At 42.4% G+C, this 72,089-nt stretch overlaps 2 protein-coding genes and 1 pseudogene across 4 annotated transcripts; 2 read left to right on the top strand and 1 right to left on the bottom strand.

Annotated features, from left to right (window-relative positions):
- Positions 1-14,290: 14,290 nt before the first annotated feature.
- On the bottom strand, positions 14,291-15,914 carry LOC133895203 (glycerophosphodiester phosphodiesterase GDPD2-like; annotated as a pseudogene).
- A 13,587-nt stretch (positions 15,915-29,501) lies between these two features.
- LOC133895425 (multiple organellar RNA editing factor 8, chloroplastic/mitochondrial-like) lies at positions 29,502-32,383 on the top strand. The gene is made up of 4 exons (XM_062335731.1): positions 29,502-29,977; positions 30,660-30,757; positions 30,849-30,914; positions 31,508-32,383. The coding sequence occupies exons 1-4, from the start codon at positions 29,607-29,609 to the stop codon at positions 32,224-32,226; spliced, it is 1,254 nt and encodes a 417-aa protein (XP_062191715.1). The 5' UTR covers positions 29,502-29,606; the 3' UTR covers positions 32,227-32,383.
- A 2,345-nt stretch (positions 32,384-34,728) lies between these two features.
- LOC133895612 (probable protein S-acyltransferase 7) lies at positions 34,729-38,757 on the top strand. 3 transcript variants are annotated; one of them, XM_062336047.1, is made up of 5 exons: positions 34,729-35,154; positions 36,722-36,904; positions 37,129-37,425; positions 37,529-37,762; positions 37,848-38,757. In XM_062336047.1, the coding sequence occupies exons 1-5, from the start codon at positions 35,059-35,061 to the stop codon at positions 38,364-38,366; spliced, it is 1,329 nt and encodes a 442-aa protein (XP_062192031.1). In that variant the 5' UTR covers positions 34,729-35,058; the 3' UTR covers positions 38,367-38,757. The 3 variants fall into 3 exon arrangements, with proteins under 3 accessions (XP_062192031.1, XP_062192032.1, XP_062192033.1); XM_062336048.1 differs by lacking the exon at positions 34,729-35,154 and adding an exon at positions 35,166-35,349; XM_062336049.1 differs by lacking the exon at positions 34,729-35,154 and adding an exon at positions 35,394-35,910.
- The last annotated feature ends 33,332 nt before the right edge of the window (positions 38,758-72,089 follow it).

Genomic DNA, 72,089 nt, shown 5'->3' with positions numbered 1-72,089 from the left:
ATGGCCTATCTATCTATCCCTTCTGGCCTAGCTCACCGGAAAACTGGGGAATTGGGTTGTCCTGCCTCAATCTAAGGAGTACTCCAACACAATTGTCTATGATGGATGGATGGATGTTCATTTCTTATCGAGGGATTAGAAACTGGAACATGTGTCTGTCGCCTGGTCATTTATCTGGCTCGGGTGCCCATATTCTTTTTTCCCTATGAATGTCATAGCTCCTGGCCAGTTTAAAATATATATTTTTGGGAAAATCAAGGAAAACTGAACCACAAAAAACATCGTATGCTCATTTCTCTGTATTTGAAAAAAGTTGCTTGGAGCGCATATGTTTGGGGTGTCATCAACCTAACTGTGGTCATTTCAAATCAACAGCAGGTCAGTGGTTTGATCAGTTCGGCAATGGATTTATTGCTACTGTTTGTAGGATAGTTGTGTGTGTGTGTGTATATATATGGTTACTTTACTCTTCTGTTGTTCATACTTGTGTTTTCCGTACAAAACCAACAAAAATGCATTCATATGATCCTAAAATGAAGAAGTCTGAATCAGAAAACTTGAAATAGTTAGTGTGTCACATTTTTTGAGGAACATGGATTTCAGTTTGCACTAACTATTCCTAATAAAAATTGTGACATTTTGAGACGTTTTACCAAACGATTGCACTAGGCAAGCTTAAACTTGAGCATTAATTTACAGGCATTTGATTGGTGATATCTAGCCTGCAAACTAGGATAGCAGACTGACAAAATCGTTTGAGGTTGCACCAAGGGTTTTATTCAAAGCAGAACAATATGACATAATGTAACCAAAATGGTTGCGTGGCATTCCGAAGAGTTATGTTGTTTCTTGCATAAGTTAACTTGTTTATTGTATCTTAATATGTATTTACTAGATAATAGGTTTTTGGGAGGAACTTAGAGAATTCATGTTAGATCAGGAAGAATAGAGCGATGAACTATTTTTAGCTATAGTCTCTACTATTCACTCTTGCCTTCATAATGAGAAAAGGTGAGTGCACACGTCATCACTTTCTGATGCGAAAAAAGATAAAAAAGATACTAGAAGTTCATAAGAGTTGGTGCAGAGCTGAGTTTAGGATGGAAACTGAAATATTTAGAGCTACAATAATTTTTCTTAACATGTGGTTTTCAGAACCGTTACAAAATTGCCTTCGTAGTCTAAATTACTAGAAACATTCTTGTTCAATTGACCAGTATGAGAAGTCTGTTCTGCCAACAGTTGGAAATCCAAGAATTGTTAAAAAGTTTCGTTTATTTTGTACTAATAAAAATGGGATAATAATTTAAAAGTGATCCTTCACTATATATAGGATAATAGTTACACTATGTGTTTATGTTATTCATAGTGTTGTACAATAGCATTTCCTTCAAGAACTTTGACATATGGGTTGTGATCATAATCTTGGTTATTCATATTTGATGCATTATCATGGAAAGTTGATTATAACCATTTTTTGCATTCTGGTCCCATTTCACATGCAAGCTTTCAGGTAGAAATAGGCAGTTGTTGTTGTATAGGTGTCGTTTGTTCTTTCACAAATCGCATTGCTGCCTCTTTATTCATTGGGAAATTATTGCTCCGTGCAGGGGTCAGTGAGAGCATATCTCAGTCCGCAGCACATCGGCCGTTTACGATAGCATTTCCATGTTGAACATGTAATCGCACCCATCATCATGTAATCGCACCCAATAATGGGTCTGTTTGGAGCAGCTTGATAATGACAACTCACTATGGAATTTTTTTTTTTTAAAGAGATACAATTTAGTGATAGATCATTCTATGATGGTTATCACTCACTACATCAAAACATCGTATCAGTGTCGGTTCAAAATCGCCATCAGTGACGGATTTTGAACCGATACTGATTACTCGGCACTGATAGTCATTGACTGTCAGTGTCAGGTTTGGAACCGGTACCAACTAGTATTGATAGTCGGTCTCGATTCAATATTTTTTGGACCGAAAAAAATTTAATTTTTTTTTACTAGAAGCACCTGACCAGAGGATGCTCATCCGACCGCGCCTAATATTCGTAAAGTCACGTGATATTCGTTCGCATGCGGCAACCAAGACTCGAACTCAAGACATCATAGCCTATGCGCATGATGACCCCTCTAACCATTTCAGCTATCGTCCGTTCATGAGTATAGTAGCAAAATAAATTCTTTTGATATCTTCTGATCGAACATTTGAATAGCTCTTTGGATATTTAAATGATTTTAAATAAAAAAGTGATCAACTACAAAGTTGTAGATCTTGTCGAGAGCTACAATTTTCATATAAAGTTTTACCCCATCCGAATTCGTGTGAAAAAGTTATAAATTTTTAATAAAAATTGTAGCTCTCGATAAAATCTACAACTTTGTAGTTGAAATTTTTTTAAGATAAACTGTGATAGTAGCCATCATCAGTGACTTGTTCGTAGCTAGAAACAGTACTGATACTGATTATCAGTGCCGGTCGTGGCTAGAACCGGTGCTGATATATTAGTGCCAGTTAGTGTCTAGAACCAGTACTGATAGAGTCACTATCAGTGCCGGTTCGTGGCTGGAACCGGTATTGATGTATCAGGGTTCTAGCTACGAACCGGCACTGATAATGATTATCAGTTTCGGTTCTTATCTCCTCAGCTATTGTTCGCGTGTGTGATTTTAAGAACCAACACTGATACATCTTTAGTGCTAATTATTGTTGAATCGGTACTGATGTGGCGCTACATATATAGTATTATGTAGTAGTGGCTGTCACATTTTTTTTCACGAAATGATATGACATTGAGTAAAAAAGATGGGTGTCTTGTATAAGGACAATTGATGACAAACTGTTATTTTTTTATGGTGCAACTTAGTATCTATGAATTGAACTGCTTAACATTCGTGACCTGTGTGCAAGTAGTGAGTAATGTCATGCTTCAACTACGGTATTGAAGAGCCAAACTTGTGTCAATTTAACTGAAATGTCATCTCACTGATCTCAGGAGTAGCTAGGTTTATGCTTTACTTTCGCAAATAATACTGGAGATCAGCACTTCACCTGGATCTAGTCACTAGCTGCAGCTATTCGTTAGCAGGCATGCATTGCATTGCATGAGATCGTGCAGTGCTCAGTACCTAGTTGTTTCTAAATTTTCTTTATTTTTCTGATTTTTTAGACTATTTTTGTCCACAGGATTTTTATCTCTTTGGTTTCCAAACAGTTGAAGGAAAAAAAAAAAAACCCAAGTGAGAATATACACCGAGGGAAAAAAAATTGTCCTCAAACACCTCCGGATTTTCTTCCCTTACATCCAAACATAGCCTTAGAGGTGAAGGAGGAGGGAGCAGAAAAAAGAAGAGGTGCAGGAAAAAGAAGAGAGAGTCCGACCTACAGGTCCGTGTCTATCACTGTTTATATGACCTTGACATTTTCTTTACGTTACATGTACCGTGCGAATATAGATTGAGAGTAACACGATTTGACAGATCATAGAGGTTTTCAGAGCGAAGCCCTCTAAAATGATCATACAAACCATGCAGTCGAAATGATTGAGATCCGTAGCTTTCTAGTGCTGGAGCAGCAACCAGTACGCAATTATATGAACATAAACCATCTGCTGCTTAAAGTGATTACATCGAGTGATCAAGCCAGCATTAGGCTGATCAAGGACAAACAGAAGAAAAACCAGACGTCTTGTCATCATCAAACACTACTAACTTTGTATGCGTGGTTGGAGTTATTTTTTTCTCAAATTCAGAGGGCTTGAAATTATATATGTCTCCTTTTCTTTTTCCTTTGCGTTACTTTTCCACAAAACACGCGCCCTTGCTGGTCCATTCCAATGGTACCGTGAAAAAGGACCCCCCCCCCCTGTTACTCGAGCTAAATCATAGAAATCTCAGTAGTACCATGAGTGTACAAAAGTAAAGTACAACTATAAAGCACTCCAACTTTGATAAAACTGGGCGAAAATAATTGTAAATATTCGGAAAGATAATAAAGTATTTCTAGGTTGACCTTGAGATGATCAACTGAACCTGTTATAGTACCCCTATCAAATTTACAACATTAGTTTTTTTTTTTTTTTTGAATTGGAGGTGTGCTTCTATATGCAAGGTCATTGAAACTGGCATAATTTTTCTATTTACATCAAGGGCCTGAAGATTAGTCAAGGTTATAGATACCTCTATGACATTCTAGTGTTACTTACCTGAGAATGAGGAAATTCTTTGTTCAAATGGAACTGGATCTCATGCCCTGGACTGCTTGGAATGGAGGAATTTCACAGCAAACATCACAGATTCTCTTCGTGGATAGAATAATCGAAACAGGGAATGCTATGGAACCCTGGGTTGCTCGTCTTGGGCGGCTCGGGAGCGACGAACGCCGCCTACCCACCATCCTCAACCGGTTTGGCGCAATCGCCGCCGCCACGGTCGACCAGTGGTGGGGGCGGCGATCTCCAGCGGGGCCAAGTGGCCTCTGTCGGGCCTTCCTCTCCCTTCTTTCACCCCTACTTTCGTCTTTGTTTCGAACACGGCGCATTTGGATTAGCTTGGAAGTGGCTGGATCCGGTCGACAACAGCCAGATCTGTATGGAGACTGCTGGATCTCGTCTATAGATCCGAGTGGTGGTGGTCGAGTTTGGTCAGCGGTGGTTGGATTCGCAGCACCGCGGCGCTCGGTTTGGCGCAGGGGTGGCATGGTCCGTGGCGATAGCCGGATCCGCACGGAGGTGGTTCGGATCAGTTACTGGGATGGTGCGGCGATGGTCGGGTGGGGCTGCACAAGCGAGGCAGCGATGGATGTATCCATGACAAGGCGGCACAGGACGTCACGATTAAGGCGGCACAAGCGCCACTATCGGCGGCGACGCCAAGCGGTGTCCATGCGTGGGGGTCAGCCAGATCCGCACGGTGGCTGTTGGATTTCTCTTCTGGCATGGTGGATCATCACGGGTCGGTGGAGAGGGCCACTGCGACGCGCGCGGGGGTCGTTGCCATGTTATCAGCTTTTCGTTCAGGACTAGTATGAGAAACCATCCAAATAGTATTCTAATTAATCATTAAGTCGATCATTTACATAATCACGACTGCAACGATTAACCAGAATATTATTCCGGTAGTCCCGTTATGTGTTTTATGTCTAAGATCGAAACATATACCTTTACAACATGCTTCACCATAATAAGACATAATAAAGAGCGAGTAATAAATTTAGATTATAAGTCTTTAAGTGATTACAATTTTCACAGTAATTTGCATAATAAACATGAGGAGGATAAAAGTTAGTTTCATCTCATAGTGGGTTAGAGTCACTACATAGCGGAAAAAACATAAGACGATAAAAGATGGGTAGTGCTATGTGCGCATAAGCACCACCCCAAAACATCAGCAGGCGTGAAGTAACTAAAAACTAATTCTTCCTTACATGAAAAACAAACAAGCAGCGTGAGTACGAAGTTACTCGCAAGACTTAATCTATATTAGGTACTTAATAATAACCCGACTCTAAGGAGAATGCATTTAAGGATGTGTAGCAAAGAATCAGCCATAAAGGTTAAATAAATTTTATAATGCAAAAGCGATTTTGACTCAAGTGTGGGCTTCTATGATCTAGCCAAAACCCTTCTATCTTGAGATTATCAATGTATCATATATGACATTAGAACCATCTCAACTTGACATCAACATCACCATCTATTTCCCAACATACCATCACCATTTCCAAATATCAAAACTCTATGATTGATGCAAATATCACCATCGGACAATGAAGGCATCTTCGATGTCGTGTCCTCCTTCGAGGCGTTGCCTTGGAGTTTACTGCCATGTGTTTGATGTCCATTGGCGTTGCTCAGATTGGCGCAACAATGACACCTTTTGACGAGGTTGGAGCTTCTGTCTGGTGGTGGTGCTGATCCGATGACTTTGGTCTGCGGTCCTCATAGCGGAGAGTTGTGTGGGACGTTTGTTGCAGCCGGAGGCAAGCTTCTTCCCTTGGTGTGTTTAGGACCTAGTGACCACTTGGCGATGGTCCAAAGGGGTTTCGATGATGCTTTTGTCTCTTTGAAGTTGTGCTCCATGATGGTTTCATGGTGAGTGGGTGTGCTATGGTGAGGTCGAAGCTGCTGCATCTGCGTCATGGGTGTGCGGCCGAGCTTGGCAATGATGTCTTATAGCATGTTCGTTTGGTGGGACCATGCACGTGGGTTGTAGCGTTTTTGAGGCAAATGCTGAAGTCCGCCGTGGTGAAGTTAGAGCTGCTTGGTCACTATTGCGGTGAGCTTAACAACGATGATATGTGATAGGCTCTGTCATTTGTAGGGTGTTGATGGTGTGTCTCCACACAGTGTGTGTTGTTGGTTTAGCTAACCGGTCGTAGTGGAAACGTTGTTAAAGCAGTGGTTGTTTTTTGTTTTAACCTTGTTGCCCCGACGGGCCTTCGCTCTTCCGTAGTGTTATAGATCTTTTCCTTTCTTGTTGCTTCGGTTGATAATTTTGGGCACCTTATAATGTCTTGCTCATCTAATATAACTGTCCACTTTGTGGCTTTAAAAAATACAATATTAACTTACTTACAAACAAAGTGATTCTTTCCAACGAACGGTTGAGACATGTAAGGCTACCACGAGGGTAATTCAGAAAATTCTGCGTCAAAAAATGAATTTCTCCGAAATGGTTGCAATCGAGAAAGGCAATTCAGACATTCTATTCACATCGATTTCAGTTACTCTAACCCTTACGCTTCCCAGTGCTGAATTTTCAACTCCATGCCGATTCCAAACACATTCCATCACGCAAATGACGAAACAAATCAAATAATTACAGCAACATCAACCAAGCACCGGGAATCCATGGAAAAGTAGCAAAATAATTTATCATATATATGATACGCTCGCTCTATCGATTGTTTCAGTTTCACACCCCACAAAGAGCACTCGCCTTTTCTATGGGAAGTTGTCGTGCTACAAAGCTTTCTTCTTCTGCTACTCTGATCATCTCATGCATCCCATTTATTTGAACCTCATGCTGTCCTGCGTGTAAGCTGATAGCTCCACACGATAGTGATATTTAGATTTTTTTTTAATTCAATCAAAATGTCATGTCGACATGAAACAGGTTGAATTCCAGGGCAAGCAACAATATTAATTACAGTTGAGTTACCTATCACCACTTCTGCCTGGAACAATACATTTATGCATCTATCGATTTTTTTTAAAAAATCTTCTTTATACATTGAAGTGACGTATCTTAACAAATGATACAGAGTTCGGCTGCATGTTCTAGAAAAAACTTGCATAAGCGATGTAAGATTTATTTGGGCTTGGATTTGAAATGGACGGGTAAGATCCAAACTTCTCATGCTAATTGGTCTCAGTTTCTAGATCAAACAGCCTTAGTTTCTAGAACAAAGAGGCAATACAAGCCAAGCAAGAAAAGAACCATGGCAAGTAGTCACGTACATTTTTTCTCGAATATATAGGAGAGCTACGTATCTTTATATTAAGTAGAAGAAGAGAGCTTATGAATACACAATATCCCTCAAAGGGGCACCGTTTAAACTGCTATGCTTTAAGAGATTACACAAGAGAAGAAACAACCAGAAGGACTTAAAGCTAAACAAACTAGATAATCAATACGAAACTACGAAGTCGTTCCATGAGGATGGATAATTATCTTGCCCCGGCTTTGCACTAGCATTCGATATCCTCCCAGATGAGGGCCACCAAGCAATCAACAGTTATGTGGTGGTTGTTGAAGATGATATCATTCCGTGCCAGTCATATCCTTTAGCATGTGAGGAGGACTAGGGAATTCGATCCCTCCCGGTGCTCTTTGGTCACACGCCGCCGTAGGTCTAGCCACCAATCAAGAACAAAACTTGCCGTTGTAAGAGCTTGAATCCCCATAGTCTGCCACCAAATCTCCCTCGCTAAGGTACAATGAAAGAGCAAATGATCGGTTGTTTCCAGTAGCTGAGTGCAATGCGTGCATGAGTCATCTGTTTGTAGTCCATGTCGTTTCCTTCAGGCCGTCGTCCATAACCTCCCATGTAGCCCTAGCCAACCGAATAATTTCACCTTCAACAGAGCCTAAGATCTCCACACCAACTTAGCACCCTCAAACCGGATGCAGCCTTGGAACATGACTTAATATGCTGATTTAGCCGAGTACTGTCCAGAAGGCGTCCATTTCCAGACAACGTGATCTTCGTTGCTGTTCAAGTTGGCGGAATCAAGCTGAGTCCATAGCCTTAAATATTGGGTTATGGTTGGTATGCACATGGAGCCGGTAATGTCTCTGATCCATCTCCGGTTATGCAATGCGTCCCTCACCGTTCTGCTCTTTGAAGCATTAGGAGCGACATATCTGAAAAGTTATGGCACTTTGATGGAGCAGCCACTGATCCAAGAATCTGTCCAAAAAAAAAAAGGTAGACTTGTCATTTCCCACCTCAAATTTAGTAGAAGCATCAAATAGAGCAACAACCTCTGGTTCGTAATGCAAGGGAAGAATGGCCCACAGTTTAGACTAATCACACTGTTGCCACCATATCCATCGAAGGTGCAGAGCCAACCCCGCCAAGCGAAGGTCTTGGATACCCAGTCCACCGTATTCGATTGGCCAGCACATACGAGACCAGGAGATGGAGCTGCGCCCCCAGTCATTGCCTTGTTACTGGCCCACAGAAAAGCCTTTTTGATCTTATCGATATCCTTAATTACCTAGTGGGCACTGTAATGGAGATTAGCGTATGCAAGGGGGTGAAAGACAGATTAGCGTATGCACGTACATGATTCCAGGAGTACAGATTACAAACTCTGTTCATTCTCCATAACTAAAATTGCGGCTACCTTTTGCTCATCGTATGTTCATACATGGAGGCAAGCAAACGACAGCAAAACTTTTCTTTTCCTACATGCAGGCCAACGCGTAGTTTGATTGGATTAGTCAAAGGGATTGCTTCCGATTGGGAGTAGAATATACGGTGGTGACAAGTAGAGCTGGAGAAAGTTATCTTTTCAACAGGCTAGGCTTTTTCATGCCCTTCTCTTTGACAGTTGCCACATTCTTGGTCCTGATCTAGAATCTAAGACCTGTTAAATCTTCTCCTTATCTCACTGCACTTTTGACCCTTTCGTTAAAAATTAGAGAAGCATGCAGCCACAACAATCTGCTTTCTTTCTTTTTTTCTTTCTTTTTTTCTTTCTTTTTTTAGGTGAAGAGGCCAACTTTTAATATATGCAAGCTGAGTTTATGCTATGTCCTAAAGATTCTAGGAGACCTACTTATAGTCTGGTTTTGTAGCATATTAATAGTTAATGTCACAGTTCAGGCAGAAGTCTGAGACAGTTATAAAGCACAGATTGGAACCCTCTGCTAGTTGTGATTCTCATGGCCTTACAAAATAGACCAAGATGACCAAGTTTTCTTCTCTGCTAACATGGTTTAAGTAGAAAATTGGAGATCTTCTCTAACTAATCAATCACCCATGTGGAATTATTAGGCTCTCCAAATCTTCAAGATTGTGGCCGAGTCAATTGTGCAACACCAGAAGCTAGCATAAAGTAAGCTATGTTCTAACTTGCAATAGCCATGAACCCATCTTAGGAGCCAGTACTTAGGTTGTATGATCCAGATTGGTGATTAGAGGGAGGTGAATAAACGCTTTAATAAATTTTTTTAAAATTAATGATTTTCTTCTATTTGATCACTCAACGCACCTCAAAACCTTAGTGGAAACAAAAACACTAGAGAGACTATTTAAGAAGGGAAGTTCTGAGATAGAATGACTCTACAGATAATATATGACACATAGATTCCATTCAAGACCATTTTATATATCTTTGTACATAAAAGCTTGCAACTTTAAAGCAATAAGAGCTAACTAAAGAAGAAAAGAGAATTTAAGACCAAATTGATTGAATAAAGACCAAATTGATTGAATAAAGATAAGAGAATTTAATACCCACTTGTACATATAGGTGTGCGAATTTTATACTTCATGAGGAGCAGAAATTGCAGCCCAAAAACCAAAACAAAAATCGCATCTAAAAGTAAAAACTCACCCAAAAGCCAATAAAAGAAAACTAGAAGGAGATAAACTCGAACACCGGAAGAAACTTGCACTTTATTTCACCAAGAGGTCAGTCCTATTTTAGACATATTACAAAGTATTTTTCTTTCACAAAAACTCTAACCTATTACAAAGGCTAAGTCTATCCTATCATCTCCTCTAAAACCCTAGCTCTCAAGCATATGTAGCTGGCTCTTCTAATCCCTACAACCCTACCCCTCTATTTTATAAGCCTAGCGAGGTAGCTTAGCCCTAAAGCTTCATTGTTTCCAAAATACCCCTCGCTTACAATGATCTCCTACCTATCACGGGAGTATTTTGTTCCATGTTTTGCTCCGTCCATCGAACGGCCATAACACCTTCATAACTTAGCTTTGTTTTGACGCTAGCTTCGTGATGATACCATATGCACTCCATTCTTCCACGGTTTTGAGACCAAACCATAAAATCATCTCGTACGCTTCTCAAAGCATGACTCACAGCTGCTTGCTTTGACTTCAAGCAAGCATCCCGATGTCGACACATATATTCTATCTTGCGATCTTGACCGTCGACAAGTCTCTTCCGCTCCTGATCCCTCGGGCCGTATTGTCACTTGCACGGGCATCCCGTTCGCTTGACTTTGTCAACACACTGTCTTCATCCTTCCATCCATACTTTGCTTGATCTTTATGTGCACATCTAGGATCACCCTTGACTTCGTCCGGCCTCCTCGATCATGCGGCACCAAGCACCCCGCTTGGCCCCGATCTTACCGCCGTCGGCAGCTAAGTCACATCCATCACCTACATATCATGAGATAAGCAAACATGTATCTCCAACAACATATAAACACCACCTGTAGTTAGCCCACATTGAAACCCGTGCAGAAATAGCAAGTCACAACAAAAATGTGAACACCAGATGGTCCAGCACTCACATCAGTACAAGCATCGGACCATCCAGTGTGTACTCTCCTTCTGGCTCTAGACTCCCTTTGAAAAATACTCCAGTGATGCTCCGGTGTTCAGTCATGCCCATCATCGGACTGTCTGGTGTGTACAACACCAGCCAAGCCATTTTACAACATCTTTGTTAAATGGTTAGGTGTTCAAAGCCTCTCAACATCGAACCTTCCGGTGAGTAGACCGTCCCGAACGCCCATTTTTAACTTCTCTATTAAATGCTCCGGTGCTCAAATCTTTTGAACATCGGACCTTCTAGTGCTCACACCATTTTTGACTCTGAGTTGAAAAAATGCTCCAGTGTCATCCTCTCTTAACACCGAACCTTCCGGTATGTGAAAAAAATCACACACTGGATCATCCGATGAGACAAATCTTCTTACACTCGGAGACAATAACTTTCAATTCCATTTTTGGTTCAGTCATAAATATACATATACTTATACAAACAAAAAATCATCAAACCAAATTAACACTTTGTCAATTACTCATCACATATAAAACAAGACACATCTCAACTTGGTTTCTCATAGGTACATTTAAAAATATATATAGATGAAAAGAATTCTTTCTTCGACAAAAATGAAAAGAGATACTTGCCAAGTTGTCATGCAGGGTCAACATAGAGATTAGCTAATTAGGGAGAAAGTTTGGGCTAGGCAGCCTTTTCCTTCACGCAGGAGATGAGCTTCTGAACCTGTCCCTGCCAAATATGTCAACATTTAATTTCAGCACGTAGTTGAAAACATGGGTCAAATGGTTTTAAATGTTTTTTCAGCTTCTATACCTAAAAAGATACTTTGTAACATGCTTAAGATATGGTAGTCTTCTCACCCACCTTATCTGAAATGCTAATGTGTAGAATATGTAAACAATAATCTTCTCATTGTCAACTAGAGAATATATATGGTTCCATACCATCTCGTCATCTTTGAACATCTCGTAAGAACACAAAAGTTAACATCTTCAGGGATAGCATTACACGACGCAATCTGAAATTTGGTTTCAGAAACTAAATATGTAAAAATGTAGTTGCCAATTGAACATTATGATGTGTGCATGTAATCATATTTCAGCTCAGAAATGGGGACAGGGTTAGGCAGAAGTTGGACTGGCCAAGCAGCATGTCACCTTCAGCACTTCAGGCGAGTACCAGGCAATATTGTTGACAGAACCCATAAATTGACCTTGGTTGACAGCACAAGGCAGGTGCCAGAGAAAACCGCAATCGACCGCATTTCCTTTCGCCGATTTGCTGTCACCGATATCGGCTCAACAACACGCCACCTATGGCCAGATTGATTTTCATTTGGCATGTTTTTGGATGCCTTGAAGGTCGGACTAGTGAGAACATCCGGATTGAGATCTTGTAGGTTTAGTGAATTAGGATGGGGTCGTTTCATAATCAAACTTATTGCGATGTGATGTCACTTTTTCCTTAAACAAAACGCAAAACTTCAAATCATGCAGAGAATAAGCAAGCAAGCAAGCACCCGTGAGCAGATTCAGCAGTTAGGTAAAGATCAATCTTATGGAAAATGTTCAGCATTTCCCCCATGGGAAGCCACCTCCAATTACCAAAGCCTTACTCGCAATGTGACGTAGCGGCTCGGCAATTCAGCAATCACAAGTTCACAGCAATTTTACCCACAAACACCATAGCAATGTAAACCCCCATTAGTGAAAGCTAAAGCCTAGAAATACCCTTTTCTTCAAAGCATGATGAATCACATTTGCACCACACCATGACTGATCCCTTTTCAGGTTGCTTTCTCAGCCCCCACACAGTGTAGCCCACTGTCAATGCCTTTGGAGTGGGGGTGGATGCCTCTTGACAAATCTTTGTGTGGTGATTGACCTTGCCCATGAAGCAACTCTGTCACCCTTAGCCACCTATGAATATGGTCCATCCATATATCTATCTATCTAGCTACAAGGGGCACCCAATTGAATTTCTCATAGCTAGTAAATTATTGAGAACTAAAAGGAGCCAAAGACCACATCAAGACAAGGACCCAGCTGCTATTCAGCCATTCAGGCATTTTTGGTTCAGACAAATATGGCTGATGCCTTTGTCTCAGGGTCCTGGGATGGATTGGCCAACGATCTGATCCTCTCCTCCTCCTCCTTCCTCCACTGTCATCTGCCAATAGGCACGCCGTTAGGACACCGACATACCGGTCGCGCAGGATTGCTTTGCAGAGATCGAGCAAATCAGGAAGGACAGACAGCGATGGACTGTTTCTTCTTTCAGCTGTAGTGAGTTAGGCTCGGCTCCTCAAGATCTTCCCTTTCTTTGTTGGTCAGAAGGAGATGAGAGCTGGGAGTGCAGCATTTGCTTTTCTTTTTCTGCCGACCAAGCAGGCATGTGAAGTGAGTCACCTGCAAATACATAAAACTTTCTTGTCCAGGGGAAGGGCCACATCCAGCAATTGGCGGTGCGCCAATGATTTGGTTCAGATCGGCAGGACAGGAGTTCACGGACTCACGAGCAACGAGTCCATGTGCTCAAATCTCGACTACTTTGCAGAGCTAATGCCTGTGACTGCGAGACATGTCGAGCTCCAGTTCCTTAGGACTTAAGAGAAAGCTATTGCGATTCAGATCTGTAACTACTTTTTTGTTTGTGATAATGATAGCATTATGCAGATTGGTGCAGGTGCAGATGCAGATGCAAACGAGATGCAACGAGTCAGAGGACGGGCTGTTGCTAACTTCGCCATTCCCAGCTACTAACATGAAAGCAACCCAAACCTGCGTTACCCAAACACCCGTGTCTAAATTTTTTACCGAGTCGGACACTCGCGTATCGTCGGATTTCAAGTGGTATTTGGCGTGTTCCAAATTTTTTTATCGAATCGGATGCCCTGACACGAGTCGGACTCCGACACCTACACCTGTGTTCATGTAACACAGACCCAAACCGCTGCAAGAGACAGAACAAGATGGGTCCAGATTACAATCTTCATGGTCGGTTTTCAACAACACATCGCCGTACGTGTAATTGACATAGTAACTTTTTTGTGAACGTATTTTGCAACAAGACCACGATTCATGGCCGGCGGTACAGGAATAGGATTTTTCACTACACGGAATCGTCTACGTACATGACACACAACAATGCTATAGTACGTGCGGTGCGTACACCACCTAAACTGTCAAACTGATGTTAAGCTGGTCTATCTATCTGAACAATCAACCGAAGATGAAAGCCTGACATGAGCTTGGAGGGTCAAAATGAGATGCCACCTGGGTATTATGTACCGTCAGTGTGGCTGCTCGATCAATTCAGGTATTAGCCGGAGCAAGAACCCCAGCTGCTGCTGCGAGAAGGCCTGACGCCTTGCTCCGTCCACGCTGACATCGCTCCCCAACATGCTCTGGCTGAGGTCCGGTTTACTGAGATCCACCGCGGCATTTGAGATCTCCTCCACCAGATCAACAATGACGCCATTTACGCCCATCAGATACTGGACGCAAACGGCCTCCCACACATTACTGCACATTCAACAAAGAGGCATAGGAAGGGTGTAAAATGATTGAGGAACGAACATACAGACATCCAGTGGTAGACCGAAGCATGAAGCATGATGCGGATATGTCACTTACTTGAGCTGCCCATATGTGAGAAGTGCAAGATTGGATTCTTGTGCTCTGAGGACTGCAGAGGGGTTCTTGAAAACCCCTCACTTCTGACACAATCCCGTGCAAGCCATAATCTAGGCATACCCGGATGGCCTCGTCAAGTGAGTTCCTTCTTGAATATTGTGTTTGGCTGTCCCCCCTTCTGGTAAAAAAAACTACCTAATGCAATAGGAAAAAAGATGGAGATGATAACTCTGGAGGTTGACATGTTTGCAGTATAATGCATGACAACATTTCCTTCTAATCAGTAATTCTATTGTACATCAAAATTGGATATAAAACTACACAATCAAACATCAGGAAACCATCGGTTTAGACTTTAGACTGCAGGTACCTAGTACCATCCACTTTGCAGGTTACTGATTGATACAACAAAATATTGAGCACTATGTTATATGAACTGAGTTGAGAACAATAATTAAGAAAACGATTTTGGAATCTTCCAATGTCTCTTTGTAACTTCTCGACTGCAGTAATTGATCTCATAGGTTTATTGTCTTTTCAAGTAATGAAGTAAATGCTGAGTTTAACATATTCCTACATAAAGTAACTAGTTGCCTATGGTGCACTACTCGAAAGACTCTGATGCAAGTGAATCATAACCAAATTGTTCTTCAACAAGTTGATGCGTTAAGATTGATTTTGGAAGTATGTTTAAGAGTGTATGCAAAGATTCTTCCTTGCAGCAGTGTCAAAGATAACCGGTGCAATACTAGCTAGACAACACATTGAGAAAACTTGAGAAACAATTCAGACATAAAACACAAGACGTTTCAAAGCATACTTACAGGATAGAAGCTTTGGAGTTCTCGCATCATCCGTGCCGCATCAGGATGGAAAGTTGAGAAAAAGACTGGTCTGTTGCTCGCATACTGGAAAACAACCTGCGAAAACCGTTAGACAACATTATGGACATCAGTCGTCACCTGAGTGCTGAGATGTGTGTCAATACTCAATAGATTGGATGTGTAAGAACCCTTTCTCGGGATCTTCTATGCCTCCTGTATCAATCTTTAGATCAAGAGACTGATACGCATAGTACAATAATTAAGACATCACAGTCATACATCGTACATAAAGTATTACGGTTTACAAAATATAAAAGATCTTCAAACCAGACTGTATGGCCTAACGGCCATCAAAAGCACAACGGAACGACTATCCAAAGCCACAAGCAGCTAGGGTGCAAATGTGACTACTAAATCTACTTCTCATCCGCACCTTCGTCTCCAGTGAAACCAGCATCTGCTTACTCATCTAAATGATAGTAAGAATGAGTACGGAAGGTACTCAGTAAATAATATACTACTTCTAGGTATTTGATAGATGCATAAAGAGTATCTCAAAGATAAGGCTTTACGGTTTAGTTTTAAGTGTAAAATAGTTTTATGCAGTTATTTAGTTGTATTCTCTATTGTTTGACTTTGAAAAGAATCAAACAAGATAATACAAAAATATTTTTTTGGGGGGGGGGGGAGGGGTCCTGGGAGGGGCTACACCTCGCTCCGCAGTCCTTATCATTACGTCTGTGTACCTCTAGTACTACGTAGATCCTGGTGGATTAAACCAACAACATCATCACACAGACATCTAGTCCACACACTCACTCCTCAAGACACACGCACCATTGAGTCTAATCAAAGCGTGGCCATTGCTTTTGCATGTTCATGATCATGGACACAGTTATTTGAATATATTTACACTCTACTGAGGTTATACACTGTACCCACGCGATATGCTCAACTTTCATCTGTTGCAAGCAGAGAAGCGAATCATACCAAGACACTTCAATCACCTTTCCTTACTAGACTCTACTACGAGATACCCCAAGTACTCCAGGACTACGTAAGGGATGCCAAGGTACCACCGGGACCTTCGTAAAGAGTCTAGTTTAGTAACATCGCACGAATACCCGGTAGCGCTTGGGTTCTCGTTGCTCACCCGGCACTCCTAGTAGGATGCCTAGCTCGGTCAAGAGAAAGATAAGTCAAGTCATGCTCATACAGGACGCGTGGTTGCACTGGGGTGGCTTAGCATAACAACGCAATGATTCGGTACTTATATAGCTGAGGCAAGCATCTTCCGTTGGCAATGAATACCACAAAGGAAACTCAAGCCTCTAAGAGCATTCTCGACTGGAGGACTACTCCACTTGCCCCCACTAAACATTTTTCACTCTTTTTACACACTACCCGCCATATCCCGCACTATATCAAGGATTCTACATTCACCAAATATTCATGACATATGAGTTGAAGGGATTAATAGTGAAGCGACATCTCCGAAGAGGTGTATTCCATCCTAAGCATGCTACATATCACGGCATCGTCCGATGTTAATATAGATAATAACAGGTAAATCCTAAGGTGATATGTATTCTAGATAAGACAGTAAAGCATGCCAATTGTTTGATAGAATTTAACTACTGCAAGAAGTTGAAATAATGCAATACATAGCGCATGCGATAATAAGTTATGTTTTAAGTTGATCAATTAGATTATTGCAAAACATAAGCTCAGAATGATCAAGGAGATAGGACTTGCTTTCTCCGAAGTCTTCTTCTAAACCTTGGTCGACGTCAGGATCCTTAGGGTTCTTCACGAAATCCTCCAGTTCTGCAAACGTGATTACGGCCAATAACAGCCTATACCAGAGAAGAATCAAATAACACCAAATGGAAAACCAAATGAGCCCTAAAGGATATCACTCTATGATAGAAAGATAGATCTCAAATTTAGATGAATTTAGGCGAAAGAACCATCGGAATCAGAGTCAGAACGAAGAAGTTACGACTCCCGAAAGATTTAATATAAAATTAAATGTAGAATTTATGAAATAATACTATTCACGGGTGGGGCTCTAGGTGGGACCCACTGAACAGTAACCATGTGGGACCCACTGCATAATACTCAGGTTAGGTTGGATTAGGCCTGGATATGGGTTTGGGCCTGGGCCGAGCTGCACAGTGGTAGATCCATTGGAGTCAGGTCGACCGATGTCGCGGGCTACGGTAGCTGGGCCAGCCCACTAGGGCACAACCCACAGTTGCTGGGCTGGCCTAGCAGGCCGGCGACGCGCGAACCAAGCCACGGCCTGCTCGGTCATGCTGCACAGTCGAGGCTAGGGATCAGCCACACGCACATGTGCGCGTGAGCTCGTCGGTAGGGTAGAGCGGCGAAGGGGGAGTGGCAGTGAGCAAATGTGGTAGATGCTACACCTTCAAATGACTGAGTGGATAGGTATTTATAGCATTAAACCCGCCGACTAGCCATTTTTCCAACGGCTTAGAAAAGCTGTTAACACCGGATAATCCAGTGAGAATGGTAGTACTAACACCGGATCATCCGGTGAGTACAACCTCAGAAACTAGCCGTTGGAACTCCACTCAAAACCTCTGTGGACATTGGATATTCCGATGTGCCTTCAAATCTATCACCGGACCTTTTGGTGAGTTATCTTGAGCCAGATCGCGCTACTTCTTCTCTGTAAGAAATGTTCTGGTACATTGATCTTTAGAGCATCAGACCTTTTCGGTGGGTTGTTCTTCATTCTTCAATACTTGCAGTCACCTTTGCAAAAAATTCTCCGATGCTATACTCTGGTGTGCACAAACCAAGCACCGGACCATCCGGTGGGTTGATCTTTAGTCTTCTGCACTTGCATTCTTCTCTGAAAAAAATGCTCTGGTGTTACCCTGTGTAGATCACCGGACTATCCGGTGAAATCCTTAGCCTTCTCCCCTTTATCAGAAATACTCTAGTGAGTTTAACACACAGAGCACCGAACTATCCGGTGAGGCTATTAGCCTCTGTGCATAATGCTCCGGTGAGTGCAAACTCCTCTGACCTTCCGGTGGGGCAAATCTTTCTGGGACTTATCTAATTCAATCAAACTTTATCCTGATTGACTTCTTGATATATTACATCCATGAGACCTACTAATATAAATTCTTGGCAAACATGTTAGTTCCAATAACTATGTTATTATTAATCACCAAAATCATAATCATGGCCTTATAGAGTTATTTTCGCTACAATCTCTCTTTTTTTTAGTGATTGATGACAATATGTGTGCATGGAGGTAGCTTAAATACCACTTATAGGAATGTAGAAATATGCACATCTAGACAATAAGTAAAGATAGGAAGTTTAAGTCATATCATACTTGGAGGTAGCTTAAATGTAGAAATTAATTGACAATGATACCAATTGAAGTTTTTAAGCATTGCATACCTCTAGGGACGTGTTGATTTCTCCATAAGATTATAAAAGATACATCTAGTAATACATGTTAGTCTAAAAATACAACCCATAGGATATACTCCCTATAAATATGTGCATACAAGTTTTAAATACTTGTGATACATATGCACTTATTTTTTTATAACAATAAGAAGGGTACCATATAGATTGGTTCATGACATATAAAAGATACTAATTATGAAACTAATGTCATAAAAAAAACTTATAACTAATAAACTATGTAGGCTGCTCATAAGAAAGAAAGAAACACAAACAACCTACCATATGAAAACATACACTAAACATTGCAATAAATTAAAATAAGCATATGTAATCCTAGACAAGGCAAATAAGCTATAACAATTAAAAGATTTTGCAACTATCTCTATTACCTTTTTTACTTTTGGATAGGGGTTTGGGTATATGATGATCATGATCTTCATCAAAGTGTCCAATCTTATACACTTGGCTTTTTTACTTGAGCATTCATTTCATCTTGTAAACCAAGTCTCCAAATCCCCAAGCCGACTTGTAGACTTTAAGTCTTCTTTAGAATCCAAACTGGTTGAGGTTCCTTTATATTGGTGATGACTTTCTTAGGCACCCAGATGGGTTAGTTCCAATCCCAATCATTTCTCCCAACCATTTGTGTAACAACCTTGTCATTGTTCTTCTTCTTGAGCTTATAGTGGTTGCTCTTGGTCTTGATTTTGTAGTTAAGCTTGGTGTAGATGTTGGAGGTCTTATTGGAGAGGTGCATAATGATAGCATGATTCTTCACCATGATAGCATGATTATCTTGAGAAGGTTGAATATGGTTCTTGCGCTTTAATCTTGCCAAGTCGTTCTTGAGCTTTTCGATTTCTTGTTTGAGCTCATCTTTTTCTTGCGCAATGAAGTCATTAGATTGTTCTACAAAAACATTCTCAACATATATCTCATTACAAAGAGGTGAGCTAGATAAATCAATTAAATCATCATAAGAAGTGCAAGTATCTATGTTAAGATTAAATTTAAATAGAGAGGTAGATTGCTCCAAATGAGTTTTAGATTGAAATTCAATGCACTCAAATTTTACCTTAAACTCTTCATCTTCTTGTTTAGCAAATTGAATTTTCTCAATAATTGCTTATAATTAGAAACAAATGTAGCATGTATATCATTGAGGGTCTTGAATTTCTTAAATTCCTTATATTGTTTCTTAAGGGTCCTTTGTTGCTCATCGATCAAATGAAGGAGTTCATCATAGGATAGAGAATACTCATCAAATTTATCATCACTTACATCGTTTTTCATAACTTTGGCTATAAGGCACTTATGTGATGATGGCTTACGTAATGACGACCTTGAGAAAGAGCTTCTTTTGGAGGAGTGGGTTACAAAGCTCTTATCACTTAAGGTTAAATCTTCATCTTAGCTCACTCATCTTCCCATGCTTACAAATGTTTTAGCTCTTTCCCTTGTCTCCCTCTTGCTCTTGGTTTTCTTCTTTTTCTTGATGTAATCAATTATTTTGACCAAGTTTTTTATGGAGATTCGATGATCAATCTTGATATTGATCTTCTTGATATTTTTCTCTACTCGAGAGATGAGCTTGGTGACTTCAGAATTCATTTCTTCACCACTTGATGTGATTTGCACATCATCTTTATTGCTCTCTTCATCTTTATCTTCACCACTATCATCTTCGCTTGAGCTTGACTCTTACTCTGGCCTTCTCATCTTTGCCTTTCATGTGTGGGCATGGTGCTTGCTTGCTTGTGAGAGCAAGATTCGTGGTGTCAGATGAGGAAGAGACTTCCACCCCCATGTTCATGATCATCTAATTGGCGATGATCTTGCCGAGCACTTGATTTGAAATCATCTTCTTGATATCGTTATTGTCGTAGATGATGGGGATTATCAACTTATACTTTGGAAGAAGAGCCTAAAATATTCTTCTCACTACTTGAACATCGTCAATTGGCGTCAAACCTAGCCCATTTATCTTATTGATAAGAATATTCAAACGTGAGTACATATCATTAGCATTTTAATGGATAAATTGTTTGATGCTATTTAGCTTAGTAACAAATACATGATATTTCTCATTGCACACATCCTTTATGCCTTCATGTATTTTAATGATACTATTCGAAATATTATGTGCATTGGTCAGAAAATAAACACGATTAAATACATCAACATTTAAAGATGATAAAAGGATATTCTTCGCTAATACATCTAATTATCTTTCCTTCTTGGTAATGCGAGATCTCATACCTTCCTCGGTGACTCTCCAAACATCTAGACCTTTAGCTTGCAAATAAAAATAAATTAGAATTTTTCAGCGAGGGAAATTTGCATCATCGAAAAATGGAGCACTATGGGTAAGTCACTTGCTACCGTGATCACTTTGGAGCTTGAGCCATCAAGGCAAGGGTCTCCGCATCGCCGTACACGTGTCTTACTGCCGCTCCACACCAAGTCAGATGATCAATAAGCTTGAGCCACCTAGGCCCAAAATGTCGGTGAGTCACCAAGACTACAATGTGCCAACGTACCACTCGGTAGAAATTAGGATAACTCCTTGATCCCTTCTTCAAGCACTTAGATACAACTCACTCTATATCTATAAGCACTAAGCACTCTCTAATCTTAGCAACAACACTTAGCTACAACTCACTCTAGGTCTATAAGCACTATACACTCTCTAATCTTATGCTTAATCGTCTTGGACGATCACTTTAAGCACTTTGATGGCTTGGATGTTTTCTCAAGTGTATATGAGCTTTCTCTAGACTCCAGCAGCATGCTACACCTTCAAATAACTGAGTGGAGGGGTGTTTATAGCCTCAAACCTGCCAACGTCTCGGAAAAGCTGTTAATACCAGATGACCAAGTGAGAATAGTAGTACTAACACCGAATTATCCGGTGAGTACAACCTCAGAAACTAGCCATTGGAACTCTATTGAAAGCCTTTGTGCACACCGGATATTTCGATATGCCTTCAAATCCATCACCGGACTTCCCAATGAGTTATCTTAAGCCAGACCGCGCCACTTCTTCTCTACTGAAATGCTCCAGTTCATTGATCTTTAGAGCGCGGGACATTCCGATGGGTTGTTCTTCATTCTTCAACACTTGCAGTCACCTCTGTAATAAATGCTCCGGTGTGCACAGACCAAGCACCGAACCATCTGATGGGTTGATCTTCAGTGTTCTACACTTGCATTCTTCTCTGCAAGAAATGCTCCGATGTTACTCTATGCAGATCATCGGACTATCCAGTGAGGTTCTTAGTCTTCTCTCCCTTTGTAAGAAATACTCCGGTGAGTTCGACATATAGAGCACCGGACTATCCGATGAGGCTATCAGCCTCTGTGCATAATGCTCCAGTGAGTGCAAACTTCTCTGCACCGGACCTTCCGGTGGGGCAAATCTTCCTGGGACTTCTCCAATTCACTCAAACCTTGTCCTTGCTACGGTGACTTCTTGATGTATTGCATCTATGAGATATACTAACATATATTCTTGATAAATATTTTAGTCTCAATAACTATGTCTTTATTAATCACCAAAATTATAATCATTGACTAATATGACCATTTTCACTACAGTAGTGACCCGCACCAGATCGGTCGACGCTCCTGCTAGCATGGTGGTGCGGCCATACCGCGCTCCTCGGCCTGCCGAAGCGGCTACCAAAGCTCCTGGTGGTTGGCATTGTGGTGTTCATGGAGGCGTAAGGATTGAGGCTGGTGGTCCAGACGAAGAGGATGACGGTGATCATGCTGCTCTTGGTTAGGAATCGATGGTGAGGATTTTTTTTTCTTACCCGTCTGCTTCATTCTAGTGATTGCTCATGCCTAGCCTATGCCCATTTGTAGATATGTTTGCTCATGCGTAGCTCTTCTGACATTGGCTCTGAATGTTATGTGATAATCTTGGAATATTACTTCAATATTAGCTCTGAATGTTATGTAAAATGAAATGTGAATTGATGGTACACATTGGTACAAAGCTTGTTTTGATGGAGATGTTTACTTATTTGCTTGTGAACTGAAATGGCTTGATCTGAGCATTATAAATTTTTTCTGAAGTCTGAACTTTTACGAGTCAGTTAACATATTTTAGTTACGCCTAGTATATTGACATGATGCACATATTTCTGATTGGTAGATGCTAGTACAGAGCATATATTTTTGTCTGATTGTTCATACTTGTCCATTTCATCTCACTGTATCAATGTATGCATAATAGAGAGAGGAACTCTGTGACAAGGTTGATTGGAATAGCACCAATAATGCAGTGTTTTGTGAGCTATGTGTTAAGGAAGTGAGAGCTGAGAATAGGTCTAATGGATTTATGACTGCTAGAGGCTATAAGAACATATCTGACAGCTTCTACATAAGGACCAAGTTGTGTCACTCTAAAATTCAGTTGAAGAACAGATGGGATGCACTTAGGGGGACGAAGTACCATTTACCCGAGTTTTGACATGGCCCAAGACCAAGTGGAAACAGGGAGGTTTTCAATTATTTACATTCATCCCTTCTCAACATCATTAAACGTTCATTTGATATTTTGAAGATGAAGTGGAGGATTTTGTTAGACTTACCAAGTTATCCTATGATAAAGCAATCCAAAATAATAATTGCATGTATGACCCTCCATAACTTCATTTGAGAAAGTGCAATAAGGGATGTAGACTTTGATATGTGTGATCGTGATGAAAACTAAATGCCAATACCGGCGGCATCTTCATCTCGACAAAGTGGTGCTAATGGTCATTTAGGTGTTGAAGATCGAGACATGAGTATCTTTCGTGATTATATTGCTAATGCTTTGTTTGCTATGAGAGAATAGAGTGATTGTGAGAGCTATTTGTATGGACAATATTTAAATCCATACTTAAGTTTTGTATAGACCTTTTAATACTTAAATTCATGCCACATGAACCTTTTGATCTGATTCAAGATATCTTAGAACATAGCACATTTAGTTTAATTTGTATGGACAAATATTTAAATTTTTATTTATGCTACATGAACATTTTATTTTGTACATGGCTAGCATGTCACAACACTACCAGTAAGACTCGTAGTATCAGTAGGTGGCAACATCAACATAAAAGGCTTAGCGGTAGGGGCAAAAAAAGGACACCAAATAGGGGCACGAGTAGTAAAAAAACACGCCAAAGGAACTAAGCGGCAGCATTAATAAATGAAAGGCATTAGAGACATTTGACATCATAAAGCAACAATCCAGACACCCAATAATCCAGAATTTCAAACATCCACCCAACTTTTACAGCTCAGCTTTTAACAATCGAGATTATGAAAGTTGGATTCTACAATCCAGAGGATCCAAACATGACCTTATTTGGGAAATATTTCGATTGAATGGAATGAATATTTTGTCTGGCAGCCTAACTCAAGCGAACTTTTTTTTATATATTTTGAAAATAAAAAATTATAAAAGTAGGCTATTGTCGCCCATCCAATAAGCATTAGGTTATCAAAAATCATGTAAGTTATGAAAAAAATTTGATGGTGTAGATGATAATATGATCTAACTCTTCAAAAAATTCAAACAAAAATATGATTTATACAATTAGAAAAAAAGATAAATTTCATTGTACACATCATTGTAAAAGTAATTGTTTGAGATAAATTTTTTTAGAGCTACGTTATAGTATCCTCTATATCATATATTTTTTTAGAATTTTTTATGGCTATTTCGATAGTGCTTGGAATTTTTAGAGCACTGAAATACTTTTTTACTGTTTTTAACTTTCGCACTTTGGAAGGACGATGTGCTTGTCACCCTTCCAACAAACGAAAATAGCATATTTTTGTAAATTTTTCAAATGTAGTCTATTTTTACAATTTTTTATTTTCTAAATATAAAAATAAAGAAAATTGAACTCGGGCTGGGTTGCTTGCTCCGTGGAGGCCCAGATTCTATTGGGCCTATTGGGTCAGTTCATGAGTTGCTTGGGTCAAGTATTCAAATGGATAAGTCCGGCCCGACAAGGATCCAAACCCGCCTCGTCAAAATCCTAGCCGGCGGCGGCCGCATCTCCGATTCCCTTCTCCAAGCCAAAACAGAGCTAGGGTTTTGGGTCGAGGGAGCGCCATGGAGAACACCGCCGAGATGCAGCGATTCCTCCAGGTGAGAGAGCTTCTTGCCTCTTGCTCGTATCCGGTGCCGGAGGGCGTGCACTGTTGTTATTCAGGAAGGTGCAAGCCCCGCTCTATCTGGGCTTGCGTACACCGATTCATTAGATTCTGATGCGGTGGTGTTCTTTTTCTTTTGTTGGTTCGTGTGGACGGGATAGAAAATTTATTCGGATAGTACTAGTTCAAAAAAAAAAAAAAGAGTTAAGTTCAGGGTCTATTCAGCTGTGCTAGGTATGTAGATTTGAGGTTTTGTCTTGAACATTGGTGAAGTAGGTGCATTATGAAACTGTATGTATCCTGCAACTGGTGGGAAATTGCCTGATTGGTTATTGTGTTAGGTATAAGGTGCTCATCACCCCTAATTGATGTGAACTAGGTCATCCTGTCAAAGTAATACATGAGGCATTTATACTTAGTGTGAGCATACTCTGAAAATGGCAAACGCATTATGAAGTATAGGGCAGAGAAAGTTAAAAAGGTACCTTAGCTTGGACGGTTGTCTTAGGTAGGAACCTGAAAATGAGGTTCCCTACTCCCTAGACTTGCTACTACTTGCATGTTAATTCGTAATCTCACTTGGCTGTAAAAATTGTCTTGCGTGGGGTTCAATCAGCATCAGGTAATTAAGCTAGATGGCTCAGCTAAAACTCTTAAAAATCCTAGTGCCTCAACAACTGCCAACATATCATGTGTAATTATATTTGGGCCACCAGGAACGTGTTCTAGTGCATAATCCTACCCCTGCCCCCTGGAAGGTGGTATAAGGTAGAGAAGAGAAGAAAAAATTAGGAACCCTGCCACAGTAGTTTATTTTTGTGATTCGGTTAATACACCAACATTGCACAGGAGCTCTTGCAGCTCACCTCAGCAGTCAACTTAAAGGTCGAATTCCTACTCAACAACTCCCTCCTATGATATTGGTCCTACCATTCTGCAGTACAACAAGGCCAGCAAGCCTTTTATGAGTTTTAATTAAGCCAAATTTAGCTTGATTATTGGATCATCACCTCATGTTGATTGGACCTCATGTTGGATAATGTTGGTAATCAAGTGAGAGTATGATTTGTTGTAGTATTTGCGATAATATGAGCATATATATACATATCCCAAGGGAAATATAACAAGAGCAGCAAGATACAAATGTTAAAAACATGATCATAAAACAAATGGCTACCAGATAATAACCACAGAAATTATTTAACAAGTATCTGAAACAGTACTGAACATGATGTGATATGAAAATGGCTCTCAGATCGTTCACATCAGTTGGCCCCAAATCTTTGAAGATCTGCTCCCAAACTGATCCTTTAGTTATATCACTAATTAAACTAGAATATGAGATCACACCTAGAAAACGATCTTGATATACAATACTCTGAAAGCTACAAACACCTGGACAAAGCTATAGATTAAGACTATACTGAAAAGAGGCTCAGTACAGCTAGAGTTCTCTGCACAAAGAACAACAGGACACTTCAGGCAAGGCTTACTGAATACCAAACCAAGATCACAGAATGTATTGAGACCAATAATCAAGTCTCATGTCCAGGTATTGCATACAATAGGCAGTGACTGAAAAGTAAGGATTCACCATCGGCTAATCAGCACGCTGAACTCCACTCAACAAATCACAAAACAGAGCACTGCCTATGCTTTAATAATCAGAGTATCAAGACCGATTATATTGTACTCACTATTCTAATTCAATTTCAATAGAATTGATCATCACAGAGCATATAAATCAGGCATCCATACATTCAGATCAAAAGGGAGAAGAAAGGCTCACAGTGCAACTTGTTGAAGAGAACTGATAATCGAGGTAAGGCACGGCTCAAATGCCGCTAACCTAGAAATCCAACAACCTGTCGTTTCTGCCGGTGTGAGGGATGACGGAGATACAAGACCTCTATCGCACGACCACTGCAGTACGGGCGAGCCTCGACAGTGCAGCTCCGGCCACCAACAGATCTTCCTTCGAACTGAGCACGGGCCCAAAAGCACGCGTTGAACTCGGACTCAAACACACCAATGCACCAGAGGGGAAATCACAGGGGAGACAAGCAAAAGTGAATCAAACTCATCTGAAAAACAACGTGAGGGAGAGGAGAGGATATATATTAGTTCGGCCCCATGGCAGGCACCCGGCCATAGCCATACGTCCGAATCTCCCGCGGCCATTTTCCATCCGACGGCTCCAGGAACTGAAGCAGTCGGCCAAGGCACCCAGGAGCTCAATCCGCCCTCGAGGTGCTAAAGATGCGGTCACAGGCTGTTTTTCCGCAGCCAGCACCCGCCCTGGAGGCGCGCTGAAGATGCGGCCTCAGGCCGTTGAGCCGCCGCCAGCACCCAGAGAAGGGATCGAAACCCTCAGCTCAGAGAAAAAGACCTCCTCATCCAACCCTAGTTGCCGACTAAAAGCTGCTCTTCACGGGCCTGGGCCGAAAGCAAAGGAAGCAGCCCGGTCCAGCAGCTCATATGTCGGCCCAAGGCATGAACACATTGAAATTTCCAAAAATATACACCATGATTTAGCATGCGAATATTAGCAACTTTATTGAGCACAAAACCTAACTTTTCAAGTTTAGCGGGTCAGCTGTGACAGTCATGCAAGTTTAAAGTGCTGTGGCGAAATTTGTTAGCCACTCTCCATGTAGATTTCTAGAGTTTGTTGCTAGGAGCTGGTTTAGCATCACTTTCAAGATGTGTTAGCCAAAGGAATGATTTGCAGGTATTAAGAGAGATGTCGTAATTTTGTCACTTCATCTAGTATAGGATGATTTTGGCCTTGTTTTGGTTTTTAATTCAAGCTCCTGCTCGTAATTTTAATATTTTATCAAGCTACTGTTGCAGATTAAGAAGCATATGCTAGATTAATATTTAGCTTTCACCTAATTGACATGCTTGATTCTTGCTCAACTCTGGCCTCACTAGATCTGTTACTGTATCACCATTTCAGTGCCTCCTCGATTCCTATCCTTTGTTATTTTCCGTTCAGAAGCAAACTGCTCACTACGAGAACAATACCACATCATTTGCACATTCAATAGCATTGCATACTCTCGTGTGTACTTTAAGAATTTTTTTCCTATTTCACATTTTGTACCCATATTTTTGCGTAAGACAGCCCTACACTGCATAGCAAGAAAACTTCTGTCCCCTATGCAAGAATGCACGATTCATTTTAGTCAGCATAGACATGTTTGTTACCTTCTGTAAATGAGTAAATAAATCTCATCTGAAGTTCTGTAATATTGCAGCAAGAGCAGCAGAAGGCGCTGGTGGGCGAGATGGTTGGCAAGCTAACAAGCGTGTGCTGGGACAAATGCATCACCGGCACTCCAGGAAGCAAGTTCAGCTCTGGAGAAACGACTTGCTTGACCAACTGTGCCCAGAGGTATCTTGACATGAGCGTGCTGATTGCCAAACGGTTCGAGATGCAGTGAGGCGCCAGCATTCACAGTTGTTGCTTCGTCAAATGTCTCCCTTTTTTCTCTCAGCTTCCTTTGAACTCTTGAACGACAGCGAGTTTTCACAGGAAAACAATGTACTATCAACATCTAATTCGGTGTTTGTCAATGTTATAGCTCTAGTTATGATCTTCTGTTAGCTAAAATCGCTTGTGATTATTTAAAATGGAAGAAATAATTATGATCTTTTGCTAGCTAAAATTGCTTGTGACGATTTAAAATGGAAGAAAAAAGAACTCATGTTGCCAGGATGAAGCATAGCTAGTATTACAATTTAATCATAGAGCTTTTGTGTCATTAAATGTTAACAAAATTCTTGATTAGCCATTGAAAAAATTATGGTCTTTTTTGTGTCATCACTTAATTTTTTTCCCTTTTCATGTGTGACATTCCTCGTGTGCCACTAATGTCACCTCTGTTACGACGGTAATGGCACTTAGGGGATAAAAGAACTAAAATGCTGGCATGGAAGATACCATAATTTTTTTAGTGGCAAATAAAAAAAATTCGTTAACTTGGGTGGCATTCAGAGAACTATCCCTACGACTAAGGTTAAAAAAAAACTGGTTTTGATTAGCTGCTGATCCTACCGTTCCAGCTGATCTACCGGAGATTTAGGGAACTTTTTATTTTTTTTAATAATTTATTGCAAGTATATCCGTCCGTTTTGAAATATTAGCTCTACCTTTTCACTTGATTTAAGAGAGATTTAGGGAACTTTTTATTTTTTATATTCTTGAATCAAAAAATTGAAAATATATGAGATTGGTGGTGAGTCTAGATTTGCAATTTTTCAAAACGGTGTATATATTTGTAATTTTTTATTTAAAAATATCAAATAAAAAATTTCGAGATTTAGGAGGCCAAATGGGCCAAATAGTTGCAGCATTTGCCATTCGAAAGCCCAAGAAGGCCCATATCCAGCTCCAGTCCTCCACTCCAGATATTTCGGCCTCCATTCCATTCGCCGCTATCACTCGAGCAGCTGCGACCTAAACCCTTATCCCCTCCGCGGCGACCCCATCTCCTCCGTCTCGTCTCCTTCCTAGGGTTTTGCTGCCGTCATGGCGACGGCGTCGCGCGCGCTCCTCCTCTCCCGAGCGGCTCTCTCGCCGCTCCCCGCCGCCGCCGCGTACCGCCGCCTGCCTCTCCTCCTCCGCCCGCTCGCCGCGGCCGCGACGCTCCTCCCGGCGGCGGCCTCGCACGGACCGGCGGCGCGGTGCTACGCGACGCAGCCCGCGACTTCCTCTCTGCGGGACTCGTCCCCCAACTGGACCAACCGGCCGCCCAAGGAGACGATCCTCCTCGACGGGTGCGACTTCGAGCACTGGCTCGTCGTCATGGAGCCGCCCCCCGGCGACGCCGCCAACCCCGAAGTCACACGCGACGAGATCATCGATAGCTACATCAAGACCCTCGCCCAGGTCGTTGGGAGGTATCTGTCGCCAGATCCATTTCTCCCATATTCCTCTTGTTTTTGTTATTGTTGGTGTATTCGGCTGGACTGGTGGTGCTCTGATGTTCCATATTATGTTTATTTGAGTGGAATTTGGGGCTGATTGGACCTGTTATTGTTTTGATCTGCATGAATTTAGGCATTAGTGATTTCAGACTTTCAGTACGGTGCCTTTATCAGGCTGTGTTTTTTTTTTTTTGCATGGTTATCAGGTTCGTGTTGAATGTAACTACCTGTAGAAAAATTGGTTTGATCTTTTACTGCTCGAACGAAGTATGATTAGCCCGTTAGTTGTCTCTTTGTCTGGTGTGAGCTTGTGAGGTTATGTAAATGGTGACCAATCTGTTGCTGTGAACGTTCTGGATGGTGGGAGGTTTTGGTCTGTAATTTGGTCTAGTTTTGGGGGATTAGGATGTTGGAATGTTAGCATGGTATACAGGTGAAATATCTGTGCAATTTTCATCAGTTGATATAAATGCAGTGGGTAAAGAATCCATCACGAGCACAGACCCGTGGGTAAAGAATCTATCCTAAACCAGCGCTCATTACGCTTTTTACCCGTGGGCACACGGGTAATTTGTACCCATTGCCATCCCTAGCAGTGCTTGTTCCCCATTTTGTCTCTACAGTGTCTGCATCTAAAACCAATTCCATATTTCAGTGAGGAAGAAGCGAGGCAGAAGATTTACTCGGTGTCAACTCGACATTACTTTGCTTTTGGTGCTCTTGTGTCTGAGGAACTTTCTTACAAACTTAAAGGTATGATCACATGAAGTAATCTTGATGAAATTTCATTATGGAATGCATCAAATATTCTTGCTTGGATCTTATACCTCTTAATCATTTGCAGAGTTACCCAAGGTCCGCTGGGTTCTTCCTGATTCATACTTGGATGTGAAAAATAAGGACTATGGAGGTAATGATAACATGTTTCATATCTGAACAATGATCTTTCACTGTTCTCTTTTTGATCGGTCCCACCACCCTCCTTGTTAACGATATTGGCATTTTCCCCATTCTCTATGTTTTTTATCGACACCAATGTTGTTTGCGTCCTTCCCTTTCTGGATATGGTTTTAACAATCCAGCAATCCAGATCTTCTTGTTTTAGATCAGACGCAAATGATGTGTTAAGTTATTATCCAGAATCCTAACATCAGTGTTTTATGAAAATTTGCTTGCCTCTGCCTGACATGCCTGTTATGTGCCCATCATCTGCTTCTTACATGTCCTTAAATTGTTGAAGTATGTGGCTGTCCGTAAGGGGTAGATAAAATAGGTCATGAACTCCTGAGTTTTCCTAACTTGGCATAGCAGTTTATTGCACGTCCATTGTTTGACTAACTATGCACAAAAGCCTTTAGAAGCACGATGCCACAGTTTCTGATGAACTTGGGTGTTCTTTATTTACGTAACCTTGTGTTAGGACAATATATTGTGTGAGTATGAACATATTGGTCACTGTTGAGGAATCAATACAATCACCTTACCTTTTATCTTCTATTTCAGGTGAACCCTTCATCAATGGTGAAGCTGTTCCTTATGATCCTAAATACCATGAGGAGTGGGTCAGAAACAATGCCCGTGCCAATGAAAGATCTCGTCGCAATGACAGGCCCCGCAGCTTTGACAGGTCAAGGAACTTTGAGAGGAGGAGAGACAACATGCAGAACTTCCAGAACAGAGATGCGCCTCCTGGGCAGGGTTTCAATGGCCCCCCACCTCCACCTGGTCAGAACCAGATGCCACCCCGTGAAGGCCCTCCTATGCACCATGGTCAGGGCAACATTCCTCCGCCACCACCACCACCTCATGCTGCTGGTGGCCCACCAAACTACCAGCCCCAAATGCCAAACCCGCAAGCAGGCTACACCCCTGGCGGTGCACCTCCCTTCCAGCAAGGTGGTGCTCCTGGCTACCAAGGCGGACCTCCTGGTTACCAAGGTGGTAACCAAGGTTACCAAGGGAACCCAGGCCCAGCTTACCCAGGTGCCAACCCTGGATACCAAGGTGGCGCGCCAGGTTACCAAGGTGGCAACCCACCGCCCCCTTACCAAGGAGGCAACCCCAACGCACCCCCCTACCAAGGCGGTGGCAACCCACCACCCCCTTACCAAGGAGGCAACCCCAACGCAGCCCCCTACCACGGTGGTGGCAACCCTGGCTACGGTGGTGGCGCACCAGGTGGCTACCCAGGTGGTCAAGGAGGCAACCCGAACTACCAATGAGCAGTATAAATTGAACCCTGGTTGCCATCTGATTTTCATGGGTTGTCGCTGTATTCACCTAATTATATTCTATAATGCTCGAACTTGTAGTTGTGATGCATGTGTATCGGATGACTGCTTTATTCTATAATCGTTCATGTCCTTGTTTGTAGTTGCCGATGCTGTATCTACGAGAACTCGATGCGTCCAGTTGCTGAGATGGTTGAGACGCAATGTCTAGCTGATCCTTTTGGTTTCTGAATCTTATGATAGACCGTGAGCCCAGATCGACCCTTACAGATGATGAGAATAAAAGGAATTGCTGGTTGAGGACGCTTGTGAAATTTCTGGCCTGGTTGATCATCCCAAGGGCAGCCGATACTCCCGAACGCGTGGGCGTGGCAGATCAGATGCCGCCGACTCATGCACTCGATCCACTGCCGCGACGCGCAAGGCGTACGCAGGCCATCGATCATAACCCTGAACTGCACACTCCTTTTTTGCACCAAGTTTGAACTGATTATCTCAATAAAGAAATGAAGTTTCAACTGATAATTTTGCTCTCTAGTACTACTTTTTGGACTTTTTGCTCTTTATTACTTCTCTTTTTTTATATAAACAAAACTTCAGTTTCTTGTTCTTGATCAGTACTTTGTTCAGGAGAAGAGAGACTATAAATCAAGCAACTGAAGTGATAGGGTGTTAATTCAAAGAATATGCTAAGTTAAAATAGATGCCTTGTTAATTAGTCTTCCCTGCAACGTACTAGAGCACACACATGTAGTAGGTAGCTAGCTCGCCCTATTAGCACCTGGTAGACTGCCCCCTTTGGGTACCACAGAATTCATATGAGTCATGTATTCATATTAGCCTTGGCTAGAGATGAAAATGGACGGGGTAAATCTCACCCCTTTCTGATTCGTTTTCTATATTTTTTCTAATTGTTTTTAGATTTTTAGGACTTATGTGGAAACAAGATGAAAACGGTTTGGTTGTTTTACTGATCGTATTGTCGGTATCCCGTTTTTAATAGAGAAATTTCCGTCGAGATTTCTATTTTTTCAATTATAGAAGGAGAATAAGAATGAGGAGAAAGAAGAAATAAGGAGTGACCCATACATGAATCATAATGAATGATGCTGATGAGTCGTAGGTTGAGTGGAAGATTGTTTATCTTAGTGTTTTGTTGTCTTATTAGGCTATTATTGTAACATGTGTGGATGTGTGTCGGTGTGTGACTGTGTCTATTTGTGACTTAGTGACTTTATGCGACTATATGTTATGTCGAGTACTTGAGTTACGATATAGTGGTTATTTTTCAGTTAAGACTTATGTCATTACGTGGTTTATCTATGTATGTTATGAATTACTTCATTGGTGTGAATTAATTATATGTCGCATTGATATTTGAAGTTATAGTTTTACGGGTCGGTGTTTCTGATTTGAATTATTCGAATTGGTTCGTTTTCAATATCTCAATATTATAGAGTTCATATCTGTTTCTAGCTTTTTCGTTTTTGATACCGTTTTTTAGAGAAAATGTGAAAATAAAAACAGCTAGAGAATTTTTTTTACCGTTTCCATTCGTTTTCATCCCTAGCCTTAACATGCTACATAGATGTAACCTCTTGTTCAACGAAAGTGCGCATGATTATCTCCGCATATATGGTATAAGAGGGTTTCGTTCGCCAACTTAGCCACTAAATTGCTTCCGTTGTGTTGCCTTGGGGAGCTCGATCCCCAGGATCTCCACAGAACAGTGCAACCCCTAGTGTTGTCTACCTCGGCTCGATCTTCACCACACATGCGTTGCTAATTTGACCGGCAACGCACGGGTTCTCCTCCGACAGCCCGATGGCACCTCACACTCTCCATGGTGCTGTCCGGCCCTAATGCAGTAGCACTAGACTTTTTTGGCTCAAGTGCGCTACTAGGGTTTGACAGCTCTCATATGCGGTGCCTCCTTTGACGTTGTTTCGATCCATCCGTCGTTTGACCTATCGGTCGGACCGTCGTCAACCCTCCCGATCCAATTGTCCCGAGTACGTGTGCCACTTCTGTGATCAAGCATCAGGTTGCCGCTGCATCGTCCCCTGGGGCCACAATGTTGCCACCCGTGGTCATCTTTCTCGCCACGTGGTCCAACCACTGCTCAGATCGATCCAACTGTCGTCGGGCCGTTGCACCGACTTGCGAGTTGCAGCTACGTTGTCCCCTGGGGCCGTGTGTCGCCACACGCGGTCATCCTTGCTGTTCCACGATTTAGGGGGAAAATTGGACTCCAACAATGGTTCAAGAGGCAAAATAGAAATTTAACATTTCCCTATTCTTAACGTTCTTTTGACAGCCCAAGATGAAGCATGAAGCGGACGTTCTATTTGATGGTCCAAGATAAACCATGCTATTTCTTCTCGGCCCAAGCCCAACTGCGGAGCTCGGTCCACCAATCGAAAAAAGCACGTGGGCCCACACCACTCCAGCTGCGCCAACTGCTACGCGCACCCCGAGATGTCCCCGCGGGTCGCTCGCAGACGCAGACGAGACGACACGCGCGCACGTCCCAACGCCAACGCGCGCCGACCTCCCCGACCGAACCCGAAGACCTCCTTCTCCTCCTCCACACCTTTCCCGTCCTCCCCGTCCCGCGGCTCTGCGTCCGCGGTCCGACGCCGCCGCCGCCGCCTCCGCGGCAGCGCTCCTCCCCTCCTCCTCGCCGGGGGGCGTCTCGGCGCGGCGGTGCTGTGTTGGGTTGTTGGGTGGGGGGAGGCCTCGCCAGGGAAGGGCTGGTTGGCCGCCAATCGTAGAGGAGGAGGGATGAGGCTGCTCTAGGGCTCCTGCCCCTGCAGTGGCGGGATGCATGTGCCGCCGCTACCCAGCGGCGCCGGCGGCCGCGACGACGCGACCGCCGGCGAGCAGCCTAGGGTTTACCAGGTCTGGAGGGGAAGCAACGTGAGCATTCTCCCTCCCCCACCCTCCGCCCCTTCGTCCCTCTCTCTCCATATCTGTCTCGAGCCGTAGGGTGGATATGGATTCGGATGCGGCTGTGCACTGTACACAGTGATGTTTCGGTGGAATCGAATCCGTTGCCTTTTGCGTCCGTGCCTGCTGCTATTTGCTGGATTGGTTGGGAACTCGCTTGATCAGGTGAATTTTGAAGGGGCTGTCTCATGTCATTGCAGTTCCTGTGATGCAAAGTTGGGGATGCGAGGGTCGAATTGGGGAAATTTGCTTCAATGTTCTTCCCACGTCGTGGGTTGGTGTGTTGGATAATCAAGAATTGCTTAATACTAGTTAGCTATTCTGTTGGTACTGTGATGTTAAGCTAAGCATGAATTATAGGTCCCATTAGAAAAGATATATAATAGTTCAATTGGCCTTACGTTTTCTGTGTTCATTTTGAACATATGTAGTATGTTACATTTTCAGGGTAGTGTTATTTGTTCATCATCAGTAGTGAAGAGTATTTCTTTGAGCAGGAAGCTCAATGGATTTCAGTTGCAGTTGTTTTGTGCTGATACACCAACCACCACTTTGATGATTGAGCTATAGTGAATAGATAATTCTTTTTCATTTATCGACGACTGCAACGATGCTTCCTATTGCTCAGTTAGGAATTTGAATTGATTTATTAGGTCTTTTCGTGAAAATGAAGTGAACATCTGTACAAAGTTCGAAGTCACACAAGAAAAGATGCTACCTACAATGGTAACCACAATTTGAGACAACTATTTAGATTGCTGTTTCGTCATTTCTTGAGTTCCTCCTGTGACCTATCCTCAGCCTCAATCTTAGCCTGATACCTTAGTCAGCATATTGCTAACATGAAAGAACCGAAGAAGTCAGAAAGGCAGGCAGCTGATGCCTTTGCCCTCTGGGCACGTCAGAACTGTATGAGTTCACTGGGGTTGAATACGGTCTGCCAAAATCGAAATTCTATGCAAGAGTTCTGGGAGCCAGGATGCATGCCAGTTTCATTTGACCTGTTGGAGTGGCACAACTTTCGGGTGTTGTTTCATTTGCAATATCTTTTATGCTTCAAGTCTTGTCTCACATAGTTTACCTTTTCTGTAATAGATCACTGATTGTTCTGGCTGATGTTAATATTTTCATGAGTGGTCACTATGGCTTGAGCACCATGGTAAATTGCAGTTGTTTGCTTGCTTCTACTTTTAGCTAGAAACTAATGTGTTTTTATATGTTCAAGCTGTAGCAATAATCAGTTGTCATCAGTCAAGGATATATTTCTGTCTTCGATGAAATCTTTATCAAGCTGGACATCAAAGATACTATGCTTTTTTCTTCATTTTAAGTTCTCAATCTTTGAGGGCTATTCATCCCGCTGCCTATCTAATGGTCCATTCTGTACTTAGCTAACAGAGTGCACACTGGCATTTCTAGTAAAAGATGTCTGAGCTTATGTGCAAACAAGTATTTTATGTTTGCTGTGGTTTCTTGCAACTGGGTCTTTTTGGACTTTGTTGATGACATTTCACATTTGTGCCTTTGCTGTTTGCAGGAATTCTTCTTGCAGGGAAGATTCATATTTGGGCCTGATGTGAGATCCGTGTTTCTCACTATGTTCCTCATCATTGCACCAGTGGTGACCTTCTGTGTGTTTGTCGGAAGGCATCTCATGAATGAATTTCCCGATCACTGGGGCATCTCAGTAATGGTAGTGATGGTTGTCTTCACCATTTATGTAAGCATACTACGACAATTGCTAATTCACATCTTTACTACTTAGAAGTAGTTGATCCTTAGACCTTAGCCATTACTTCTCCCCTTAAAATTATTTGACTGAACACTTTTCTTGTGCTTACTGTTCTGTATCTTTCATTGATCTCACTTGACTTCTGTTTGTATTTTCAAGGAAATATGCATTTTGTAAGTGTACACATAACTAAACTTCTTTTCCTTTACTAGGATTTGGTGCTGTTTCTTCTTACCTCTGGAAGGGATCCTGGTATAATACCTCGTAATACTCATCCTCCTGAACCGGAAGCGATTGATGGGATCAATGATATAAGTGATCAGACTCCGCAAAGATTTCGTTTACCTCGCACAAAGGAAGTTGTTGTAAATGGAATCAGCGTAAGGATCAAATACTGTGATACCTGCATGCTGTACCGACCACCTCGATGCTCACACTGTTCTATTTGCAATAACTGTGTGGAACGGTTTGACCATCACTGCCCATGGGTTGGCCAATGTATAGGACTGGTAAGTTATTCTATGTTTCCTGCAGATTTGTAGGCATCCTTTTTAGATTTTCTTCGACCAATTTTCAAATTTGTTTTGCCTGAACATCAGCATTTTTGTGCAGCGTAATTATCGATTCTTCTATATGTTTGTATTCTCGACCACATTGCTTTGCCTGTATGTATTTGCCTTCTGTTGGGTGTACGTAATCAAGATTAGAGATGCTGAGCATTTGTCTATCTGGAAGGCCATGTTAAAGACACCAGCTTCAATTGTTCTGATTATCTACTGCTTTCTTTGTGTATGGTTTGTCGGTGGTCTGTCTGTCTTCCATTTCTATCTGATGAGCATCAACCAGGTAGGTGTTAATTCATTTCAATTGTTTCTCCTTAACGCTGCAGTTCCAATTCAATAGCTAATTATTTACCCATTCTCTTTTGTAGACAACGTACGAGAATTTCAGGTACCGCTATGATCGGCGTGCTAACCCATATAATAGAGGTATTCTGAACAACTTTTTAGAGATATTCTGCACTGCTATTCCCCCTTCAAAGAACAATTTCCGGGCAAGGGTCACAGTTGAGCAAGGGCTGCAACAATCGCATGTACAATCTAGGGGTTTCATGAGCCCCAACATGGGCAAGTCTGTTGGAGATCTTGAAATGGGCAGGAAGCCAGTAGCTTGGGATGAACCAAGGACAGCAGCTGATATCAGGGACTTGGAAGCAAGTCTTGGGGGCATGTTCGATGAGAAAGAGGGCAGAATAACCCATGCATCCCCAGATCTCAGCAGAGATGGTCTTCCAGAGGAGGTTGTGGAAGGCCGAGCTGGCATGCATTCGAGGCAGTCAAGTTGGGTTCACAGAACTGGAACCCCAGACTCAGTGGACAACATCGCTGTGCAAATGGCTACTGTGGAAGCTAATGGGTGCGGCCATGTTGCAGCAAGAGGCGCACGTTAGCCAAAAAGAAAAAAAAAATTGTTTCAATTCTGCATCGAGTGGGTTGTTGATTCTGTCTCAACATGAACTGCCATGTGTTTACCACGTGTACCGGGGTAAGGCCCTGGATCAATGCAATTCTAAACACGCCTCCTGTTGTTTCATCCCTGGTAGCGCATCAGAGCTCCTGTTTGTTTGGTGTTTTAAGAAAGTAGCCGAAAAGCATAAGCTCCCACCCGGTTCAGATGATTTGTCTGTATATATTATTAGAACAGGTTGCAACAGATGTTGGGTTTGGTTTGTCACGTCGTTGTGCTTTACTTGGCCGAATGTAATCTGGGTGCTATTGATCATTGAATAGCCAAATCGGCTCATGTGTTTGGTTTCTCATTTATGTTCCTGAAATTTTCAAGCTCTGCGTAAGTTCGTTTCGGTTCATATATTGCTGTCGTCCTCTTGGCTTTGCCTTGCAACATTGCACAACAAAATATATGGAACCTTATGCCCTATTAGGTTCTAGGGAAGTGCTCTGGAACCTAAAATTGATATGGAATTTGTTGCGTTCCAAAGAACCGTAAAAGAGTCACCTACAGCTTCTTTGTTGCCTGGCCTGAGGCCGCAGCAGGTAGTCATGGTGCCAAGTGGTAGTGTCGATGATTTGTGAACTGTCGATCTTGTAAATACGTGAATAAATTAGAGGATACTCTCTATAGTTTGTCAAACCGTATGCTAAAAATACAGAGACTTATATAGATTCAGACATCTAGAAGGATAATAGTCTTACCTGTAGTCTTATATTGATTTTCGAGATATTACAAGGAGGGTTGCTAGTCTAGATGAGATCTAAACTTAGTTGAGTGCCCCTTGCCTATAGTCTTGACGAGATGTCGATATAGATCGTGATTACAGAAGACTTGGGGCTTGTGGTGCGCTTGAGGCTTACGCAATGGGCTTGTGTCCTGGCCTCCGCAGGGTCCTCTAGCTCCGTATATATATGGGGGTCACCGTGTAACATCTGAACTCATCTTTGAGTATGATTTTGTCATTCTTAAAACTTCTTTAAGGGATATCGTAAAACACACTACTACAAAACTATTTTTCGAGACACCTAGGGTGTCTTTCCACAGACGACTCATATGACAAACCACATGAGTAGTTGGCGGAGGGCCCTTGCGGTTTTGGGCTGCCTGCGGAAACAATTTTTCACAAGATGTTGCTTATGACAATCGCTTGTGGAAATAGGTTAATTACCATAGACAGTTCCTTATGTGAACCACCTCTGGTAAAATATCATTTTCAGATATGGTTCCTTATGTGAACCGTTTCATAAGGCTTGTGCTAAATACTGCAATAGTTGTGGATTTCTTGTCAAGGAATACATCTCAATCACAATAACTGATTGGCGGTTGGTGCCGGATGAGATGAAGGAGTTCATGTGGGCAATATTGTAGAGAACCATCCGATTCCCCTCAGGAACAGAGAAATCCGCTAAACAAAATGCATTGAAAACTATAGGAAATATCTTCTAGGGCTGCAAGAGTGAGCCGAAAAAAAATAGTGAAGAAGAACATGGTACCCTTCAAGAAATACGAAAAAATTACGTCAGACCAATTGGCAGAGTTTGTTTAGCATAAGACCACATCTGAAGCCATCAAATTAAGTGAATCATTCAAGAACCTTACGAAGAAGAACAAGCACCATCATCACCTTGGCACGGCTAGGTACGCCCCCAAAATCATTGAATGGAGGAGACAAGAAGAAGATGCTGCTCGGGTTGGGAAACCTAACACATTGGAAAATTGTAATGAGCGAAGCAGGAACTGGGTCTACTCTCGATCATAACGAATCAATGATGGGGACTTAGCCTTAAAAATCCCTGAGGCCATGGAAGTGACCCAGACCATACAAGAGATCGCTAACGAAGGGTCTTTAGAGCTTGATAGGGAGATAGACATGCTTACTAAGGCTATAGAGAACAAGGAACACCTGGGTTGCACTTAAGGCATCAGATCAAAAGTGGGCTGAAAGTATGTATGGGTTCCTAGATGTCGTGGGCCAGTACAAGACCCGTTATAAATACAAGAAGACCCTGTGAGAAGAGGTAAAAAAACATGTTAAGGTCCCGTTTATGAAAATGTGGATTGAAAAGGAAAAGGAAATAGCAGCATTAATGATGACAGAGCAACCAACCAGCCTAGATTTCCGGAGTAGTGTCAGGTCCATGCAAGTCGATAACTGGAGATATCCTGTGGATGATATCACAGAGGCTATCCCTTGCATGTACATGTTTCAATCAGCAAGAGAGACTTCACTATCGACGCTGCCATGGGCTAGGCCATTCCAGGCTATGTGTTTCATAATCAAGACATTACGCCAAGGTACAATCAGACTCAATACAATCACTTTTCATCAAGTACAAGCTAGACATCAGGACAACTGAGGGTATAAAGATTCTTGATGAGGCTATTGGCAACTTCATTCTGTGCCCCAGACGAGATTCTTCAGCCGTCATCAGTTCAAATCGCCAGCATCACGACCGCCCCCGTGCCCAGCATCTCTGCCTCCGCTCCCAACCTCTGGCACCTTCGCCCTTGCGCCTAGCATCATCTCTGCATCGGGAACCTTTGCCCGAGCATCTAGCACCTTTGCCCCTACACCTAGTCTCTCTGCCTCTGGCACCTTTTCTCCCGCACCCATCATCATCTCCACATCCGGCACCTTTGCCTGAGCATGCAACACATTTGCTTACTCAGGTATCTTCGCCTCGTGCTTCACCATCTGCGATTCTGGTACCTCCGCCTCCAGTGTCTTTAACTCTAACAACTTCACCTGAGTATCGAAGAGTCCCTATCATGGTTACCCCCATACAAAAAGACTATAACATCTCCGGTGAAGAGGTGGCTTTTGTCCTCCAAATCAAAGTCATCATCTACTCAGGAATCTCTAGCAAAGGGCGATGTCGCGAAAGAGACTGGCAAAACACTAAGTATCCCTCAATTGGATTTCTTGCCTACATCGAATGTTCCTGAGACTTATGAGAATGGCAAGCCATTTGTACACTCGGTTTAACTCCAAGATGGTCCATGGGAGATGAGGAGATTTCACGAATGGTATATGAGGGCATGTCGCACTGGGTTCTCGATAATCACTGCTTGTCTCATGGTGGATTTTAAGGATATGCACACTTTATTCCGTTGTGATAAATTTGACATCAATCTCATAAGCGTGTGGTGCATGTAAGTGTCTACAACCTACCTCTATGTTCATATATCTACCAATATATGATATATTAGCTAATGACTAGTGACTTGTTCTGTAGAATGCAATTTAAAGATGCAAAAAAGATGAAGTTACCAGTCAGATTCCTTACTCCGCAATGAATTTTCCAGCCCAACATGGTCATGAAGTTAAGGAAGAATGCCGCAAAGATAAAGGGGAAGAGTAACAGGGAGAAAGCAAGAGTTGTAAAAGAAATGAGCAAATCACGTAAGTTTGATATATCAACCTACATAGAAAGGGCTATGCTAAAAATGCAAGATAAGGACTATATCATGGCTCCCTACAACTTTAAGTAAGTTTGATATACCAATTAATTCTAAAAGTTTATTTTGCACCTAACTTGGTCGATCAAGAAACTAACATAAGTATTCATGTAGCGACTACTTTATTTGTATAATGCTGATACCGAAGTGGAACAGACTCGTGGTCCTTACTCAACCGATCTCTCCTAATCATCCTTCCAATATCTCATCGATATTATACAGATGTAAAGAAAATTCCCATACAAAAAATCCTTATAATCCATTTATGAATTAATAATAACTTCTTGGCATTTGAATAGGGCTTACAAGTGGTACGTGCTGCAATGTGGGAGACACGATATGACCAAGCCGGATGAGATGTTTGTCCGTACACACTTTCCGGTAATAACACACATCTAATACTTGTATCTCACTATTTATGATAAAGAGTACTATTGAAATAACGAATACATTGCATTATTATTTGAAGTACCACAATTAAGGTTTTGACACCATTCTTTATGAATACTATGTTTGCCAGTTTCTTATGGTAAACAAATGGTACACAACGAACATCAAGGATGTAAGTCATCATTACGCCTGCGCATTCTTATTTGCTATTATTTTCATTGTCACTAGTGCTTTAACTTTTTTAGTTGTGTTTTTATTGCAGGTACGAAGGATTGAATGTACTAACTCCTCGCTCACCGACAAAGATATTCAAAACATCCAACATAACATGTACCGGTTCATCATGTACGAAATCATCCACAAGAATAAGATATTCTTTGACCATGGAGGTGAATTGCCTATCCATCCAAGGCTTTGTGAGTGGGAGAGGAAATAATACTTTTAGTAATGTGAGTTGAGTTATTGTTGTACTTGTATTGAATATTGTCTTGTGATGTAAATATTATATTAAAATCTATTGTGTTAAAATGCTATTGAAATCTATGATGTTAATTTATCTTAAAAATGTGTTAAAATCTGAAGTGAATAAAATATATGCCAATTATGAATTTGGAATGAAATATATATCACGGACGGGTCCTTATATCACCCTACGTGGTATTCTACCTATTATCAGAGACAATCTGTTTAAGTAACCGTATGTGAAAATCTATTATAACAGATGATCCGTTTAACGAACCGTCTGTGAAAATCTTCTATTTTTATAGACCTTTGATTAAAGACAGATGGCTAAACGTCTTTATAAATAGGTTAACACCTGTCTCTTTAAATGGTTTCTGTAGTAGTGACATGCGGGTAGTTTAGAAAACCCGTATCCAGAGACTCTTTTTCCGAATACAATTGTATGCTCAAGAACAAGAATTTAGAAAATTCTAAGAAATTCATATACATATATGATAGTTATATATGATAGTTTTATATTACTCATCCTCAGGTAGCAACTGGGGTTGGTTTGCACTCGTATGCAAATGCGATGTCCGCACTCGGCACAATCACCTTAGCTTATGTGCTAGCTTCTTGTACATGAACTGAAGTAGCTATCTACGTACATTCCTTAGGCCAGCTACTGTCTACTCTACATTGATGATCGATCACTGACTGCAGTTACGCAGACAGATCGAAGAGCTAGCGAATCAAAATGGCAGAGCACAAAGCAGATTGCTGAGACATGCACGCACATTCAGATTTCCAATCCGAGCAACCCATTCTGAAGTCGCAACAGCTAGCCCTGCCCCAGCCCCTGCCCCTGCCCGGGCATTGCAAATGGCAAAGTGCAGTGCAGGAATCACAATCATTGTACTAGTAGCCACTCCATCTGATTCTGATCCTCCCCGGAGAGATCGGGCTGCTCAGCTGCTGCATGCGGACGGTACAGTCGATGATGGGTAGACATGCATGGACGCAGCCCTTCACCGCACTAGCAACTAGTACTGTTGCTTGCTTCCTGTAGGAGTGGGTGCATCGTAGCTATCGGAACAGGATTGTTATTTCTCTCGATTGGAAGTGCGAGAGCATCGCATCTTATTTCTCTCGATTGGAAGTGCGAGAGAGCATCGCATGCAGATGCAATGCTGGGGACGAGTGATCGATGCACTCACGATCGATCTGATATCATCAGGGTAGCTAGGTGAGGTCGCCTACAGCTAAAGCCCAAGCCTGTACCCGTACCTGTACGTACATGCGCCGGGATATATTGGACCAACGGTCGGTCGACCGCCTGATGATGATCTTTGGATGCACGAGCGACGCAATTGCCGATTGATGCAACCTGCAGCGTGCTGTGCTGTACTGTACTGTACAGTACGGCAACGTGTATATATTCTGTTGGGGGATCCGTATCAAGAATCCCGACGTCCTCTGTCTCTAGCCCAGCTTAGAATTCCTTTAGAACCCATGTGCTCCAGAGCAACTATAGAGACCATAAGCCTCGGGACCTTCGGAGACTTGGAAAGGGACAGGGGCCAGTACTACGACCAACGGGATAGGCCCATCGGTCACGTGGTCAGCTATGATGTGATCACAATTAATACTGGTACAGTGGTTGCCATCTTGATATGATGGTGCTAGTGATGGTCGCACTGACATATTGTGTAAGTGGTAGCCGTCCTGATGCTCAGTGCAAGTGGTGGCCGCTCTAGCATGCCATAAGATCGGCACTGTCGTCTGGTGATTGACCAAACGCTGTGACCACTTGCTACCACAATATCCACTGTTGTTAGGGGAGATCATTAGGGTGTCTGATGTTTTGATCTGTGCTTGGGTTGTATTTTACTAGATTAGCCCTAGGTCTCGGTAGTATAATGGTAGCTTGTATCACAACCCCCGTAGGGGTAGACTTGTACAATTACACTCTGAAAAATAATATAAATACAAACTATGGGCACACGGTGCCAGGGACAGATTTTCTGATCAATCTAGACACTCATGTCATCTCCACTTCTTTTCTAAGCTTGAGCCACTCCAATGAGTTGGTTCTCGTCGCACCTTGTTCGTAGAAGACATATTTCTTTCACCAACAGTTGATGCCGTCCACGGGGAGGAATGATAAGAAGCAATAGGAAAGGTAGGATGCCACTAAAAAAGAAGACCACTAGGGCAGTGGCCCAAACGGCCGGCTCCACAGCCACACCTGTGCGAAGGTCTACGCGGCCTATGCTGTAGTAAAATCACTCATTCGTCCACCCGGTGTACCACTGGTCGTTGATGGCCTTCGTCGAGAATGCCTCCTGGTACTCCTACCAGAGCTGGAAATTCATGCTACTGAAGCTGAGAGCCTTTGTCTCTCCATCCTCTGGCTGGGTCTTTGGCTTGCAGCTAGCCTCGTGGATAGTGGCAAAAAGCTCCGCTCACCCCTCACAGCCCTCCGCCCGCATGGCCCACTCGAAGATGGCCAGGCGGACGATAGCGTTGGCCGAGAGTTGGAGGAGCTCTACGTAAAAATGACAAAGCACCCTTTCGAGGAGAGGCACAGTTGGAAAGCCAAGGCCCGCGTAGAAGAAGGCCTCGAAAACCATAGTCTTGTGGCCCTGTGGCGCCAGGACCACTCCCCCCTGGGGCCTGAGCGATGGATCATGAAGAGATTTTCCCCTCCTCAACGATCCTGTCAAGCTCGGCCTCATCAATGGTGGACGCCCCTAGAGTGCAAGTCTATTGGGGTATTTTTTGCTGTCTCGGCAGAGTTCCACGCCCGGCGGTGACTCGGGCAGTGGCGGAGGGACCGATGTCATCATGACCCCTACCGGCAGGACCACATCAACGGCCCCACCGGACGTCGGTGTACTCCTGATGTGGAGGCCATTTTCGTGGCACAGGAGGTAGTGGTCGATGTTGGTGACATGGCGGCGGGGTCCCCTGATGTCGTCCGCCCCCCGCTGGGGAACTAGCTCTGCCTCGAGCACTAGATCAGGCCATGAGTATTCCTGGGAGGTGGCAAGGAGCACTCATCGGCGATGGAAGATGGAACCACAGTGGCCGACGCGCACGTGCTAAGGCAAAAGACAGATGGTAACAGAAGTGCCGGATAAGGCTGCCTCTTGGGCAGGGCCCCCGCCTTATAAAGCTAAGGGAGGAGTTATTGCTTCCTCGGGGCACAAACGCACGCCCCATCCCTTCACCTATGATCATGGGGAGGCGAAACTGCTCTCCATGACCCTCTAATGCCGAGACGCCACGTGTCCCACTACCGTCTTACAAAATGTGACTGCACCACTAACTACAGATTGCATTTAATGTCCTCTCCCTGCTCTGAAGATCATGAGGATGGCCGCTCCGCTTGCCATCCACGCGAAGGGCTGATGTTGGGGGATCGCCATCAAGGACCCCGACGCCCCATGTCTTCGCCAACCTAGTCTGGAGACCATCAGTCTCAAAACCCCCCTGAGACCCAAGCCTTCGGAGCCTCCGAACCTTCAAAGGCTAGGGAAGGGGCAGGGGCCCCAGTACGACCAGTGAGACGGGCCCACCGACAATGTGTCCGGCCATGACGTGATCGACAATTAATACTGGTACAATGGTGACCGCCTTGATACGATGGTACTAGTGGTGGCTGCCCTGACACGCCATGCAAGTGGTGGTCGCCTTGACGACCGGTGCAAGTAGTGGCCGCCCCAACACGCTGGACAAGATTGGCGCCGTCATTTAGCAACCAACAAACACTATGGCCACTTGTCACCACAGTGTCCACTGTTATTAGGGGGAGGTTATTAGGATGTCTGATATTTTGATCTGTGCTTGGACTGTATTTTACTAGATTAACCCTAGATTTTAGTGGTATAGTGGCAACTTATATCAGGATCCCTGTAGGAATAGACTTATACACTTACACTTAAAAAGCAATATAAATGTAGACCATAAGAACATGATGCCAAGGATAAATTTACTGATCACTCTAGATACTTCTATCCTCCCCACTTCTTTTCTAAATTTGAACCACTCCTGTGAAGTACATGCATGATTATTTGCCAGATGGGAACTAACTCACAGTTCGCATCACACTTTATTTGTGAAAGATATTTCTTTCACCAACATATTCTTATCACCCGTACCAGCCGCTAGCTAGCTAGATGCAGCTGCCAAACTCGATCAACCAAGATGCTACTGCAGATCAATGAGATCTCGTCGACTCCATTATGCATGGATGCATGGTGCCTTCCAGCTCGAGCTGCACCGATCAAGCCCGGCCGGCCGTCTGGTCTGGTTCTGGAATTTTCTCACCTCGGGAACCGTGTTGGTGCATAATCTACGGAGATCGATCGAGACGGTTCATTCACGGAGCAGATCAGGAGCATAGTGCGTACCCAGCTATCTGAACAGCTTTTGCCATGTTTCCCTCCAAGACGCACAAAAGAATATTCACGCCAAATTGCACTGCTGATGAGTACGTGCATCTACTTATTGTACTGAGTATTCTAAAACAAATTGCACTGCTAGTGGCACGGCAAATAAGGGGGCGGTAGCCTAAGCTAGTCAGGATTGATGCATGGAAGCACAAGTGAACTCGATCGGAGTGAGCTACAGCTAGCTAGGCCGGCGCTATGGATTACAGCCAAGTGATCGCCGCAACTTTGGAAGTTGGCCGCCGGCGTTACCTGCAACCACTGCAGCAACAATGACGCGCACGTAGAGAAGTTAGTGGATATTTAATAGATAGCTTTGGATCCTATTTAGTTAAAAAAATCTTAATTTAATTAGATGTGAGTGAATCTTTAATTTATTTTTTTGAGTTTTGAGTTGATATAATAATTAAAAAATATAAGACTTGCATCTCTGTGCGCTCAGTTTTCCACTCTTGCTGGTGCTGGTGTTTGCATGGCTGGTGCCCAGCGTTTCCTCGGTTTCCTATACCTCTATACTAGACTGTGCGTCAGTTGTCCGGCGAGCTGCCTATGCCCCAGATCTTGGCTAAGTACCAGGATCTAAACTTTATTCATATCGTGGTGTTCTAGATAGGTTATTATTGTATGCAGTCAACAAATCTAAACTTTATTCATCAATTGTTTTTTATGCCGTGATTTTGCAGTTTTGAAAAACAACACACTGTTTTGTGACCCTGGATGATCTACACTTTCTACCTTTTCTTATTAGTTCCTATATATATCCTTCTCTTTTTTCCACTCTTTTAGTGCCCGGGTCCGGACCCGGCCGGCGGGACAAAGGCAAAACCGGTTCTGTCTGTAGGGCTACCTAGGGATGCAAGTGTGACACTTAGGGTGTCTGAATGGAATATAATGACACGTGACATCGGTTTGTACGCATAGCATTGCTCTTGCGCTAATGGAAACCGTGCAATGTGGTACACCATGTCCTTGACAATTTGATGCCAACAGTACTTGCAACTTTCTCGGCTCAGCCAGGATCGATGAAGCTTCCTCCTCGCCTTTCTCAGCGGCTACTATGTTGACGGGGTGCAGAGTTGTGAGATAGAATACACTTGCCCTTGTTGCCTTGCACTTGATCATGTCTGTAGCTATAGCTATATTTGCGGTTTTGGAGGCATACACATGTCGTGGTCACGGAACTGACAAAAACTAGCTGGAGTCTCAATGGGAATATTGTTCTGGATGCATGCCAGTTTCTGGAGAAGTTGGACAGCGAAAGCACTATGAAATTCAGTTATGAGAGTTTTTTTCCTTTATTTGCAATTATGATTACAAGTGTCGCGTATACAACTGATAAAACCTTATATGATTTCACAGAAAATGCAGTGCAAAAAGTATGCACGTAAAATCACTATATAAGTTGTTCATAAATCCATGCAAAAATGCCCACCATACATTTTTTTACCTTTAGAAATCATAAACTGTACTGCATAGGGAAGGTATATATATATATATATATACATACATTGGATTTCTACCTAGCTAGGGGCTAGGGCGTAGGGCAGTACAATCAAATATACATACATATATATATATATATATGCTAACCATGTTTCGGAATAAATTTTTGGCACTACGTAAAAAAATAGACAAATGAGACACGATTTAGTAACGAGTCCTTCTATGACCTGTCACTTATATAGTCTAGGGTCAGGATAGGATCATGATCCATCACTAATAACAGCTCATCAGTGAGGATCATAAGTTACCCGTCACTTATCACATTAGTGACGGGTCATAACTACACTCATCAATAACGTATAACACATAAGTGACATGAATCCCTACACTAGTCATAAGTGACGACTGATATTACGATCCATCACTTATGACTTAGCTCTCTTATGATCCGTCACTCATGACTTAGCTCCGTTATTAGAGCTGGCTAGCTGCTGCGCGGCAGACAGTTATAGAGACTCAGTACTGCATGCCCAACAGTTCTGGCGATTTTCTTCGGTTCCGCTAGAGACTCTCTAATATCTTGTTGATTTGAAGTTTAAATTATTACTAGGTCTTTGAAGGTTTGAATTTTAGTTCAGCAAAATATTTTTCTCTTTATCGGATGATCCGACGCTCTCATTTTCCTCCTCAACGAATCATAAGTAAAATGTGACGAGTGATACTTTTCACCAGTCACTTATTATAAGTAAAAGGTGACGGGTGAGTATCACCCGTCACCTTTTACTATCTTCACTCATCACTTATTATGAGTCATAGATGATGAGTTAACAGTATAATCCATCACCTATGATCTATATATATATATACTCCTATATGTCATTTTGCCTAAGTTATTTCTTGCTTGCCCGTAGCACCTGCTTGCGCTACGATTTGCCGCTGCCCCGCTCCACCACGCCTCTTCGCCACCCTCAGAGCCCTGCCTCCCTCCGCCCTCCACCGCACGCCTCCTCTATCGACCTCGAGCTGCCTCGAGCACTAGGCCGCTGTCGACCCGCTGCCCTCTCCTTCGCGCACTGTCGCACTCGGAGCACTGCCTCCCTCTGGTCCCCGCAGCTCTTAGAACCCTGCCACCCTTGCTGTCGTCGTCAAGCCCGCTGGCACCGCTGCACTTTTCCCTGGCGACCGAGCTCCTCCCCGACGATCGCGCTCCTCTCCGACGACCTCGTCGCTCTTCCTCAGCGACAACACTCCTCCTTGATGACCGCACTCCTCTTCGATGACCTCTGCCTCCCCAACAACCCTGACGACCTCCCTCTCCTTTGCCACTGTGCCGCCCTCTCCCAGTAAGAACTTAGCTCTCCCGGTAAGAACTCCCTCCCCTTTGCCGCGGTAAGAAGAACATAAGGTTATATACAGTGGATTTCTGGTTTCTATGTACACGTCGACAGGGGAGAAGAAGGTTATATACGGTGGTCCGATCCAATTGTGTATTAGGGGAGAAATTATTAATCTGCTTTGGTTACTTTTGCTAAGGTGCATACTATGATATTAGTCATCTCGAAGCTGTAAATCCTAGCAAGAGGTTTACTATGACATTTTCAAACTCTTCCTACAAATAGTTTCCTTCTTGAAGGATAAGTTTCTTCTCTACTTGCTTTGAGAGATCTCTTTCCTTCTGAGTGAAAGAATAATGCTCTAATCTGAACATCTCCAAAGTTAATTCTCTTGCGTTAGGAACTAGAAAGAAATATGTGCGCCTTTTTCTTGCTTCTTCACAAAAGATGAACAAACATAATTTCCTTGGTTTTCATGTTCACCTTATAGCTAAAGTGGCCAAGTTGATATGAACCTATACAACTTCCTTTCTTCCTACAAAATGGTCTTTACAATAAAACGTGAGCATACATGCATGCATTCATGCAAGAACATTACACATGAGCTCATTCGTGCAAGAACATTACACACAAACATTACACATGAGATACCTCTCGCTTGTTAATTACTTAATCTATCTTTGATTAGATTGGTTAATTTGGGAAGAAATATGATTTTATTTACATCTTGTCCTAAAAATTGATTCCTCTCAATTAGGACAGAGATGTTGGCATTTTAATTGGCAACTGAATGTCAGTCAGTACAAATTGAATCCATTTAGCCAGATTCTTTATCAATTCTCAGTTTTTTTCTAGGCAAACAATAATCTAGTTGTCGATTAAGTACCATGGGGAAGAAGATGACAACAACCCCTAAAAAACCACAAGCACAAAGGATGCTCACATTAGAGGGCGCCCCGGCACAAGATAGGAGCCCAAGCTCGCACCCATCGTCCTCCTCTGACAGCAGCGAAAGTGAGCGCTCGTGGCACGGCCCGAGCCCTGTTCCATGTGAGTGGGAGAGCTGATGTCGAGCAAGTAGCCCCAAATACGATCCTGTCGAAGAGGTATTGAGATGATTCAATGCATTTTATACTTCTTAAATGGAGGAATATTTTTTGTTTATGTCAACTCCCCTTGTTTTCTCTCTAGAGAGTGCAAAGATCATCGCGTCGATCATCTACGCCACAACCTTCCGCTCCCAACACATCTTTGATAGCATCCTCTAATCCATCACATGGCTATGAGGAAGTGCAAAGATCATCACGTCGATCATCTACGCCACAACCTTCCGCTCCCAACACATCTTTGATAGCATCCTCTAATCCATCACATGGCTATGAGGAAGTGCAATCTCCAAGTTAGACAGCTAGTAGTGGTACGAGCCTGAAAGCCAAGGACACAAATACAGTTGCTGACAGACAAGGTTACCATCATTGGAATCGATGCAGATGGCTACCTACTGATGAAAATGTTTTGAATAGAATCAAAAGGGTCACATGGCTCATTGCTCGGGAGAGTGTCAGGACTCCGAACCCGGGTTCCCCTGTGCCTCCTGTATCAGTCACTGGATCAAGTAGCTAATACGCACAGAATTCAACACAATGATATTATCGGAGAGTGAACTCCACAAGCGGGGATCCGGAGGGACTCCCTTTGGGATTCGGCCGGGGGATGATTCTGAATCTACCTCGTACATGAAATAAATGGGAGTAAATGAGATGCAGGTGGAATGGATGATCGGATGCAGGAGGAAATGAATGTTCAAGGGATTTTAGACAGGTTCGGGCCGCACGGAGTGTAATACTCTACTCCTGTGTATATGAAGGGAATGTCTCTATGAGAATCTACTGTGTTACAAGGATATTTGTCTAAGTCTAGAGCTTCGTGCTCCTTGTTCTTCGTCGGCTTGTCTTCTGAGCCCGTTCGGTGTTCGTCTTGTGTTCGAAAAGCCCCTCCTTCTCCGGGGAGCCTGCCCCTCTTTGATACTCGTCGGGGCGAGTAGCGTGCCCAGAAAGGATGGTGTGACTTCCAAAGCACCATAAATAGAAAGCAACCATCATGGGCTACTGCTTGAGGTGACTGGGAGGGTTGAAAACACGCCCCCGTCTGGTCCTGTCGTCATCATCCCGCTTTTCAGCGGGTGTTGCGGGGAGGGCTCGCCGGGCCGCCACCGAGCAGCCCCGCGTGCCCGCCCGGTCAGAGTGAGTCTGACACAGCAGGGCGACAGGCGTTACGCCTCGAGCCCTGCGATGTTATCCCGAGACGCGCCGGATGACGCGCGATGGGACCCGCGCATTAAATGTCCCCACGCCTCCCTGCCAGACCGTGGCAGGGACTGACAGCAGACGTGGGGGGAGTGGTTGGAAGTGACAGGCCACACGCCCTCTCCCGAAACTTGACTGCTCGGGTCCTTGGGGAACTTGGGTGCTCGGGGACCACTGTTCATGGCCCTAAGCACCCTCTCCCGGAACCGACTTCTCTTGTCATCAGGGAACTCCGATGCTCAGGGACCACTATTCATGGCCCCGAGCACCCTCTCCCGGAACTTGACCTTCTCGGGTCATCGGGGAACTCTGGTACTCGGGGACCACTGTTCATGGCCCCGAGCACCCTCTCCCGGAACTTGGCCTTCTCGGGTCATCGGGGAACTCGGGTACTCGGGGACCACTGTTCATGGCCCCTAGCACCCTCTCCCAGAACTTGGTCTTCTCGGACCTCGGGGAGATAATCCCCGAGGGAGAGCATCACGTGGCACTCTGCTATTCTGGCCTCGGGACTCGAGGACCCCTGGTTCCCATGTCACCGACAGATATCAAATACATACTTCGAATAAAACAAAGTAAAATAAATACCTGAAAAGCGAAAAGATAGTCTGATGGACAAGAATCCACAGCAGACCAGCCAGACAGAAGAGCCTACAGCGTAGCAGAGCGAAACGACGATGCAACCTAATGCCAGAGGCAACTCGGGTGCGAACGCGACCTTAGACTTCTTCTCTTTAACTTCATCTAGGTTGAGGTTAATCTCCATCTCAACAATCTGAAAGCAACAAGACTGAGTATGAAAGGTACTCAACAAGTCCTATACTAATTCAAAGGGTTGATAGATGCATGATGGATATTTTAAGCATAAGCTTTTATGGCATAGTTTTGGGCGTAAAGCGGGTTTTATGCAGGTATCCAGTTATATATTCTCCACTGTTATCCTTTTTAAATAAATATAACAAAGCTTTTGAAAATAGTTTTAAAAGTAACAATTGCAGGCATCTTCCGTTGGGACTGAGTATCACCTCAAGTCCCCAAGGTATGAGAAGGTAACCTGGTAACAAAGCTGTCAAAATAGTTTAAAAACCAGAATCAAGGTAACAAGTTATATCTAGGGGTTTTCAGTCCTGGAAGGGGCTACACCTCACTCTGCAGTCCCTTTTATCACATCTGGTGTACCTCTAGTACCACACAGCTTCTGGCGGATTGAGCCAGGAACCTCATCACACGGACATCTAGTCCACACACTCACTCATCAAGACACATGCACCCGGAGTCTAGTCATATGGGGTCATGCTTCGCATGTCCATGACCGTGGACACGGTTATTCGAATAGATTTACACTCTGTAAAGGTTGTACAACTTTACCCAGACGATATGCTCAGCCTCCATTCGTTGCAAGCGGAGGAGCTAATCATACCGAGACCCTCCAAGCTCTTTCTTGTCGGGCTTTTCTACGGGACACCCCAAGTCTCAAATACATTTTCACTCTAGCTAATCTGAACATGAGACAGAGAAGGTGTCTCAATTTGATCAAAGATTACAAACTAGAAGTTCATTATCATCCCGGTAAGGCAAATGTTATTACCGATGTACTAAGTAGGAAGGCTTGATGAAATTGCCTTATGACTGAACCTGGAAATACCACACTTTGTGATGAATTTTAGAGACTTGGGCTTAAATGGTCCCGGAGAGATTTTTGGCAAATTTGGAGATCAAATCCACCCTCCTGGATGAAACCAAGGCAACTTAGAAGGATGATAAGGGGATGGCCTGAATTCAGGATAAAATGAAGGAAGGCAAGACTATCTGTTTTTCTGAGGATGACCAAGGTTTCTTGTGGTTTGGGATCCGACTAGTGGTTTCAAAAGTCGAGGCATTGAGGAAGAAAATTCTGGATGAAGCTCGTGATTCTTTGTTATCCATCCATCCCGGGAGCACAAATATGTACCAAGACCTCAAGCCCAGATTTTGGTGGACTCGCATGAAGCGAGGAATCGCTCAATATGTTGCTAAGTATGATGTCTGCCAAAGAGTGTAGGCCGAACACCTCAAACCGGCTGATATGCTTCAACCTTTACCCATTTCCTCTTGAAAGTGGGAAGAGATCGGTATGGATTTTATTACCGGATTGCCAAAGACCTCACATGGATATGACTCGATTTGGGTCATTGTAGATCAATTGATAAAGTCCGCTCATTTCCTTCCTGTCAAGACCACGTATTTGGTCAAGCAAAATGTGGAGTTGTACCTCACTCAAATTGTTTGCCTTCATGGGATTCCAAAGAAAATCATTTCTGATTGAGACACTCAGTTCACTTCTCATTTCTGGAGAAGCCTACATGTGGCCATGGGAACTGAGCTCTTTCACAACACCGCATACTACCCCCATACTGATGGTCAAATCGACAGGGTGAGTCTAATTCTAGAGGACATGCTTCGAGCTTATGCTTTCACATATGGGAAGAAGTGGGAGATATACTTGCCATTCGCCAAGTTCTCTTACAACAACAGCTACCAAGCGAGTATTTAAATGCCACTGTTTTAAGCTCTCTATAACCGTAGATACTGAACGCCGTTGAATTGGTCTGTATCCAGCGAAAGGGCTTTTCTAGGTTCGGATTTGGTCAACGAGGCAGAAGGGCATGTTCTAACTATGCGAAAGTGTCTTCTCACAGCTCAATCATGCAGAGGAGCTATGCGGATCGCTGCCAGAAAGGACTTGTGTAAGAGATTGGAGACTTTGTGTATCTCAAGATTTCTCCACTCAAAGGAGTTCAACGCTTTCAAGTCATAGGAAAGCTAGCACCCCGATACGTGGGACCATTCCAAATTTTTGCTCGACGTGGAGAGGTGGCCTATCAATTAGACTTGCCTCCATCCCTCTCTGCTACCACAACATTTTCCACATGTCGCAACTGAAGAAATGCCTTCAAGTTCCAACTGAAGTGATCACAGTTGCAAACCAAGAGTTGCAGCAGAATGTTTCGTATTGTGAGCGACCAATCCGAATCTTGGATGAAGCAAAACGCAAGACTAGACAACATTCCATAAAGTTCATCAAAGTACAATGGAGTAACCACACCGAAGGCGAGGTGACATGGGAGCGTGAGGATAAAATCCGCTCCGAGTATCCTGAGCTTGTTGAGAACTTGTCAGTATCGTTGTAATTTTGTACAATTTGGACAACTCCTATGTTTATATTCATCACCGTGTTGAATGGAAATTTTGTTCCAAAGAGTGCATTTAGAAACCTTTCAACTGAGAGAAACCTGCCCCTGGCGATCTGACCGCTATTGATCTGCCGGTTTGACCTTCAGAGGTGTTAAGACTTCCAAAACCCTATGTTGGTTTGCAGTCTGACCGGTGCCTCTGTCGGTCTGACCGTTGGTAGGTAGTCTGACCATCACAAGACTTGCGGTCTAACCGTTAGAGTCTAAAACTCTCTGTATAGATTTCAATCTAATCCCTATTTTCACGGTCCAACCGAGCCGCAGTTTGACCAAGCCTAGCTGCAGTCTGATCGCTAGTTCACAGGGAGGCCAAATGATTATGTTTTCTTTCCATCGATGAAAGTCAACGTGATTCTTTCCAATTGAGGAGAGATCTTTCCCATTCCACCACCATCACCTTCTCCCTAAGTCTACCGAATCTCGGGATGAGATTCTTCTTAGGGGGGGGGGAGGTTTGTCACGTCCCAAAATGCTAATTATATAATTAAGTATGCATGATCATCATCGCATGTAATTATATGTATTTGTATATCAAGTTGAGTCAAAATGTGTTTCAAGCACTTTAGAGATGGTTTAGATCACTTTGGAGAAGCCTTAAATACTTAGAAAAAGGTGGAGGGTGAAGATAAGGGGACACTTAGGAAAATTTAGCAAAACCGTCCTCGCTATCTTACCTGGCTTACCCGCGGTCTGACCGTCAAGTGTGTAGCCACGTGGGCTTGCCACATAGACTTACCGCGGTCTCACCGCCAGAACTCACCAGAGGCACCACTTAAAGCAATCGATCTCTCTCTCATTCTCTCATTTTCTCTCACTCTCTCCATCTCTCCACCAAACCTTAGAAAGAGTGGAGTGATCCGTTTATCACGTTCAAAGGCCAAAGATCAGAGGAGGAGACTCCCACGAGGTATTTTGAGTTTAGATTTTCGCCGTTTCAATTTTCGCCGCGAAAACCTTAGCTTCACTAGATCCAATCCATGAGGTATTTTGAGTTTAGCTCGGTGAATGTTGTCCAAATCACTTTAGAAGCACTCCACTAGCCCTATGGATCACTTTGGTACCCTTCGTCGTTGAAGGTTTCACCAGAGTCCTCGCGCGGCGACCCCGCAAGGATGCTACCGGTAAGGTCTAGCAGTCTGACCGCCTATAGATCTGGTCTGACTGCCAGTTAGGGCCGGAGAATTTGAGTTGAAAACCCTATACATGGGTCAGATCGCCACTAAGACCGGTCTGACCGCATACAGTGGTCTAACCGCCAGTATGCCTGTTGTCTGGCTGCCAAAGGCCGAAACTCTCTGCAAGTCAGCGGTCTGACCGCTACCTCTACGTCGGTCTGACTGCCAGCCATGCAAGGCTATATGCACTTAGATTAGCTTTTCCGGAGTTTCAAACTTCAAAACCCTAATCACTTGGCGATCTTTTGCAAATGTTTTCGAAACACAACTCTCTAGTATTATTCAAGTATGCATCATATGCACACTTTTCCATCGTTTATTATTTATGCAATGCATTCTTAGTCTGTTTAGAGAGCGTTGTGCTGACAATCCAAGCGAGTGAAGGCGACACCAACCTTCTGGAGTTTTGCGAGTGTTGTGTGTAAAGTATCAGACAAACCTCAGAGCAGCAAGGCAAGCATATAAGCATATTACACCCGTTGATTGAATTGTGAAGTCTAAATTTATAAGTTATACTTTATGTAAGTTTGCATATTCGGTGAGTCGATGTCGGACGTCTATGTGTAGAACCTATATTGATGCATTACCTCTACCTTGAGTTGTTGATTATCCATATCCTTGTAGCCTTGATAACATCGTCGATGTCTAACTTAAGCGATGCATAGTCCTCGGTAGAAGTTGAGCAATGGTTTATCCGTTGTTCGCGACCTTAGGGCTTACTTATTGTTCACAAACATTGATTATGATATTGATGGTTGGATGAGTGGTGAGGTTGAGGTGAGATGTGGACGGTGCTAGGGGTGTCTTCTGCCTCGGAGGAGTTCCTCGGGGTAGTTCGGAGAGGAGTCCGGGTATCATAGACCGCTTGCATTGTTTAAGCACCATTCGTCATTGCAGTTGGCTCTAGCAACCACATGCCAATCTATTGGTAAGGTAAGCCAAATATTATACGCCATGCTGACACTTGCCTTATGGTGCTATGACGCGTAAGAGAAAAAGAAAAGGAGAAGCAAGGTGGTGGGGAGCTGGAGGTGTCCAGGATACGCTTGCGGTAACCTGATGCCATAGGGGCATTGCAAGTGGGTGGTTCCAGGTATGAGAAAGGTTGACACAGGTACCCCCTTGGGTGGGCCTGTGTGGTCACTCAAGCCGTATGGTCCTTATATCGTGTGGGTAAAGTTGTATCACCTACAAGGTGTAAAAACAATTCTAATTGCACACTCTCGGTCATGAGCATGCTCCTATCCATTTTCATCGATCGTAGAGTCACAAATGTGTGACGGTTGGTATGGTTTTGTTGGGCATGGTTATCGATGGTCGTTGATTACATGAGATAGTTCCATTTACATTTACGTTCATGTTGTTTACAGGTTTGGAAAGGTTTGTTTGATTAAATATAGGTGCTCACACATATGTCTCTAGGTTGCTTACGCATATAAATTTACATAACCTTGTGCGCCTTCTCCTTGTTAATGGCTCTATGTATAATCCTTATCCTATATGGATTAAGCCTTACGAATACCTTCGTACTCACGCTGCTCTTTCAGGTACTTCTGGTGAGGAGGAGCTCATTTTTGGCTACTTCACGTCCGCCGATGTTGGTGGCGGGCTTGAGTAGGCAACTACTCTCGAGTGGCGAAGCTTTTGGGGTGGAGCCTAAGGGCATGTGGCTCCACTCTTCTTTTATTTTCTATAGTTTTGTTTTCGTTGTGTAGTTGATCTAATCTTTTATGTAAATTATTGTAATCTAATGTTAATTACTCACTCATTCTTAAGCTTTGTTGTGATGTTATATATTAAAAAGGCATGTGTTCTGATCTTGGACATAAAACACGTGCCAGGACTACCGGGATGGTATTCTGATTAATCATTGAGGTTGTGATTACTGGTAATGATCCTCCCGATGATTAATTAGAATACTGATTAGACGGTTCCTCATAGCGACAATCCTTGGTTACAATTCCCAGGATGATCGCGATCATATTTACGTGCAAGGGGTGAGTTGTCTGAAAGCGGAGAAACCACATTTAGAAACAGCAAAACCCAATCAATTACAGAAAAAGTAAAAGAAAAGTTAACTGAAGCTAGCTAAGGTTCTTTCACCAAGGTCAAGGAACATAATGTTCTCTCAGTGACGCTAGAAAACCGAGAGCACCCAGGTTGAGTGCTAGGTGTATCCAGTTTCCAGGGCTGGAACCAAAGACCTCAAAATGTACAACAGGAAGAGATCAGATGTCGTGGATGTGGATGTATTGACATAGGACATCACTCAAAATGTTTATGCAACTATCATACAAACTCTTGCAGCACATGAAGTAGAGATTTCCATCCCAGAGGGTGCTAACCCCAGAACTGCACGAAAGAGTAGTTGCGCCTCCAAGGAGATCGATCAACTAGTAACCGCCGTGACATAGCCAGATATGATTGACCTACTAGAAGAACTCACGCTCTGCAGCCTTGTAATCAGACCTGGTGGGTATCATATCGAGGTTACAAGAAGCCAGGTGCTTTCAGATGTCCATATTTTACATACGGTCCCTATACGTGTTAGCTATGCCATGGTTACGGTAGATATGGTACATAGCAATACCACCCATCATTTGTTGAAGCTCCTCCCCCCATGATAAAGTCACAACTCTTGGTGAAACTCTTCGTCAAAGGATCCAGTGAGAGAGGAGCGACATCGTGGTCTCTAGTGCATCTCAGTCTGAACCAGTCACTTATATCTTTCTCCTTAGCTCATGAGAGACGTACATCAGTGACAGATCATAGTTATGACTGGTCACCTATGATCTCATAAGTGATGAGTCACAACCCGTCACTAATAATAACTTATTAGTGAAGCGTTTGAAGTGATGAGTGCAGGATCCACCAACTATAAAAGTTATCCCCGTCACCTATATTCTTTTTTCACGTAGCATGATAGAAGATTTAGCTATATGACATATATAATGGTGGCTTTGAGAGTTGATAAATAGAGTTTAATTGACCCATTCCTAACCCTGACAATGACACTATTCTAACAATTACCAAAGGGCCCTTCAGGTACCCTCTTGCAAAGCACAACCATCGATATCAACTACTAAGCGCCGTGCCAACAATTGTTAGGTACCATCGTTAACCGCAACCGCCGATAATCTACCCATACTGAGTATTTTTAGTGGTAATATTTGTAGATGTGTGATATAGACGTGCACATGAGTATGTGACTGTGAGTGAGCAGTGTTGTGTGTATGTCACTTTGTGATGAAAAAAATATCTTTTTTTAAACTGAAAGAAAAAGGTGTGATGAAAAAATATCTTTTTTAAAACTGTAAGAAAAAGTGAGCGGCTAGGATACCAGAGTCGCGTGCGCCGAAGTCTGTGCTAGTTCGAACAAAGCATACAGATATCTTACAAAAAAGTATTATAGCAAACAAATCAAAGCCAAAGAGGTAGTGCGTGTGTATATATCATCTGTGTACCTACTCCCGTATGATCAATCTTTTTTTTTCTTGAGTGGAGTGGAATCCTGTTCCCGTATGACTGGGCACTCCACGATTGTGGGCTGGCTAAAATACAAAAATAGATAACATACGTCAGCGTATTTGCGAAAATAGACAACATATCGGCGTATTTGTAAATCTAGCACCTGTATTCGGCACTTTAAAATCCGAAAACTCAATTTCGGTACCTCAAACTCCGAAAATACGTCGGGCCCACTGATTTCGGCAACTAAAATGCCGAATTCGACACTGTTCACCGTATTTGACACCTTAAATACCGAAAACACGCTGTATTCGGCTTACAGCAACTGAGGTGCCGAATACCGTATTCGGCACCTCACTTGCCGAATACGGCTTCTACCGTGCAGCGAGAAGCTAGCAAGCTTCAGTAGAACGCAGAAATGTGTTAAAAATTCATGTTTTTTATTTAACTCACGATTTTATTTGGAAATATAAAAATAGTCTAAAAATTCTAAACATTTTCACGAACAAAATAGAGGTCACTAGCAATCCATTTTAATTGGTTTGATCCAAAAAGCATGAGCTAATATTTAATTAAAATTCACTAAATAAGCTAACTTTTATAAATTCTATCAAATTTTAATGCCTCAAATAAATTCTCAAAAATCTAGAAAAAATCACTAATATTCTTCTAATGTGATGTACTAATTTATAAAAATATTTCGAACCCTATGTTATTTGGTGAAAAAATAAGTTCCTTTATAATGATCCATTTATATGCATTCTTATCATTTCATGTCATATTCTCTTTTAATTCATTTCATGTGACATTCTCTTTTTAATTCATTTCATTTCATGTACTAATATTTTATTATTTCAAGCTCACCCAACACATTTGACGATGAGATGTGCTAATATCCTCTCTGTTTGACATCCTCATTTATATGCATTCTTATCATTTCATGTGATATTCTCTTTTTAATTCAATTTAAATAAAAATAAACGCATACATTCTCTTTTAATTCCTTTCATGTGATATTCTATTTTATCATTTCAAGTTCACCCAGCACATTTGACGATGAGATGTGCTAATATTCTTCTCATATGATGCAGTCAATATGAACATATTGAGATTGATTTTTCATGCACATTTGTTGTCTGCACTAAGGAAGCAAAATATTCCCAACCAAACATTGTCACTCCTCGATAGATCGAAACACCTTCGCAAGTGCGCAACATACTCTTGCCTTGTCATGCTTTTCATCTCCTCAGCCGTATATCTTCACACCACTCCAGCCATAACAACAAGGGCGGTCATCCTCCACAAAAGAGATTCACATGAAATGAATTAAAAGAGAATGTATGCATTTATTTTTATTCAAATTGAATTAAAAGAGAATATGACATGAAATGATAAGAATGCATATAAATGGATCATTATAAAGGAACTTATTTTTTCACCAAATAACATAGGGTTCGAAATATTTTTATAAATTAGTACATCACATTAGAAGAATATTAGTGATTTTTTCTAGATTTTTGAGAATTTATTTGAGGCATTAAAATTTGATAGAATTTATAAAAGTTAGCTTATTTAGAGAATTTTAATTAAATATTGGCTCATGCTTTTTGATCAAACCAATTAAAATGGATTGCTAGTGACTTCTATTTTGTTCGTGAAAATGTTTAGAATTTTTAGACTATTTTTATACTTCCAAATAAAATCGTGAGTTAAATAAAAAACATGAATTTTTAACACATTTCTGCGTTCTACTGAAGCTTGCTAGCTTCTCGCTGAACGGTAGAAGCCGTATTCGGCAACTGAGGTGCCGAATACGGTATTCGGCACCTCAGTTGCCGAATACAGCGTGTTTTCGGTATTTGAGGTGCCGAATACGGTGAACAGTGCCGTATTCGGCGCTTCAGTTGTCGAAATCAGTGGGTCCGACGTATTTTCGGAGTTTGAGGTACCGAAATTGAGTTTTCAGATTTTAAAGTGCCGAATACAGGTACTAGATTTACAAATACACCGATATGTTATCTATTTTTGCAAATACGCTGACGTATGTTGTCTATTTTTGTATTTTTGCCCACGATTGTGCGGCTGGCCGAACAACTGCTGACTAGACGAGGCAACTACACTGTCTACACAGGCACACCACCACCCCTGGAACCTCGTACACGCGACGACATTGTTCAGCTCACACGAGGCTTGCACTTTAATAATGCATGCATATATGCATCATATCGGTGATCGATCAGTGGCCACATCGGACGCGGCACGAAACCTGCAAATAATGGAGATCGACTCTCTAGATCAGGCATGGATGCAGATAATGGCACCAACTCCAGCCGGCTTGCCGTTCTGGAAGACGATGGCAAGCTGGCCAAGTCAGCCGCGCGTTGGCATGCATGCGCCAGGACCAGAAAAAACTGCAATGCGGAAGGCCATTTGTACTGTATAAACTATTAACATTATCGGCTCCAAAATCTCCCTTCGACATCAGTTCTAAAATAGGTAATGAGCAACAGAGGGTGATAGTCTTCGACATCACTATCGATCCGGAGACTGATAGCGAAAAGTTTATCATTGTCGGTTGAAGTTTTCAGCCGGTAGTGATTATCGGTCCTCGATTCAACGTGTTTGTAGTCGAATAAAGCAAAAAATATTTTTCTTTTACGATTAGAGGCACCTAACCAACTACTGCTCACCCGCCCTCGATCGACTACTGCTCACTCGCCCTCTACCAGAAGCTCGAGCACCGATCACTACTCACTCACTATTTTTTTACGTGAGTTCTAAGACTCGAACTCACGACCTCGATCAAAATCTCCACGCGTGTGACATCTCTAACTATCTTACCTCTCATTCGTTCTTGAGTAAAATAGCAAAACCAATCATTTTGACCTCTTCTGATCGAACGTTTGAACGGCTATTTGCACATCTAAATGATTATAAATAAAAAGATTATCAACTATTAAGTTATACATCTCGTCGAGTTCTACAATGTTAATATAAAATTTATCTCCATCCGACTCTATATAAAAAGTTTGTATCCAATCCATGTAGTGTTCATTAAAACAACCATAACGTTTGCATGCGAAGTCTGATTTCAACATTCGACCTCTACTTTTGAAGTTAACGAGGAGATGTATTTGAAAAAAAAAAGTCTTTAGACCTGTACCTTTATTAACCCTAAAAAGGCTCAGAAGATCATCAATAGGACCTCTGATGTTTTTGTCAAAAATGGACCTTTTCTTATTTGCTTGAAATTTTTAGAGATATAGTGCTATGTCTGAAAGTTAGTGCTGCTCACACGTTTTATCAATTTGAGTTACCAAACTCATGATAAAAATATTTAAATTTGCAGTTTTCAACTTTTATGGTCTTGTGTGTCTTTTTCAATTATTCATACTAGTGTTTTACACTAGATCCAGACCAAAAAATTGTGGTTAGGTATGTGCCTCCCTCTGTAAGTTTTAGACATTTATTTGTGCATCTATATTGTTTTAAAAAAAAATCAATTATAAAGTTATAGATCTTGTCGAGAACTATAATTTTTATATAAAGTTTCATCAGATTGTCGAGAACTATAATTTTTATATAAAGTTTCATCAGATTTTATATGAAAATGTTATGAATTTTTTAAGATGAGTTGTCATCAAACATGGCTGAAACTTTGTTAAGATTATTTGGGTATTTAAATAACCTCAAATTAAAAAGTTTTCAACTATAAAGTTATAGATCTCGTCGAGGGCTACAACTTTCATCTAAAACTTTTTCCCTATCCAACTTCATATAAAAAAATTATAAATTTTTTAAATAAACTGTCATCCATTATCAGTGCCGGCTCATCACACAAACCAGCAATGATACCCACTATCACTATCGGTTCATAACACGAACCGATAATGATACTTGACGAACTATCATTGTCGTGTTGTGGTTAGAACCGGCAGTAATAGTTTGCGTATCATTACCGGTTGTTGTTCTCACCCGACAATATAACATCACTGCCGACTCAAGCCATCAGTCGATAATAATATCCTTCGTTACTACCGGTTTATAAATCACATTCACTGCTTTTTTTCATGTGACTTTTGAACTAGTAATATCTTATTACTGTCGACCCAATAGCAATCGACGGTGATAGACTGACATATAAATCTGATTTTACAGTAGCGTTGGTCGATCGCCTCCATTAGAGCTAGCGCAGGGGAGGATTCAGGAAAGGCCTTGCTGCCCGCCGGTTGCTCCGGCCGTGCATGCGCTGGCTTTGATCGATTCATTTGGGATGATGGCCGCACGGCGGCCGTGTTCTTGTCCTCCTGTCTGGATCCATACCTGCAACAACCGGAGTGCTTGCATATTGTCTGGATCCGGCCAAACCACCAAATGGCGCATGCGCCACGTACTGAGCATACAGATTAAAGGCTCAATCTGTGCCGTCAGTCCGCTGTGTTTTGTGGTTTTTATTTGGTTCCTTTTAATTAACCGAATATGTTAGTCCATCAGACTTATAATTGTCAGCTCTCTTGCCAGTTCGTTTCAATCTGTGCCATCCAGTTTGCATGATCAGACCGCTCTGAGCTTCGGTGCCTTTGTACGTACATACAGTAGCTTGATTAGTGGGGGGGGGGGGATTCTATGGAGTGGTGCTTTGTTTAAGGGCTTTGTTTGGAGCCCGGGATTTTCGGATTTTCCATGGTTCCCTAGGAACTGAGGATGAAATTTCCTCATGAACTTAATGTCCGTGAAATTCATGGGCTCCAAACACGCCATGATTCGGTGCATGAACTTGGCTAGGTAGGCTAATGCTAGGTAGGTAACTTTGATCAACTTGTGTGGTTGGTGCTAGGGGGAAATGGGGAAATATCTGATACACTCACTGATCATACCATGGTGGCTTGGACTGCATGCATCTCTGAGAGAGATGCACTGCACTGAGATGTATCACCGATCGCCTCTTTTCTGCAAGATACCGGGGGGGGGGGGGGGGGATGTGCCTGCCATTCTCACTGTGCGAAGGTGCAATCCTATTATTTGCAACAGCACAGGTTTACAGGTGAGGAGATGCGATGAGATAGAAAGGGCAAAGGCAAAAGGGCCTAGCTGATCGCCCTACACTGCAATGCGATTGCCACTAGTAGAATTGGAAGCAGGTTTCGGCCCGACAACCCAAGTTGCCCGCCGAGCATCTCTTATCCCCCGCCGCCGCCGGGATCATCTCCGTTTCCAACAAGGTCGCGCAAATGGGTACATCATTACCACCACTACCCATCCTTCTATCTAGCTGTCTCCGGCCTGCATTGCAAGCAGAAAAGGTACTTAATTAAAGGGAAAAATGCAAAATCCCCCTAAAAGTCATTTGGATTTTGACTTTCCCCTTAAAAGTTATTTTGTTGAAAAAAAAATCCCCAAAAATTTGACTTTGTTGCAAAAAAACCCTCAAAAATTCAAAAAAAAAATACAAAAAATTCTAAAAAACTAGAGACAATTCTAAGACCTTATGTGAAATTTGTTTTCAAAAATAATATCCTTTGCATCATATTTCATAGAGAGGAAGTTTGGGAAAAAAAAGAAAAATATGCAGCTCATTTATTAACTCATGTTATTTTAACTTTATCATGTCTACCATTACTTTTCCTACACAAATAATTGTTTAAGTAAACTAATAAAAGTGGTTTCACTAATTTTAGGGGTGTTATGGATTAGTTATGAATTAATCTATCTGCAACACATTTACTCAATCCTGCACGTTACAATAACTATTTCAAGATTTCATGTATTTTTAGAAGATAGAGGATCATGTAAGAAGACTAAAAAAATTGGTTTCATTTAACTCGAATTAATAAATAATTAACTATGCATTTAACTCGAATTAATAAATGAGCTACACGTTTTTCTTTTTTTTTTCAAACTTCCTCTCCATGAAATATGATGCAAAGTATATTATTTTTGAAAACAAATTTCACAAAAGGTCTTAGAATTGTCTCTAGTTTTTTTTAGAATTTTTGTGATTGTTTTTAAAAAAATTGATTTTTTGAGTGTTTTTGCAACAAAACCAAATCTTAGGGGTTTTTAAAAAAACAACTTTAAGGAAGTCAAATTTCAAATGAATTTTGAGGGATTTTTGCATTTTTCCCTATAAACTGACGTTCTAGACTTCTACTACTGCCAGTGTATATATACTCCATGCTGCAACATATGATCTTGTTTGATCATAGACATCAGATTCAGTGCTCAGTGCTGTTCTCCATATCACGCCAAGTGGCAAAAAGTAACTGGAGGATCATCTCTGCACCCTTTTCCACTGCTCCTCCGGTAATGGTGTCAAAGTTTAAAGGGTGGTCAAGCTGAGGAAGTGCCCCCCATGCATGCTGCCGTGGACTGTCAGATCAGCTTGTGTGTGCACGGTTGTGAGGTGATGGCGTGATGCTTGTTATGTCACTTGGTCAATTCATGCTTTCCTTTGGTCAACTCTTTTTCAGCAAGTCCTTTGGTCAGTATGACATGCCTCTAAAACAAAGTTTGCCTCATGGGGATCCACAGCATCAATTTAGATACTGTGCTGACATTGCATATGCTTCATTTCTTCCAGAAAATTTTACTGCTTTTTAAGTGTAAAAAGAGGGTTTCTTGTCGATCGAAATGCTCACGGGCAAAAAAACAGCATTTTTTGTACACCCAGAGACTTGGTTCATCGCTCCATAGATGCAATAGAAATGACAGGTTAGGGAGACACATCGATCAAGCTTAGGATCTCTTGTGCTGCTCTTGAATAAGAAACAGAACCTAAACTCAGTCTAAGCTGCATGCACCATTGACCGGAGAGCCATTGGTAAAATGTGTTGTGCGCCTGTCTTTTCCATTCCAGCCATTGGTAAAATGTAGTGCTGGGTAACTAGGCACCGCACCTTTCGGTCTCCAAGTTCATGATGGGGGTAAACGTAGTTGCTTCAGAAAGTTCAGTGAAAGTGAGTAAATTAACAACTTCATATGAAGATCTGGTGATATTCTAATCCATTGGATGCAAGTTGCTTGGTTAGGCCTTGTTTCGAACTCAGGAAATTTTCGTGATTCCTGTGACAACTGAACTGTTACCTTTAAATTTCAGATCTCCAAAGGTGGTGTGGCCTGAACTACGGTGGGTGGAACTAGAACATTAGTAACAATTTTTCTTTTCTTTTTTACAAAAGTTAGCTATCTTTAGTTAAAAAAGCAGAGAAGAAAGTTCACTGAATTCACCCACTAATCTCTTTGGTAGTTTCACACAAATAAAGTAGGAGCTGCTTAACAGTTGTTAGTTTTTACAGCACATCTGCAGTAAGGTCAAACTAGGTGTGGTGTCTAGAATCTCTAAATCTAGTTGTCTTTTGCATATTTAGACAAGATGGGATAACAGCTTAACATCTTCTGGCCAACTTAGAATAGGTATATATTTATGCATATGTCTTTTGAATAAATGGAGGTTGATATTGGCATGATGAGAACTAACTACCCTATGTTGCCTAATTTTGAAATGGAAAACAACATCGTGATGAACCATCTTGACACAAGCAAACATCAAATTTCACACCTTTTTTCTGCAATTGGACGCTGGAATATTGCTATGGGCAAGAAAGCTTCAAGAAACAAGAAAGAAGAGACCAGTAAGGTACTACTCATCTGCAAGCTTATCACACAAGACACAACAATGCAGCAAAAATAGCACCTAATTAAATTTATTTCAAAGAAAATAGCACCTGAAAGCATGAATTTGTTGGAGAAAAGGTGGTTAAATTCCTCTTGGCTTTGGCTTACAAGCTACCAAAATTGCTTGAAAAACAGTGAGGTGTCCTTGTATTTATTGATTCATGGATATGAGTACATTCATATACTAAGATTCGAAAGGAAATACTAAAATTGGAGGCTAGCTACATGCCTACTTGAACGCTTCTTAGCATATCTTATTCTCTTGGGCAAGCTGCTTCTCTGAGCCATACATTGTAGTTCTACACGTTTCCAATGGACAGGAACAATCCTACTTGTGTATGAGCTACGAAAATACCATCTGATCACTTCAACTTTCAGCGTTCCTGTTGTGTATTTCTTTTTTAATATTTCTTTCTCTTTTCTCTTCTAAAAAATAAATTGTTTTTCTTTTCAAGTGGAAGACCGGTCTGCTTGATGCGTCTACATTTTTTTTCAGAGTTTGCGTAGGTCCCATCTTGAAAAATGTTGCTGCTTCAAGAGCTACATGTTCAAGAAGACATTCAGATGGAAAGAAAGCCAGAAAGCTCCAGAGAAGGACAATAATTTGATGTATTTTTGCGAGTGCCATGTGACCCTTAAAGGGGCCCTAACTCTGCATCCCAAAACTCTTGGGAAGAAACAAGTGGGACACAAGAGCTTTGTTTCGAGACCCATTTTTTTCTTGTGTGAAAAAAAGCTTGTTTCCAATTTACATGAACTCTCTGCTGGGGGACGGAGAAAATTTACGTTATCAGTATATGAAGGCAAGAGAGGCCAGGTAACACAATACTGCAAGACAAGAAACTCTAAATTCTGCGTTTCAAAAAGAAAAGAAACTCTGAATTCTGAACATGAGTTTTTAGTGTCTGACAGAAGAGGTCTTTACGCGTATATAATCTGATTTCTCCTCTAAAATACTGGCAATCACGGAATCCCTAACCAGATCTATCTTCTTGGAAGCAAGGAACTAGAGATTCCTATAATTAAAAGCATTAATTAATCATCTCATGATCAGTGCCTTTACATTACAGTACAAACTAATGCTTCATTTCACTGCAATATAAGTAAAGATGATGCTCCAAAATGGTATTCCTGGTTGGCTGCAAGCAAGCTAGCCTAACTGATTGTGCTTCAAATTCACACGGTTCTTCCGGCTATTAGCTTGTATGCATGCAAGTACGGTTCCACTACATGCTTCCTCCTCCAATCATATCAGCTCGCTCTAGTCATGCTCATAGCTAGCTGGTCAGTGGTCACTCAGTGGAGGACAGAATGCTCAGGACTGTTATTGATCAAGCCACTTTTCGGTGTTCATGGGATAACTGAAGCGGATGTTTTCTGTGTAGCTATATACCCTACCCCATCAGTCAATGCATATAGGAACCATTGCTCTTGTCGGCCTGCTTAAGAAAAAAGAAATGCTCTTGTCGGCTAAGCTGTTCATGCTAGCTTATGACTTAGATATGAGTGCCTTTTCTTTTCCCTTTTCACTGTATCTCTCCTTTTCTGGAGAAAAGATATTTGGTAGCCTGCACCAGGCCTGGCTCGTATCTCCGGATGCAGCTCCGAGCTGTTTGGATGGCTACACACGAGCGAGAGCCTAGACGAGTGGATGCAAAATCACCGTTGCAGCTTGGCTCTCGGGAAATAGAATTCGTTTCTCCGAGGCCAGACTGCAACAGTGATGATATTAGTATATAATTAGTGAGTATTAATTTATATTAGTATATTTTAAATTGAATTAAGTCTTAATATGATATATTAAGTACTATAGAGCGTATTTATGTAAAATAAACATTACGTTAACACTTGTTTTTTATTTTAATCTCATACAACATATACTTACGGGGTAACTAAATACAATCTCTTCTTAAACAGACTGAGCTCGTACAGTCAACCAAACAATAACACTACATACACACAGCCTAGCTCGTTGACTCATTAGATACGAGCCAGACTAGGCTATGCAGACAACCAAACATACTATAGGAAAATGGAACCATACAATCCTTCAACTAGCACAAATTAGTTAGTAGGAGATATGGAACGGAACATTCCTGAAATTTTATGGGTGCCTCAATCATTCTAGCTATGGAAAAATGAGAATAAACTCGATCAACAAAATACGAACAAACTCAAGGAAATACATACCGTTGTTTTAAGAAGAATAATGGGTTTCCTTTCATAAAGAAGAGGATAAATAATGGAGCTACAGACTAAACATCAATCAACATAACCTTATGTTTTGCTATTAGTTTTTTTTTTTTTTTTTTTTTGCATACGTCGCACCCTGAACCACTGAAACACTATTGGATTTTCGAGATGATTTTCTCTTTTATTTTCTTAGAACCATTTGGTTTTGCATCAATATAGAAGTTTGGTAATTTAGAAAATAAATGCAGTGTAATTAATCTCTTCCATGTTATACTATAACTGATGGTTGGATTTTGGAGTTTATTCCTTGAATGCAATATTTCCTAACTTATATGGAATGGTAGTTAACTGGTTATCTATAGTCAGTAAGCTAAGATCTAACCATCATTAATGTAACACCATGTGTTTTAGAATTTAGAAAATAGCCAAAATTCACTCCTATTAAAAAAATTCTTAATTAACTAAGCCAACATAAAATTCAGGAAATATATATGTGTATATCTGTATATATTCGTATGTGCAGCTTTATAGCAATGAAGTTGACATGTCCGAGTCTCACATGCCAAAGCCACGCCGGGTCATGAAGGCTGGTTAAGAGACACACTAGCGTCGCTTGATGCAGCTCGATCTTGTAGAGGTGATTTGGAGTTCGCCTCACTTTCATCAGCAACCGTACAGGACTATTATCATACACACGTAGATGTTCAACATCCATGATCACCTTGTGTCCAACTTCGGTAAGTTGTCCAAGGCTGATGATATTGCTGCACAGTCTTGGAATGTAGTAGACCTCCTGCAACAGCCACTGGTCACCGTTCTTGCAGCTGAACACGACAGACCCTAAGCCCATGATCTGCACCGTGGAGCCATCCCCGAACTTCACCTTGCCAGTGACACCTTCGTCCAGCTCTCTGAACTTCTCTTTGTCACCGATCATATGATTACTGGCCCCATTGTCCAAGTACCAGACCTCAGAGATGGAGCCTCCCTCCGTTGTGTCGCGCAGTTTTGACTTCAATTTCTCCTCATTCAGTAGCACGGCTCCCTGCTGGTGCTGTTGTTCTTGTGCTGGCTCTTTTACCATGAGTAGTAGGGCCATCTTGGTGTCGTCAGCATGAGTGAGATGTGTCTCCTCTTCCTTCTTCTTCGGTGCCTTGCACTTGTTCGCGTAGTGCCCCATCTTGTAGTAGTTGAAGCACTTGATGTGGCTCTTGTTGCAGCGACCGCCGCCCGAGCCGCTCTCCTCGTCATTGCGTGACATCCCGCCGTAACCACCTTTGCCACGGCCTCTGTCGCGTCCACGACCACCCCGGCCACGGTTGCTGCTATCTGCAGTAAGGTGGGATTTCCCCTTGTTGCTTGATGAGGAGTTGCCACCATCCTTCTTCTGTCGCGCCTACCACTCGGCTTGAGTGAACAGAAGCTATCTGTTGCCGATGCTATTGCCACCAGATGCACGCAAGCGAGTACATTCTTCAAATGCCTTAAGCCGCACCATGGCTTCCTCGAACGGCATCTTGTTGAGGTCGTAGAACTGCTCGATCTCGGCGATCACACTCAGGAATTGATCCGGCATTGTGTCGAATAGCTTTTTGACCAATGCAGCGTCGTCGAGCATCTCCCCTAGGTTTGCGTACCTGACAGACATGCTGTTGAGCTTTCTGGCGTACTGGTCCAGGCTCTCTCCCTCCTACATGCGCATGGCATTGAAGTCGCTCTTCAACGTTAGAAGCTGCACGTTCTTGATACGATCCGCGCTGACGAACCTTGTCTTGAGACAATCCCAGACCTCCTTCGCAGTTTCTTCCTTGCCACCTACATCAGGAGATCCTCCGGGAGCGCTTGGAAGAGATGCGACTTTGCCTTCTTATCCTTCTTCTCATCGACGGCCTCACCGACCACCAGCTCGACTGCCTCCCAGATGCCTTGATCTTCCATCATCGCCTGCACGCAAATCACCCAGCTCATGTAGTTTGTCGCTGTCAGCTGTGGGTACAGGAACGGCCCACCGCCGCTCTCCTGCACCACTTCGCTCTGAGGAACGATCGATATCTTCACAAGTTAGTGCTGCGCACTACCAGCTCTGATACC

This window comes from Phragmites australis, chromosome 16 (genome assembly GCF_958298935.1).
Source record: "Phragmites australis chromosome 16, lpPhrAust1.1, whole genome shotgun sequence".
NCBI lineage: Eukaryota > Viridiplantae > Streptophyta > Magnoliopsida > Poales > Poaceae > Phragmites > Phragmites australis.
This window is presented reverse-complemented; position numbering and strand designations above follow the sequence as displayed.

Excerpts from the sequence above, each read along its gene's own strand:
- LOC133895425 (XM_062335731.1), top strand. The coding sequence starts at position 29,607 with ATGGCGACGGCGTCGCGCGCGCTCCTCCTCTCCCGAGCGGCTCTCTCG. Across the intron at positions 30,758-30,848 it reads ACTTTCTTACAAACTTAAAG|AGTTACCCAAGGTCCGCTGG; the intron begins GTATGATCACAT and ends AATCATTTGCAG. Across the intron at positions 30,915-31,507 it reads GAAAAATAAGGACTATGGAG|GTGAACCCTTCATCAATGGT; the intron begins GTAATGATAACA and ends CTTCTATTTCAG.
- LOC133895612 (XM_062336047.1), top strand. The coding sequence starts at position 35,059 with ATGCATGTGCCGCCGCTACCCAGCGGCGCCGGCGGCCGCGACGACGCG. Across the intron at positions 35,155-36,721 it reads AGGTCTGGAGGGGAAGCAAC|GAATTCTTCTTGCAGGGAAG; the intron begins GTGAGCATTCTC and ends TGCTGTTTGCAG. Across the intron at positions 37,763-37,847 it reads ATCTGATGAGCATCAACCAG|ACAACGTACGAGAATTTCAG; the intron begins GTAGGTGTTAAT and ends TCTCTTTTGTAG.